Source organism: Talpa occidentalis, unplaced genomic scaffold (genome assembly GCF_014898055.3).
Source record: "Talpa occidentalis isolate TD23 unplaced genomic scaffold, MPIMG_talOcc4v2.1 talOcc4.9, whole genome shotgun sequence".
Taxonomy (NCBI): Eukaryota; Metazoa; Chordata; class Mammalia; order Eulipotyphla; family Talpidae; genus Talpa; species Talpa occidentalis.
This window is the reverse complement of record NW_023605305.1, coordinates 97,011,050-97,083,138: the sequence shown is the minus strand read 5'-3', so window position 1 is coordinate 97,083,138 and position 72,089 is coordinate 97,011,050. Positions and strand designations below refer to the sequence as shown.

The 72,089-nt window shown below is 38.2% G+C and overlaps 2 long non-coding RNA genes across 2 annotated transcripts; one reads left to right on the top strand and one right to left on the bottom strand.

Moving 5' to 3' along the window:
* Nucleotides 1-21,813: 21,813 nt before the first annotated feature.
* LOC129145186 (uncharacterized) lies at nt 21,814-63,946 on the top strand. The gene is made up of 3 exons (XR_008550378.1): nt 21,814-22,093; nt 33,928-34,010; nt 63,859-63,946. It is a non-coding gene; the product is annotated as an uncharacterized LOC129145186 (long non-coding RNA).
* LOC119236010 (uncharacterized) lies at nt 28,508-31,039 on the bottom strand. Its single transcript, XR_005122966.1, has 3 exons — nt 30,655-31,039; nt 29,972-30,076; nt 28,508-28,609 (listed from the first exon to the last, which is right to left on the bottom strand). It is a non-coding gene; the product is annotated as an uncharacterized LOC119236010 (long non-coding RNA).
* Nucleotides 63,947-72,089: the final 8,143 nt, after the last annotated feature.

Here is a 72,089-nt window from a genome sequence, read left to right as displayed (position 1 = left end):
ACTAACCAATACTATGTCTTTGAGAATTTTCTTTATCTTCTTTAAACTCCAGCTGCCTGACATATAATTTGAATAATTGTTCATCAGGTGGTCATGAGGATGAAGTGGGATCATGTGTGCTCTGTGCTAAGTCCAGTGAGTGCTTCATGGTTGGAGTCTAAAGAAAGAAAACTTCCTGGGCCTCCCCTGGTGGCACAGGCAGTTGAGCGCCACGCTATGAAGCTATCTGCAGCCTCTGCAGCGCCGGTTCTATCCAGGCCAGCCGGCGAGGGTCCCACATGGCACAGCAGACCTCTCCTCTCTTACCCGCTGCTCCCCTCAGCAGTGTATTTCGTCAGTCTGCCTGTTCTGTTCCCCACTCTGTCTCTGGTGTATCCTTTCACCCTCCCATGAATCTGGCCTGTACCCTGGTTCTTGTATAAATAAATAAATAAATAAATAAATAAATCTTAAAAAAAAAAAAGAAAGAAAACTTCCTTTTGTGTCTACTGTATATTATGTAGCAAAGGACCACACTTTATAATATTTTTTACTGATGCTGTTGGAATAAACCTCTAAATATTTGCAATAAAATCAATTTACACACAACCCTTAACTGAAGGCATTTCTAAGTTCACGTGTGAGGATGAATGGAAGCCACCAGCTGCTTGGTGACATTGTCATTCCAACACTACAGCATCACCATTGATAGGGAGATGGTGAGAGTATAGTTTGTGGTTGGCAGATGTTTTATGAACTAGTTGGGATGAGAGGTAGGGAAATAAAAGAAGGTGGGAAGATCCAGTAACCTCATTAGCTGCCTCCAGAGACAGGCATGTCCTCGAACCTGGAGGATACAAGTCTGGGGCCAGAATTGGGCAGCAGATCATACCTGAAGGTTGCACCAAGAACATACCTTCTCAGGTCTTCTACCACAAAGTCCTCAGCCTGACTTCCAAGTAGATACAAAACACACATTTTAAAATATTTGATTTGAAGAGGTGAAAAATGCTTAGTAGTTGGGGCGGTCTCAGCCTAGATCTTCCTAGAGGTTAAAATGCTCACCCCATGACCTGCTCCAGTCATCAGCTTTTCCCCCAGTTACGGTGCCTTCAGCCTCACACAGATACTCATATTCCTCTCTTTCTTGTATTCTTCCTGACAACGTCTTATTCTTCCTTTAATATTTCTTTAATTTTTAATTTATTTTGTATAGAAGAATGGGGATGTAGGCCACAAGTTGGGGAGGGGGGTGGTTAGAGGACTCACCAGAGACAGAGTGGGAAGAACTGGTGAATCTACTGAAATACACTGCTGTGGGGAGCAGCGGGCAAGACAGGAGAGGTCTGCTACACTATGTAAGTTAGCTGCCTGGCTGGGATTGAACTCAGGCCATAGCAGTGATAGTTGACTTAGCTGAGACTTAACCCCTAGGCCACCAGGGAGGCCCACTCCTTTAATTTTTCATTAAATCTTACATTAATATGTTTGAGCATCTACTATTTTATATTATATAATATTATGAGATTATTTGCTAGGCAGAAAAAAAAAAGGGGAGATGCTCTGTATTCTTGAAGCAAGGCTTTAATCCTCTCTCCAAAAAGATACTTAAGACCTTAACCTAACAGCCTGGAAGTCATCCTTCCACTCTGAGAGCTGACATTAGCTGCCCAATCCATGCAAGCATTTATTCAGAAAACTTTCTTTTTGAGCACTGTGTTATGTTAGCCACATAGGGAACTGGCCAAGATGACATCTTGTGGAGGAGACAACAATGAATAAATAGAAACATAAAATGATATCAGGTGGAGGTGAGTGTAAGAAGAGAGGTCAAGCACAGGGACAGTGACATGGAGCTATGTTACAGTGTGAGATGGGGGCTTCTCTATTAATCATCTTCATTCTTTCTCATCTCTATTTGCCTTTCCATATGCTATTCTTCTAGCATAAAGTTGACTCAATCTGCTAGTTGTAAGGAACAGTGTAGGGTGGATTGGCTTCCTGCTTTGGACAGCAGGAGCAGAAAAAGGAGAGTGACATGGTTTCTAGGACTAAACACAATGGTACTGATGAGCTACAGTCATGGATGAAGCCATTTTGGAGACACTGGGGAGAATAAAGTGTTTCACTCTTCAAGGGACATCATTGAGTTCATAGTCTCTTTGGAGCAACAGGTAGCAATTCAAGGGAAAATAAAAGCACTGAGAAGAGAGGCCAATAATTATCTATATTATTTTTCTTGTGTTTGTGCACCTAAAGGTTAATAATGTTAAAACTTTCAAATTTTTTATACCAGTACTCATTAAACTCTTCTATTATATTCTGGAGCATCGAGTGTTTGCTCTCCCATCTCTCAACATATCAATGTGAATAGATAGCAGCCAAATATTAAATATCCATCAACTTAAATGTAAAACTTCCATAAAAGTGTTTAGTATTAAATTCTATCTCTTTAATCTGAAATTATGATAAAACAAGTCTACAGTAAAGGGGGAAGGAAAAATGCTACCCCGTGCCAAGGGGTTACAAATATAATTTGGAGTTGTGTAATACATTGCAAATATAAATTGTCTCATGTATCCAAATGGACATTAAGCAATTAAAATGCCCCCGTGGGGTGTAGCCAAAAGATAGAAGAATAGCACTCTACTGGGAAACTCTGTTATAAATACAACTGAAAAAGGAAGCTTATCCCACACATATTCCTCAATAGCTCATTGCCAGCATTGCTCTATTGACTCATGCACCTTCCGGGGAGGGGCAATGCGGGTCCTCTGTTGCTAGGCAGAAAAAAAAAGGGGAGATGCTCTGTATTTTTGAAACAAGGTTTTAATCCTCTCTCCAAAAAGATACTTAAGACCTTAACCTAATAGCCTGGAAGTCATCCTTTCCACACTGAGATCTGACATTAGCTTCCCAATCTATGCACGATTTAGGAGCAAAGAAAGGGAAGGGAGGCTTGGGCCTGAAAGCAGTCAGTCATTCATGACAGATGAACAGACTCTGGAGAGTGAGGCTCTGGTAGACCCAGATGGCACAGGCGACCTGTGAACTAAAACACTGCTTCTCTGCTCAGTACTGGACAGCTCAATCAACCCTGAAGTATTTGTCAAATTATAGTGTAAGCAACAGTGGGCCACCAAACACACCCCCCAACCTTCTCAGCTGTGACTGAAGGGAAATCTGCTTTAAACCAGAGTTCCAGGACACTGAGATGGAGATCTGGAAGCAAAGGGGACACATCAAACTAAAAAGCTTTTGTACAGAGAAATGAAACCACCATAGGAACAAAATGGCAACCTATGGACTAGGAGAAGATATTCGCACAGCACATGTTTGACAAGGGGTTAATTTCCAAAATACATAAAGAACTCATACAGCTCAACAAGAACAATGTAAATAACCCAATCCAAAAGATGGGAAGAAGAGCTAATTAGACACTTCTTTTATTTCTTTTCTTTTATTTTTTTTATATTTTATTTTTTTTTAATTTATTTTTTTATTTGTTTGTTTTGTTTATACATGCACTGGGTACAGTCAGAAGCGCGGGAGGGTGAGAGAATTCACCAGAGCCAGAGCGGGGAGCAGAGCAGGCAGAAGGACCGAAGTACACTGCTGAGGGGAGCAGCGGGCGGCAGGAGAGGTCTGTGCGCCATGTGGGACCCTCCTCCGTTGGCCAGGGAGCAGCCGGGGATCGAACCGGTGCCTCAGAGGCCGCGGGCAGCTTAGCAACCCAGCGCTCAACCGCTGCGCCACGAGGGAGGCCCTAGACACTTCTTTTAAAGAAGACCTTCAGATGGCTTAAAGGCACTTAAAAAATATATATATATCATTTATTTCAAGGAAAATGGAAATCAAACTCACAATGTGATATCACTTCACCCTGTGACAATGGCCTATATCAAAAAGACTGCAAACAATAAATGTTGGCAAGGGTATGGAGAAACAGGGATACGTATCTACTGTTGGTGGGAATGCACTTTGGGCAGACTATATGTAAATAGTATGGAGATTACTAAAAAAAAAAATAATAAAATAAAAATAGGAAATATAATATGATCCAGTAATATCACTGCTAGGTATTTACCCAAAGAATATGAAACTTCAGTATAGAAAGATTTATGCACTAGGTTCATATTGGCAGTATTCACAATAGTCAAAACATGCCCATTGACAGATGACTGGATAAGGAACTTGTGGGATATATATTCAATGGAATTCTACTCAGCTATTTAAAAAAAATGAAATAGTGCCTTTTGCAACAAAATGGGGAGATATTTAGGTGCTGATTCTAAGTGAAATAAGCCAGTAATTAAAAGACACTTAGTGGATAGTTTCACTCACTTGGTGAATGTAAATGCCCAAAGAAAACAAGCTGGGAAAGCACAGCAAAAATCATCCTTATTATCTGTGATAAATATACTGTTTGCTAGAGAGGTTGGGGGAGGGGGAATAGAGAAGGGGCTGGAGAAGGGAGGTGGTCGGGTATTGGCAATGGAGCTTTGTTGGAGAATGAGGAGAGCATGTGCACATAGGGAGATGTGAAGTTGTACTCCCCAAATTATATAGTTATTTAAACAAGGAACAGATCAGTACAATTTGAGAAAAAAAAATTAAAATTTTAATTAAAAAATGGCCCTTGATGGCGCAAGGGGTTAAGACACAGCACTATGAAGGTACCCTCAGCCACTGCAGCACGAGTTTGATCCCCGGCCAGGGAGGTGACCCACATGGCACAGTAGGCCTCTCCTGCCTTGCCTACTGCTCCCCTTAGCAGTGTATTTCAGTAGATTTGCCTATTCTGTTCCCAACTCTGTCTCTGGTGAATCCTCTCACCCCCCCACACCTCTGACCTATACCCCAGTTCTTGTATGCATAAATAAATAAATCTTTTTTTAAAAAAAAGTTAAAAAAGATGGCCCCATTGACTCCATAGTCATGTATCTGCTAGCCCCATACCCTGTTTAGACAGGGATTTTTTTCCCCCCATGGGTTATATTAAGCAAATGTAATAATGGGATTTCTAGGCATATAAGTCACATCTTAGTTGATTTTAAATTCTTCCACTTAATGTAAAAAAATTATGGTAAATCTATTCATTTCAGGAAGTATTGTACAATTATTCCGTGGGTCTATTTGAACCCTTTAGATTAAGTCATTTAAGTCCTAACAATTTGCATTATTATTTAGGTTATGGATAGATGATTGAATTTTATCAATTTCTCCCCTAACAGCTAAATCATACATGAACTTATCAGACTTGCAGTTATAACTTTCTCTCACCCTGTTCTACCTTTAGCATCTCCCCTGTCTTTCCCAGCTATGAGTAAAAATCACTTTCCAAAACACAAATGGGCATATCTTCATTACTACTCCAATAATACCTTTACTTTGGCAAGTTCATAATCTTTTTTAGTTAGTGTATGTTCCAGATAGTTAACCCGTAAATTCATTGGGTTATTCTAATCATGTTCACAGAAATCCTCCTCTCAATCTTCATAATACAGAATTTGTGTCTTAGAAAAGAAACTTCATGCTTCTCTGACCAGTCACCTCATTTGTAGATGAAGATTTCTGAGCTCCTATTTTGCTTAAAAACTAACCAGGAATATACCCAATAACCTAATTTATACAATCCCTTCTCTATCTGGTAGAAAATTCCACAACATGTGACATGAAGGAATAGCAGTGCTATCAGGTTATTTTCCCAAGTCATTGAATTCTGTTTGGCCTTTTCCTTCATCTACAAGTCTCGGTGGCGCAGGGTTTGAGCGCTGGGCTGTGAAGTTGCCCCCAGCCTCTGCAGTGCTGGTTCGATCCCCGGCCACCAGCAAGGGTCCCACAACAGACCTCTCCTGCCGAACCCGCTGCTCCCCTCAGCAGTGTATTTCGTCGGTCTGTCTGTTCTGTTCCCCACTCTGGCTCTGGTGAATTCTCTCAACCTCCTGCACTTCTGACTGTACCCCAGTTCTTGTATAAATAAATAAATCTTTTTTAAAAAAATAAATAAAAAATAAATAAATAATTTCTTTTAAAATACACTCTCACCCTTGTCCTTGTTATCTTTCCACATTGCCACACCTGACCTTCCTCTCTGTCTTTTTTATTTCTCCCAGAGCAACTACTGTAAGTTTTCCCAGATCTCTAGTCCATGCCTCATTTTAGGTTGCAACCTTATTTTAGGTTGGCAAGGGTATGGAGAAACAGGGATACTTATCTACTGTTGGTGGGAATGCACTTTGGGCAGACTATATGTAAATAGTATGGAGATTACTAATGCTTGGAACAATCTCCCACCCAGAGTACCCTCCATCTTCAGCTTCAACTAACCTCTGAGAGCCCACCTCTGCCTGGAGCCTCGTTATGCTGATTTTCCTGTGAGCTGCATTCTTCAGGCCTCATACCCATGAATGCTGTCCTGACCAAATCAAAGTGGCAGCACTTTAGAAGAAAGACACTCTCTGTTTCCATTTCTTCTAAAGTACAGTGCTTGGAGCTAAAAATAATACCTCCTTTCAAAATAATAATCCTGAACTCAGTGTCAGAGTTATCACCCAAGCCGTGGCCAGATCTGCCAAGTCAGCTCCCATTGTTCCTGCAGGTATTTTTTCAAGTTTTCTAGAAGTTCTAGGGCCAAAAGTCCCCCAGAAGGTGAAAAGGAAGGAGAGAGATTGCTTATAATAAAGGGATAAGAAAATCCATTGCACACATTGTGTGGGTCATTTTGTGCTAGCAGCAAGAGGACTGACTTTTCTAAAGATATAGAAATGAAAAATGGCTGATTTAATAAACGTTCTGCGATTTCACTGGTCTTATCTCCCATCCCTTTTCTTTTCAGAGATATTTCATAGGGAGTTCACACAATACTAACAATCCATCATCAGTTTCATGCTCTAAAAGTTCATCTTTAAGAAGAATAATTACTCCAATTATTCCCCAAATTTCTGAACACTATAGTATATACACAAAGCCAAAGGTGGTAATTCCATGTGTCTCTCTCTATATATAATGAAGATATAAACACATGAATATATACATATTTAACATAAGGAGAGTATTCCTAATTTATCGTAAGGAGAGTATTCCCAACTTCATTTTCATTCTGCTTTTATTCAGGAAGAAAAAGGTCTCTACATTTTCCGAAGTTGTCTACAGTATTTTGTTTTTATGGAAACATTAGAAAGAGGGAACCAATTATGCAAGACTCCATTTAGTTTTGATTGCCTTAAAATACTAACTGCTGAGGTTTTATAGGCTCACACTAAAGAAAGAAAAATATGTACCACCTAATTCCAGATATCTTGTGACTTATGAACCACTAGACATAAAATCATTGAATCTCCAGGGCAAGAAAGAAACCTAAAGAAATAGGGAAATCAAGCCAGTCAATAATGAAGATCAAAAATAAAAAACATTCATTCCTGAATAAGCCTTTTTTGAAGTTTCACATTTGCCTTTTTTAATTTGCTTTGGGTCTTTGTGCATCTGGGCAGAATCTTTCTGTTGCTTATTTTTAGTAATATCCCTTCCCCAGTTAATATTTAAGGTATATTATTTGGCAGGCAATGGTAGAACTTGATAAAAAAATTAAAACATCTATGCTATTTATTTGCTTAAACAAAGGTCATAAACTGATGCAAGAGTGAGTCAAAAAGATGCCTACTGCACTGCATGGCTCCAAGACACCATGCACTCATGCAGCATCCCATGTAAATGGCGGACAATGAAACACAACTAAATGGAGCTGGAAAGTCCAGTTCTCCTACCACAGCAGGTTAAGTCAACATGCAAAAGTGACCCCGGACAAACCAATAAGAACAGAGAGATCTGTAGCTGAACTGGAGAGCACAGGACCCTGCCAAGAGCAAATGTACATCTGCAAGGTGAATTTTGGGTCATAGGTCTCCGATTTTATATCACTCCAGAATTATTTTTTTAAAGATTCATTTATTTTATGCATACAAGAACTGGGGTGTGGGCCAGAGGTGCGGGGGCTATGGGTGAGAGGATTTACCAGAGACAGAATGGGGAACAGAACAGCCAGATCTACTGAGATAAATTGCTGAAGGGAACAGCAGGTGAGACAGGAAAGGTCTGCACCATGTGGGTGTCTTCCTGGCTGGGGATCCAACCCGTGCTGCAGAGGCTGCGAAGAACTTCACAGTGCTGTGCTTAACCCCTTGCGCCACCAGGGAGGCCCTCATTTCAGAATTATTTTAAGGAAGCATTTATCTATGGAAAACTAGATCGTATTTCCCATTTTATTAAACGATTTCACTTAAGTTTCATGTTGTTTGGGGGGATGTTTTATTTTCTCATTGTCTTTTAATGATCTAATTTTAGAGAGGCTCTTCAATATCAGTAAAACCACAAAGTCCACCCTGTACCAAAAAAGAGGAATCGTTACTTATATTTTCTGTTACAGCAGTTTTTGTCTCATTGTTCACTCTGTAGGCTTATCCTTCTGGTAGTCACATGCGCTGTCCTCATTTTCTCATGCCTTCCCTTATGTGTCATCTCCCGGTAGAAGCCTCCTCTGGACACCCTGTTGAGATTACAGCCCTCTAGCATCCACACACCCCTTCTTTGATTTATTTTTCTCTTTTGCTCTTATCATTTTCTAGCATATGTATGTTATATATTCATATTGTTTTTTCTCAGTCCCCCACTTTGATGTAAGCTTCAAGAGGGCGGAGATGTTTGTTCGCTACTCTTTATTTTATTCACTGTTATTTCTCTAGCAACTAGGACGGATCTCCCAGGTAATAGGAACTCGACAAATACTTGGTGACTGAATGTACAAAGGTGAATCTTAAATGGCTGCTAGCAATTAGAAACCACTAAAGATGTTTGAATTGAGTCTAAAGTAAAAATTACAAGCAACAAGTCTGCCAAAATCTTGCTCTGTGTCTTTGCAATAGAAATGGCATTTTAGGGGCAACCGTTAAAGAACAAAATGTCAAAAAAATTACCATGACTTCTTCCTTCACCCCACGATAATTCTATCTATGCTTACTTCTGACTTGATAATTTCAAGTCAGCTTGGCATAATGGAAAAAGTAAGGACATTGGAGTAAAAAAAAAATGTTAAATCTCTCATTCCAACAGTGAATGTCAATTTCATCTACAAAATGCAAGTTATAATTGAAAATCTTTTTATGGGTTTTAAGGATTAATAATAATTATTAATATATATATAAGATCTAGAAAATATAGAAGATACTAGGTATTTATAAACCCTTAGTTCTTTTGCTTTAATAATTAATTAGGAAAAACTGATCACTTTCAGTCTCTTAAACTTAACTGCCTATCCTTTCATAGTTTATTCACTGAAATTGTTGCTAATGTTATGGATAGAAATTATCAACCAACATTTGACTAACATGCTCAGCAATAAAATCTGCCTGCTCTACAATTCCTTCTGCTATGTGTCATTAATTTTTCTATGATTCAGGCTTTCAAATCCTGCACTCATCTCTGTCTATTCCATCAACTCTCAACCTCTTTCGGTTACCTAAAAAAAGAACTATTTCATTTTAATTAAAATGCACTTTTTTATTCTTTACTTCCTTTATAAAGCAAGCTTTGAAAATCAAATTAAAGAACAAAAAAAGGTCGGGATAACCACATCCCACCCCAAATTGCCCATATAATTTCTGCATTTTAAGCAAGGTAGACTCATCCAGGGGTTCTTATTTTTTGGTCTCAGAACCTTTTTACACTCTTAAGATTGTTAAAGAATCCCACAGAGTTTTGGTTTATGTGTATTATGTCTATCAATATTTATCAGAAATTTAAAGAGATATTTTTAAACGCTAGAATAAATACAGACATATTCCATTAGGATCAGAACAATGACACATTCGCACATCATTCAGCATCTGGAATGCTCTGCTATAATCGTGAGAGAATGAGAATGAAAAAGGTAAATAACATCTTAGTGTTATTACGAGAATAGTTTTCATCTACCAGTCCTTGCAAAAATATCTTAACACATAGGGATTCCTGTTTCACACTTTGAGAACTACTGTCCTACTCTTTACTTAGTAACAAACTCCAAATTCTCAATGACTTAAGACAATGAAGATTTATATTTTGGTCACATAAGGTCCATTGTTACCTGAATAGCTATACCAGCTGCAAGTGGCTCTGTCTCAACTGGGGAAAAGACAGAAGAGGCTAGCTGGATCAAAACTGCTGCTCCAAAAGCAAATATGTCCCTTCCACTCATAGGTCATGGTCAAGAATAGTCACATGGTGGGCCTCCCTGGTGGTGCAAGGGGTTAAGATGCAACCTATGAAGCTATCCACAGCCACGGCAGCACGAGTTTGATCCCTGGCCAGGGAGATACCCACATGGCACAGCAGACTTCTCCTGTCTCACCTGCCCTGCTGCTCCCCTCAGCAGTGTATTTTAGTGGATCTGCCTGTTCCGTTCCCCAGTCTGTCTCTAGTGAATCCTCTCCCTGCCTCCACCACACTTCTGGCCTGTACCCCAGCTCTTGTATGCATAAATAATCTTTAAAAAAAAAAAAAGAATAGTCACATGGTTCCAAACTGCTGGCAAATTGAACATACATTGTACTTTCATTTATTTTTAATTGCATTATTTTTTAATTGAGGTAATGTTAATTTGTAACACTATATATGTGATAGAGCTATAGGTTCACACCTTTTCAAATGCATGTTACCACACACACCCACCACCAAAACACCAGTAATCCTCCCCCACAGTCACTGGATCTAATCTCTTAGCTCCTTGTGCCCTCTTCCACTCTCGTAGCCAATTCTGCAGTCTGATTTCAAGGACTTGTTTCAATTTGTTTTATGTCTATTCCTTTGTTTTGTTTCTTTATTTTACACATATAAGTGAAATCATCCGGTATTTATCTTTATCCTGACTTGCTTTGCTTAGCAGAATCCCCTCCAGTTCACTCTATCATGTTGAAGATAGCAAGTTTTCATCATTTTTCATAGCTAAATTATATTCCATTGTGTACATATACCACATCTTCTTTCTTTATCCACTCATTTTGGATAGATACTTAGGTTTTTCCAACTTGGCTATTGCAAATAGTGTTGCAAAGAGTATGGGAGTGCATATAGTCTTTGAATTTTTTTTTTCTCCAGTTATATACCTAAGAGTAGAATTGCTTGATACATGGTAGATCTATTTTTGATGTTTTAAGAAACCTCCATATTGTTTTCCATAAGGGTTGGGTTAATCTACCTTTCCACCAACAGTGTATGAGGGTTCCTTTTTCTTCAAACCCTCACTAATACTCATTGTGTCTGGTCTACTTCCTATGGGTCATTCTTACAGACATGAAGTGGTATGTCATTGTGGCTTTGATTTGCATTTCTCTGACAAGTATGAAGCTGAGCATTTTTTATGAGCCTGTTTTACTTCTTTGGAGTAGTGTTTATTTATCTTTTCTGCCCATTTTTTGATTGGGTTATTTTTCTTGTCACTGAGTTGCATGTGCTCTTTGTAGATCTTGGATGTTAACTCAAGAGGGCACCTTACATTCCTTGGCCTCACAGTAGTGCCTCATGAGACTTTTTTTGCTCGAGAAAATCCTTCATCATCATAAGTAATGGGGTTTAAGTAGGTCAATTTATCTCCCAAACAGGGTAAGAGACATGTGATTTTACTGCAACAATCCCACACCATCAATGCCACTTGACAAATCAAAATACCGGTAAAAATTGCCTTTGCTAAATCTCTTTCATTATTTAAACCACTTCCTTTGAGAGGTCAAAACATATAAAGTGTGAAGACTACTGGTTTCTAGAATGACCTCCTCGTGGGGCAGGTAATGTCACTTCTCTACACTCTTTTCCCTATTTCTATAGATCAGGGGACACGTGGAGTTCAAAAAGGGGGATCAGACACTGTTTCTGTGACTTGGGGCACGGGATTTAAATTTGTCAACCTACGGTTTATTTGTTGTCTTTCATTAGTAGTAGTAAAAGAGAAACAGGACGGAGACTATTTAAATGCTAAAGGGATATAATACATGGGAAGCACCCTTGAAAGTACATGAACCAGGTACATGTCCCCCAACCCTACCCACTGTACCCTTCTAGTCTCTACATGGGTACTACAGAGTGGCAAGTCCGCTCCCATACAAAAATGAAATCATTTCATTTTAGTCTTTTATTCAAGTCAAAGAACCAGCAACCTCTCACCAGAGGATCCATCTTGACAAATACCAGAAAAACCTACTCATATATAGCTATCATATAACATGCATGTTTTATTTTACATCAGGTTTTATTCTTTTATACTTTTCAAACAAATTAAAACACACATCAAGGCAGTATTTTTCTAAATGCATAACATTTAGACTGATTTGCTTAAATTGTCTGCTTTCTTTATTTGTAAAACAAATATAGACTCCATAAATACAGTGTTTTAAAAGAAGCTAAATGTCAGGAATTGAGGCAAACTTCTTGTAGAGTTTTTCCTTAATATGTGTCAAAAGTCTAAGTTACTACAGGGGAAATCTGTCCCAACTAAAGAAAATAATCATAAATATGGAAAAGGCTTTATATACAAAGATGGCCAACATGGGACTATTTAAAGTAGTTTAAATATTGATGTAATCTAAATTATCCAAAATTGGGAACTAGATATGTAAATTAAGATAAATCTCAATTATGGCACTTTATGATGTATATGAAGATTTATAATGATATGGTATATAATTTAGGAACACATTCAACTGCAAATAAGAGGAAAACCTGATCAACAGTAACTTTAACAAAAAGAGGTTTGTTCTTTTTACATAACAAGAAGCCAGGGAGCTGGTTGTTGCTGTTTTTAGTGCAGCTGCTCAGTAATAACATCAAAATCAGGATCTTTCTGTGGTTCATTCTGTGACTGACAACCCGGGGGTTTTTTATCCTGATGTTCATTGTTACATAGTAGCAAGAGGATGGTTGTGGCATCAAGTATCACATCTGCTTTCAGGGCAGGGGCAAGCAGGAAGTTGTGCTCAGGGAGGTGTCTTCTTCAATTTGTTGCTCTCATTGGGAAACAGAACATCCTTCTTAGCAGATCCTATCTGTATTCCCTTTGTGCCCCAGTGGGTTCTGAGCTACTTCTCATGGCCATCAGTTTTCTGGGAGGTTGAGTAAGTGATTATTGGATTTTCCCCACCATCTAGGAAGGGAGTGACTGCATATGGCTGGGAAGGTGGATGCAGAAGGTGAAAATGGTTGAAGCAGACATACTGAAAGGTGGCAATGTGGTGGAGAGGATGACTTTACAAGCTTGTCCCAGCAGTGTGGTCAATAAAGCTTTCCCCCAAGATTGGGGGTTAAAGAGCAGACTTCCTGGAAGGAATCTTTAAATGCAGGTTGACCAATGATATTGATGGAAGTCTGTGCCCAGTGCCAAGAAAGCTCTTTGTTTTTATAGTATTTTCATTTAAATGTCTCATGGTATTGAATCTCTCCAGTCTGAGATCTTCTCTAAGTGAAATATGATTTAATATGGTGGTTAGGAATAGGCATTAGAGTCAGACAGATCAAATTCTACCTTAGCCACTTCCTAGCTTTGGAACCTGGGACAAGTTATTTAACTTATCTTTGGTTTCCTCTTCTTTAAATGACAACAATAATAGCAGTTATTATTATTAGTGTTATATTAATAACTACCTTAATCTTGTGTTCTGAGGAGATATAGGATTTGAGAATGTAAACCACGTACTTACATATCACAACAAGTCAGCTGATCTTATTTAAGACAAATTTGAATGTATGAGATGTCAGGGAAAAAGAGTAATCTAAGCAGAAAAACGATATTAGCAAATAGTGATAATAATGGCCAACACTTGTGAGGCTACAGAGTGTTTCAGAAAGTGTTTAACTTGTCCCACTTCACTGAATTCCAACAATGAGTGCAGTGATACGTTAGTAAGGATCAGTCAGGCTATGCTGTGGTAACAATAACTCCCAAATCGCACTGATTTATTTCTCACTCAACAAAGGCAAGCGTTAGCTATGACCCCTCTGAAACTATGGCATGTCCTCATCAACCTACGTAACCATGATGACCGTGCATGGTTTACTAACCATGCATCTAGCTCCTATACTTAGTGCTGTACATCGGTACAACATACAAATGCTCTACACACCTCATTCCAGACAACCCAGTAATATGCTTGAATCACCTTGCTTTGGAATCCTACCTCCCTCATCAGCACCTCCCCCAAAATACACACCTCAGGAAAAGTCCTCTCCTGAGGGTACACTTCTTTTTGTAATTTATTTTTTTTATTGAGATATAATAGCATTAAATGTTGTATTGAGACACATAACATTATATTGTTTCAGATGTATGATTCAATGATTTTATATATAGGAAAGTGATCACCACCATAAGTATTATAACATCTGTCACCATGCATAATTTCAATTTTTTTTCTTGTGATATGGATTTTTTTTTTTAAAGATTTTTTATTTATTTATACAAGCACTGGGTACAGTCAGAAGCGCGGGAGGGTGAGAGAATTCACCAGAGCCAGAGCGGGGAACAGAGCAGGCAGAAGGGCCGAAGTACACTGCTGGGGGGAGCAGCGGGCGGCAGGAGAGGTCTGCGCGCCATGTGGGACCCTCCTCTGGTGACCGGGAGCAGCCGGGGATCGAACCGGTGCTGCAGAGGCTGCGGGCAGCTTCGCAACCCAGCGCTCAACAGCTGCGCCACCAGGGAGGCCCTTGTGATATGGATTTTTAAGGTTCACCATCTTAGCAAATTCCAAAAATGTGGTCAAGCAGTATTAACTATAATCACCATGCTGTCTATTATAGCCCAATGACTTTTAATTTTGTATCTAGATGTTCGAACTTTTTGACCCCTTCATTCACTGCATTCACTCTCCCCCACCCCTGGTAAAAACCAATCTCTCGTGATATCTATAAACAATTTTTTGTTGTTGTTATTGAGATTACACACACACACACGTTTAATGCTATTATATCTCAATAAAAAAATAAATTACAAAAAGAAGTGTACCCTCAGGAGAGGACTTTTCCTGAGGTGTGTATTTTGGGGGAGGTGCTGATGAGGGAGGTAGGATTCCAAAGCAAGGTGATTCAAGCATATTACTGGGTTGTCTGGAATGAGGTGTGTAGAGCATTTGTATGTTGTACCGATGTACAGCACACACACACACACGTGTGTGTGTGTGTGTGTATGAGAGGTCATACGGTATTTATCTTTCTCTGTTTTATTTTATTTAGCATAATGCCTTCAAGATCCATCCATGTATTTGCAAAAGTTTCATTATTTTTTATGGAGGAATAATATCCTTCTATATATAGAGAGGAAATGTTTCAGCACTTCCAATTGAGTAAAGACTAGATGTGATCTCACCATAGAGGACTTATTATGTTGAAGTATAGTCACATTATGCCTACTTTGTTGAGTGTTATTATAAATTAATGTCAAATTTTGTCAAATGTTTTTTTCTGTATTTATTAGGATGATTGTGTTTGTATCCTTAATTTTATAAACACAGTATAGTTTATTGCATGGGTTGCAATGATCCTTGCGTACCTAGAACAAATACCCTGTGATTGTGGCATGTGGCTCTCTTAACATATCATTGAATTAAGTTTGCTGAATTTTCTTGAGGATTTTTGCATTTATGTTCATCAGAGATGTTATTTTCTGTAATTTTCTTGTGTATGCTTCTCTGGTTGTGGTGTCAGAGTAAAATGAATTTGGAATTTTTCCCTTTTCTGTTCTTTGAAAGAGTTTGAGAAGGGTTGTTATTAATTATTCTTTGAATGTTTGGTAAATTTCAGCAGTGAAGCCAATAGGTCCTATATTTTTGTTTGTATATATTTTTTTGGCTGCTATACTTTCTCTTGAGAACTGAAAATGATAAATTTGTTTTCCAATGACAATAGTTACCTTAGCTATTGACTTTAGTATACTTCAAATGTTCTGTTAATACACTGTATTAACAGTGTATTGTAGGGCCTCCCTGGTGCGGCAAGGGGTTAAGACGCAACCTATGAAGCTATCCCCAGACACTGCAGCATGAGTTTGATTCCCGGCCAGGGAGCTACCCACATGGCACAGCAGACCTCTCCTGACTCACCCGCTGCTCTCCTCAGCAGTATATTTCAGTCAACCTGTCTGTTCTGTTCCCCACTCTGTCTCTGGTGAATCCTCTCACCCCCCATACCCTGGTCTGTACCCCAGTTCTTATATGCATAAATAAAGAAATCTTTAAAAAAGAAAACACTGTATTGTAAAACACAGGGGAAGAAAGAACATGGAGAATGCTTAGCCTTTGAAAGCTTCCACCTGGACAAGTTCAAGCCCATCTGCATAGAGAGGAGGGGAAGATGCTATCCTCCCTGTACGTGTACAGAGGTGAGAACAACTGGAGCCGTGGGCAAGCAGTGTTACTACCCGCCAGGGGAGTAGCCAATTTATAAGTAATAAAAATAAGATTGCACACAATAGGTGTGGGTATGAAAATAGGAGAACATCTGCTGTAAAGCCCTGCAAGGCCAATATTGGAGCCTTGTTTTTGCCATTTAACCATTTTATTAGTTTCATCAAACATCCCTCATAACAAGGGACCCCATCAAAATTACAAATTCTCTGTGATCAACTTTAACACAATTTCATCACACTACGAAAATAGTGTGCCTTTCCCTTTTCAAATTCTTAGGAACCTAATAGTCTTCCATGAGGTTTCAAAAATAATTGCCAGTCAGCCTGCCACTACCTCCATTCCCTCCTTTTGTGCTCTGCAGTGATTTTCTTACCCTGGATATTCTGAAACACATTGCTTCTCCGTGCTATCTTTCCTCATTGACTATTATTACCTTAAGTATTCTTTCTGCAATTACCTTCGTCACCAGGCCTGGCTCACAACACAGACCAGGATTTCCTTTTTCTGCAATTTCCCATTTGCTCTTTTTCACTATTAAGAAGCCAGTCCATCTTTTCTATCTACCATCCTTTTTTTTTCTTTCTTGCATACTTCAGATATTATTTTTTCTCTACTGTGACTTTTTCCCCTTTACCAGTACATCTACCAACTTTGTCCTTACCTGTCTCGCTTTCTTCCCTGCCTCAGTACTTTTTCATGAGTATCTCTTCTTTTCTGGGTACATTCAGAAGCACGGGAGGGTGAGAGAATTCACCTGAGTCAGAGCGGGGAACAGAGCAGGCAGACTGACGAAATACACTGCTAAGGGGAGCAGCAGGCACGGCAGGAGAGGCCTGCGTGCCATGTGGGACCCTCGCCGGCGACAGGGGATCGAACCAGCGCTGCAGAGGCTGTGGGTAGCTTCACAGCCCAGCGCTCAACCGCTGCACCACCAGGGGAGGCCCATTCATGAGCATCTTTTCTATGGTACACTTTTCGTCTTTATTTTTTAAGCATCTGTCCTACTTATGTTTCTATTAAAAATCATTATATCATTAAGTTATTAAAATCTGTATCACTTAGCTGTGTCATTTTACAGCTACCCTGTCAGAGACCTTTGTATATAACAATATAATAGAAAATTACTCTGATGCATACAATGAAAAACAGAGCAGGAGAAAATGACAGGAGGAGAAAGTGACACAGAACATAAAAATACATTACAAAGGGCTGGACAAAGTGAACAGAAGAATGAAACCATAAATCAATGAATTTCTTCAATGTAAATGATCAAATCATTCTGGTAGAGAGGGGAAGAAGGAAGGTAGGAACCATTCAATGCTTTTTTTCCTCTTGGTGTCATTTTGTTCCTAAATTATTTTTCAATTTATCCTCAGGTTTATTGGTTTATTTAATAGCTATTTACTGCATATTTACTACAAATAAGACTTATTCTCCATTTGCATAGAGCCCACAAACCTTGGCATTTGACCTTGGCTCCAGCTCTTATGCAAGCAATGACATTCACATTCATTCAATTGAAATTTCCACTAAGGATTTCTCACCAAGAAAGCTTTCAGACTCCAAGAACTACATATCTCAGTGGCCTCCAGTCACTTCCTTGTTTAGGGAGTCAGGAGATCCAGGTTGGTGGGGGGCAGGGTAGAGCTTCTTGGTCAGTTGCCCCCTCTTACCATCTGTAGAGGAGGTTGGCCGTCATACAAGACCTGCTATAACTTCCTTCAACAGTGGAAGGAGGATCAGTTAACCCACAAAGCTGGGTTTTCTGGAAGACTTTCAGATAACATAATAGGAGAAAAATAGGTTTGAGAAGTGTATGAAACATACTAAGTGCATATGAAATACACTGAGAGGAAAGAGTGGGGAGAAAGAATGACTTCAGTCACACATTGATAAACTTTCTGCTTTGTCATTTACTAAGAAATGAAAAACATGGGCTCTGGTGGTGCAAGGAGTTAAGCACCACACTATGAATCAATCCGCAGCCTCTGCAGCACGAGTTCCATCCCCAGCCAGCCAGGGAGCAACCCACATGGCTCAGCAGACCTCTCCTGTCTCGCCCGCTGCTCCCCTCAGCAGTGTATTTCAGTCAGTCTGCCTGTTCTGTTCCCCACTCTGTCTCTGGTGAATCCTCTCACCCCTGACACCTCTGGCCTGTACCCCAGCTCTTGTATGCATAGATAAATAAATCTTTAAAAAAATAAAATTTAAAAAAGAAACAAAAAACAAATTTGAAATATATGTAATTATTTTTGATTTCTGTGTTGTATTTCCTCAAACAAGCTAAGCATCACTGTGAATTTTAACCTTTTTATAGGAGAGCAGACATTATTTTTATCCCTTTTCCCAGGACACAGAGAGAAAAAAGTTTAACTGCCAGGGCACTTCCCTAAATAGGCTTTTGTTTTCAGGCATCTTAGGTGGTTCATGTGCCACACTACCCAGACTGAATAGCCACTGTAGGGAAAAATGGTGGATTTTACCCTAAGCTGAGAGGAACATCTGGCCTTCCAGTTAACTCTAAACTTCAAACTGTCGTGAGAGACTTGAAAGCAACGACATCTAGATCCCTACTGACACTTAAAGAGACCAACAGAGAACTCCTCTAAAGCACCAGTAACTCCTTCAGTCCTAGAATGATCATGGTTGCTTGAGGCAGAGAATTGCAGCCCTCCATATATCCCACCATTCTTATTCTCAACCAAGTAAGGGGGTTTCAGGACCAAGAAACAAATCTCTCTCAGAATGGCCAAGTCAGACTGCTGTTCTCTCAACTGCTTTACAGTATCATAGCAATTTGCAGGTACAAAAATGCCTAAGAATGGCGTCTTAGAAGAAGGAATGTTGGTACTATCTCCAATTGTCAAAAAAAAATCATAACAATCAAATTTCCATAGCAAGTGGCCACAGTATCTGGCCAGATTTAATTATTCTTTTAATCAGTTCATTCATTTATTTGACAAATATTTACCGAACGTCAACAAGCCAACATTCACTAAGTGCTTTGGGACATGTCAATGAGCAAATAGATAAAAATCATAAGAGTTGAAACATGATAAACAATTAAATTTTATAGTATGGTAAAAGCATTAACTGGATGAAAGAAAGAGTAGAGGAAGACAAGATAAGGAGATTAGGAATGCAGGTTACACTGAGGAGATTAAGTCGTGAATAGGAGATGAGACTGCATTCTAACCAACATCTCTGCTTGATGTGAGATTTGATTTGAGATTACCAAGAGGTTCAAATAAATATCAGAGATATGTAGCAACCAGGCATTGTGGAAAATTTTATCTCCGTCTTGCAAGCTGACCATAGATCTGAGGCCTACAGCAAGTGAGGGGGAGGGAGAGGGGTCAGAATAGGAAAGGGAAGAGCACAAGGGACTATGGTGATGGTTTACAGGTGCTATGGTGCTGGAAGAACTATGGGACTAACTACACATGAGGGGAATAATCAAATACTGTCCACAAATTAATAACAATGTAAGAAAATAAATATAAAAAATATATTTTTTAAAAAAGGTCTCCCTGGTGGTGCAAGGGGTTAAACACAGCACTATGAAGCTATCGGCAGCCTCTGCAGCATGAGTTTGATCCTCAGGTAGCCAGGGAGCTACTCACATGTTGCAGCAGACCTCTCCTATCTCTCCTGCTGCTCCCCTCAGCAGAGCATTGCAGTAAATTTACCTGTTCTGCTCTCCATTCTGTCTCTGGTGAATCCTCTCACCCCCTGCACCTCTGGCCTATAGCCCAGTTCTTGTATGCATAAATAAAATAAATCTTTAAAAAAAAAAATTGAAAGAAATAGAGAAGACAATGGTTATCTCCCCAGCATCGATCCATTCTTCTTCATCTGGTAACTTCCCTAAACTTTACATTGCTCTCCAGGTCTCTGCCCCCCACAGCCCAGAGTGAATTTGGAAATTCACTCCCTGTGGCCCAGGAGTTGAGCATGTGCCTCAGGCCCAAAACGAATCAGCATAAGCCTGTGTCCAGCCCAGTTAGTAACCCATAGATGTGACCTTGACCCAATCAAAAGAGTAGAGGTGAAGAAACTGTTTAACAGGGAATTCTGGGAAAGATCATTCTCATTTTCTTACTCTTGTATATGTATAGTGGCTAATGTGACCTGGGTAATAGCTTCAGGCATTCACCACAGTAAAGCAGCTGACCTGAGAACAGTTAGGACACAGAAGTCAGAGTTAAGAAAATCCCAGAGGAACAGACCCAAAGTCCAGATCAAACCATTACCTTTGGTGGCATAAGCATCATAGCTAACAGCCAAAACAAAAGGAGACAATGGTCAACCCACCTTGTGACCGCATGTGAAATGACTTATTCCAGCAATCCCACTCTAAATTTAGCCTCCTTTTTTTTTTATAGACCAAATCAACATTTTTTGTGAGTCACTGAGAAACAAGTTCCTAAATCATAAAAAAAAGATACTTCCAGAAAACTAAAAATAGTAAAACATATTGAATTAGAAATGAAAGGTGCAGATGTTAAGACAGGCTCAGGAGGATAAATTCTAAGGTAATTTAGGGGAAGGAAATGACAGACGTTCTAAACCTCCAGCATAGTAAATTGTTCCTTGATTCTCTCTTAATGAAAATATTGCACATTCTCTTTTCTTTTCTATAATATAGTTGATGGATTTTCTTGTCCTTTTTTTTTTTTGCATTTACTTTTTGCATAGATTTGGTATTTTTGTTTTTAATAAAAGTGGAGGTGTTTCTGAGAATTTCTATTGCAACAGCAGGGCTTGAACTTCAGGTCAGCTGAAAGGAAAAGTGTGTGCTGTTTCCATGGAAACCATAGCAGTATAATGTCAGGTACTAAGAGACATCAAGAATGAAGGGATAAAATCTCTGCATCATTTTAATAAACACGTCCTACTTACCATTATTTAACCACAGTCTTAGTATATATGCTCTGTCTCTTAATAGCCACTCTTCATAAATTTCTTTTGACCATATATAACCTTTCTAAGTTGGTCTTGATTATGCTGCTAAGTCAATAAAGATAAAAAGAATGCCCTTCATTAGAGTTTTATAAATGCCTTATTATTCTGAAAACTCATTAGACATACACATACACACACACACATACACACACATTAATTAGAATATAATGCTGTAAGGATTCAATAATACTGGTTAACTTAAATCCACAAAGACAAACAGATAAAATAAATAGGGTTTATATTTGGTCCTTAGTTCTTCACCTTATATTACAGGCTCTATTCTGGGTTATTTGCAGTAGACAAAAAATTTAAAGTGTGTTTACCCAAATCCCCCTTTCTTAGTGATGCCTCTCCCTCAAGTTTGTGCTCTCTAAGTGTTATGTCATAGTGGGGGAGGGAGAGAGAAGTCACACAGATAACTACCTCCAATCCTACCAGAGCCCAGGAAGCAAGTCAAACACTTAACCAGACCTGCCTTGGGGAGATTAACAGCAGATCTCAGAGGCAGCCTGGGGAAGCCCTGTCTGTCAATTCTTTGTACCTTCCTGAGCTTCATTCTCCCACCTTCCCTCATCCCTCATTCTCAACAGTTCCCTCAAGATCTTGTCTACATACATCTATAAATAATCAAGAGGGACAGTTGAGAGAAGAGAAGAAGGGAACCAAGGAGGGAAAGGAAGAAGAATAGGAAGGAAGGAAAGAAAAAGAGAAAGCTACAGGGAGCACAGGTAAGACAAAGATAGGGAGTCCAGGTAATGCCACAAATCAACTTGAGGGACAAAGGAGTCAGGGTTTTTCTTTCTTTTTTTTTTTTTTTTTAAGATTTATTTGTTTATGCACACAGGAACTGGGATACAGGCCACAGGTGTGGGGGCTGAGAGGAGACACCAGAGACAGAGTGGGGAACAGAACAGGCACATCGACTGAAATACACTGCTGAAGGGAGCAGCGGGCGAGTCTGGAGAGGTCTTCTGCACCATGTGGGTAGCTCCCTGGCCGGGGATCAAACTTGTGCTGCAGTGGCTGCAGATAGCTTCATAGGCTGCATCTTAACCCCTTGCACCACCAGGAAGGCCCAGCGTCAGGGTTTTTCAGTTCCATCCAGGACCCTGGAAGTGTTACTGATTGAAAGGAATGATTAGTGTGTGTCGCTGCACAAAATCCCTTTGTCTTCCAGCCTCAGTTAAGTGAAATTGTGCCAAGTTCCAAATAAACTGAAATAATACTCCATTAGGACCAGTGAAAGGAACTCAAAAAGTAAAGTCTCCTGTACTGCGGCCTAAGACATTATATACACCAAAAGGTAAAGAGCTTTTCTGTCTTGCAGGTGACAATTAGATTACAAAGTACAAACTCCTGCTAGTCAGTGATATCACAGAGGACTAAGCACCACAACCCACAACTGGTGAGGCTGACATCAGGCTTTGAGATAACCAGTGAACCACGGAATAAGGGTTGGTGTGACAGAAGAGAGCAGGGAGCAGAGGAGGCCCCGTGGCAGCAACCAAGGCAATAATGGTTCCTCAGTATTTATGAGAACTCCCCACAGATGCCTGAACCAGAGAAGAAGGTCATGTGGAGCTGCCCTTGATCAACAAGTCCATGATTAAGTAAATCTCATGAGGCAATGACTAATATTTGGACGCCCTTTTCTCAAATGTATCCCTCCTGCTGGATTCTGCTGTAACTCAGAAAAATAGAGTGTAGGCCCATCCCCAAACTGTCATCAAGTCCAAAGAAACCAAAATACTGAGACACAATCCTTCCCCAGCACGTCATTATCAAGAGACTAACAGGGAATTCCTTGGCATATCTAGTCTCTCTCTCTCTCTCTCTCTCTCTCTCTCTCTCTCTCTCTCTCTCTCTCTTTCCTTCATACACACACACACACACACACACACACACCACTCATTTGAAATTTAAGTACTCAAGATTTTAAATACATATCTGGCATAAAAATACCCAAACAACTGGGCCTTTCCTGCAGACAACATCCCAGAAGATGACATGAAATCTTATAAAATAATTTCACAATTTTTAAGAGACAACATTTTATATAATCATTTAATTCTGTATAAAATTTTCATCTACATGAATTAAATGCATTTTTGAGCTTATCAATTTTGTGAACCTTGAATCCTGACACCAGTTAAGTCAACCCATTCAGAGAATTTGGAATAGACAAATAGCTTTTGAATATGTTTCCCTCTCTACCCCACATGAAGATCTTCTGTGAAGCAGAAGGGCAACCACAGCCTATGCAGTCAACATTCCTTAATTGAAGGAAGAAAAAGCATTCCAGAATACACAGGGCCAATTAGTTAACTGTAACAATTTGATTTTTAAAATGCCAAGACTTCATTAGAGTTGACTATCTCAGTGGCTGTTTCTGATGTATCATATTCTCAAATTTCATCTCCCTCAGACCAAATAGCATAGATTCAAGTATAAACATTACAAGTTCAAGGAGTGTACTATGGGAGAATATGTGCAAGTCCTTTTGACCACAACCCCAGAGAATCTGGGCAGGATGGGAAAAGTTTCCTGATCTTCATGAACTTCAGGGAACAGGAAGAGTAGGAATTAAATGTATCCTCTAAAATTTTAAATGAACCACTGAAACCATTTGAACAGGCTTTCTTGAGGCATGCACTACATGTTTGCCACAGGCCTTTAGTCTAACTCTGCTCACATATTATTATTAGCCTAGCCTTTGAAATTATTTACTCAGCCATGAGAAAATCAGAAAATCCAGCTCCAGGCCTGTAAAATAATTTGCTCAAGATCACAGAGTGATTGAATTAACAAGACATGTGTTTGTGGGGACAAGGCTGGAGATGGGGACAAGAACTCTCTGAGTCTCCCTCTAGCCCACAGATGATGTGAGCAAGCTAGCATTGAAGCAAATGAGTCACAGCCACTTTATAATAAAGATCACCTTTCTTTCAATGTCCAGTTGTATGTACTTTATCCCCCTCCAAGATCTCAAAAGAATTTCCCTTAATATTTATATTCTTAACATATACCTCAAAACTCCGCCAGCCTCTACCCATTATCAAGTTCCAAAGTTGCTTCCACATATTTAGGTGCTTGTTACAGCAGCACTCTACATCCTAATACCAAAATCTGTCTTAGTTTGGGTTGCTATTACAAAACACTACAAACTGACTGACTGACATAATACACATTTCTTCTCATTTATTTATGGAAAGTCCCAGAGCAAAGTGTCAAGAGATTCAGTCCCCTGGTGAGAGCCCTCTTCCTGGCTTGCAGATGGCTGACTAGCTTCTTACCGTGTCTTTGCATGATGAAGAGAGTAAATCTCTCTGTTGTGTCTTATTATAAGGACACCAATTCCATCTTGAGGCCCTGCATGAATGACTTCATAGAAATTGAATTACATCTCAAATGTCTCATCTCCAAACATCATCACACAGGAGGAAAGGATGTCAGCATATGAATTTGGTATGAATGCAATGGGCGGGGGGAATATATTTATGTTAATAGCAATAGAATGAAGGGAGGAAGAGAAATACTTCCTTCTTTGGTAGAGAACTTGGTTCAAATGTTTTCTAATGTAATGAAATTGGTTATTTAATTGAGATTTGTAAGTAAAGGGTTGAAGGACCAGTTTGCATCCACATGACTGCTGATAGTAAAATGCGAGAAGAGAGAAATGAATTAAAATTGGAATTGTTAAGTCAAAAGGAATTAGAGTTTGAAGATTTGGAAACTTCTCAGCCTGTGCATTTGAAGGAAAAGGAGAGAGAATGAGCATGAAAAGAACACCAACAGCACAGCTCAATAAAGGAAAGGGGATTATACCAGCAAAGACACTGCCAGTTTGAACTAAGAGGAACTGATAAAGCAGGACAGAAGGATGGATAGATGTGAAACTTCTTGGATTCTATAGGACAGAACAATAAAGCTATTCTGGTGTGAATATGCACTATATTTTATAAAAAGGACAAATGAGCCTGAAGGCTATTGAGAGAGCATTGCTTCTAATATCACAGATCCAGGGAGTAGGGTTGGTTCCTCCTTAGTTTCAAAGGATAGGGCTGCTTCTACCATTTCTGAGATAAGAATTCTCCCCATCTACTGCCTTAAGGGTGGTGCCCTGCTGGATTGAAGGACATGGCTGCCCCAAAGGCATGGGAGTGAAGCGGCCACCACAATGAGTTTGGATAGCAGGAGAGCAAGCCAAAGGAGAATATTCTAGAGCCTTAAGATCCAATGAAATTTGTTTTGCTAGGTTTTGTATTGCTTGAGATCCATTATCCCTTTCTTTTTTCCAGTTTCCTCCCTTTTGGAATGGGAATGGAATTCCAAAAATGAATGCCTGTCCCAGCATTGTATATCAGAAAGCATATTTTTTCTGATTTCATAAGTTCACAAGTGGAGAGGGATTTTGATCAGAATGAATCATACCACATTTCTCACTCATATCTGTTTTAGATGATATTTAGATGAGACTTTGGACTTTAGATTTTAGAGTCGATGGTGTGTTCCAACTTTTGGGGCTATTGAGATAGAATGAATATATATTGCATGTGAGGAGATGACTTTGGGTAAGTGGTGACAGAATGCTGTGAATTGAGTTGTTTTAAACTAAGACATCTACCATTCCACCTTTAAAACTCCAAGCCAAGTCATACTCACATTCCAGAGTTTGCACAGACCCAAACCAGTCTATCACACTGAGAATCTAGCAAAAATTCTGTTGGAGATTTTTGGGTTCTCATTTTTTTAAAGGAGTATTTTTAATTTCATTGTGAATATGTCCATTCACCTCTGAACCTTTATTTTGTATTGAAATAGATGGAGGCTCAGTGTAATCTTATTTTTTTAATAAATTTTATTTTTATATTCCCCATACAATTGCAACCTCCTTATTTTGACCCCAATTCCTCCCCTCTCCGCCCCCCACCCCCCATAGAGTGTCTCTGGTTCATAGTTTTTTGTTGATTTTGATTTTCACTTTCTTATAGTTATTCATTTTCCTGGTCCCTTATTTAAGTTTTCTAGATTCCTGCTATGAGTGAGACCACCCGGTATTTTTCTTTTTCTTTCTGGCTTATTTCGCTGAGCATGATCCCTTCCAGTGCCATCCATGTTGCTGCAAATTGCATGTGTTTATCTTTTTTGAATGCTGAGTAATATTCCCTGGTGTATATGTACCACATCTTCTTGATCCAGTCATCTATTTTTTGGGCATTTGGGTTGTTTCCAAAGCTTAGCTATTGTAAATAGTGCTGCTATAAACATAGGGGTGCAGGTACCCTTTGGAATTACTGTTTCTGTGTCATTTGGGTAAATACCTAGGAGTGGAATTGCTGGATCATGTGGAAGCTCTATGGTTAGTAGGTCAAGAAATCTCCACACAGCTCTCCATAGTGTTTTGACCAGTTTGCACTACCACCAGCAGTGCAGGAGAGTTCCTTTTTCTCCACATCCTCGCCAACATTTGTTGTTGCTAGTTTTTTTAATATGTGCCATTCTCACTGGTGTAAGATGGTATCTCACGGTAGTTTTGATTTGCATTTCCCTGATTACAAGTGATGTTGAACATTTTTTCATATACCTGTTGGCCATTTGCATTTCCTCTTCAGAGAAGTTTCTTTTTAACTCTTCTGCCCATTTTTTGACAGGATTATTTTCTTTGTTGTTGTTGAGTCTCATCAGCTCTTTGAAGATTTTTGTGATATGGTCAACTAATCTTTGACAAAGGAGCAAAGACTTTGCATTAGAGCAAAGAAAGTTTGTTCAATAAATGGTGCTGGGAAAACTGGGTTGCTACATGCAAAAGAATGAAGCTTGACCACTACCTCACACCATACACAAAAATCAACTCAAAATGGATTAAAGAACTAGACAAAATTCCTGAAACCATAAAATACATAGAAGGAAATATAGACGAAACACTATGTGATATGCACATCAAAAACATCTTTACAGACACATCACCCAAAGCAGTGATAGTGAAGGCAAAGATAAACAGCTGGGACTACATCAAATTAAAGAGGTTCTGCATAGCAAAAGAGACAATAACAAAAACAAAGAGAAACCCCACTGACTGGGAGAACATTTTTGCACACAACACTAATGATAAAGGACTAAGATCTTATTTTTAACCATGGTCATCTGTTTATTTTTACAACTCAGTTTTTTACCCAAAATATAGGAAATATTCTGGATCATATATCATCTTATATATTTTTAAACTAAAGATGAATAAATTGGTTTAAAAGAAATTTTATGATAAGTACATCTGGAATGGAATCTGTACTTCTGACCTTTGAAATATGAATCCAAAATTTGGCCTATCAGACCTATTATTTCTTTTTCTCCGTGGGCTTGTCCACACACTGAAATCGGTTCTCAGATTGCTCTTTCAGAGAGTTCTCTAAGGTCAACAAAACCTGAAATTACAAATAAAAAATTAATTTAAGAAATCAAATAACAAGTATTCCTAGGGTCAGGACAGAGTCTCCTTTGGTAGCCAGGTCTTTATTCAGGGCAAATGGCATGCAAAGCAGCCTCTCTTTAGCATTCATTCAGGGGTGAGTGTGTGTGTGTGTGTTTGTGTGTGTGTGTGTGTGCGTGCACACACACGAGAGAGAGAGAGAGAGAGAGAGAGAGAGAGAGAGAGAGAGAGAGAGAGAGATATTAAATTGAAAGACATGGGAAGATTTCAATTTACTTGAAAATTGCACTATCACTAAGGTACTCTTTAGAATAAGATGGGATTTGCATCATTGTAAGAAGAGTGTAAGGGAAGTACTTGTAATACCAGAGAACGGAAAACCAGAATGCTACAGACCTTTATTTTCAGTCTAATGGTACAAATTCTGTACTACTTTGAGCTGTGGCTGGCATTTCTCACCTCAGCAATCAAGCTTCCTTCAAAAGAAATACTTCACCTTATTTTAGTGTTCTGCGAGATGTTCCTCTAAGAAATGATTCAAAAATTAAAACTTAAATGAAGACAGGGTCAAGCAACAAGAGTCTTTAAGATGAAAAAAAAAAAAAATCACTGCTCATGATTGGAGACCCTCCTTCACAATGGCTCCCTCGGCTGGAAGTTGGCTGGAGCCTCCTCTTCTCAAGTCATAACTCACCTTACTGGCACATATTTTCAGTGAAGAGTGTGTCTTTACTTTCACTGCATGCCATTATTGATGAAAACTGAAGAGACAAGTAAATCTCACCCTTCTTAAAGCAACCCAGGAATCCTTGATAACCTGTTTTAAATAGGTGAAGTAACATATATAGGACATATATTCACTTTTATGGAATGGAATGCTTAAAGATCATCATATGGGACATCACTGAAAATGAAATGTAAAATTATTTTTAGGAGAATTTTTTTTATAATTGTGAGTCACAACTAAGAAAAGTCTATAAGGAGTGGATGGAAAGGATGGGTAGAAACAATGAACAGAGTCTCATCAGGACCCAGGCCTCTGCAGAAGCCAGCAAGTCACTGACGCAGTATCTCTGCTGCCCTCAACCATTACATTGAGTTGAATCTCATGCAAGAGAGAAGGCTCAAGTTTGGTAGTCATGTTTACAGTTTGGTAATGAAGATTTACAGTATTTAAGATTATAAGTCAATTTCCTTTGCAACACCAACTAAACATCAGATTCCTAACAACACTGTCTTTCAAATGTTCAAAGCCTATATTATTGGTTCTAGCATTGCTCTTAGTTTGTTGTCCCTTTTTTCCTTGTAATTTTAAATTAGTGATTTTTTAAAGATTTAGGAAAGAGTTAGCACATGGCTTTAACATTAGAACCATCAGGATTCAGGTCCTGGTCCTGTCATGTATTAGCTATGTGATCTTGGCAGCAATATTTCCCTCTCTAAGTTTTGAGTGTACTTATCTGAAAAGATGATTGCTAATAAGATCATTCTTAAGAATATTAAATCCCGGGCCTCCCTGGGGGTTCAAGGGGTTAAGCACAGCACTGTGAAGCTATCTGCAGCCTCTACAGCACTAGTTTGATCCCCGGCCTGCCAGGGAGCTACCCACGTGGTGCAGCAGACCTCTCCTGTCTCTCCTGCTGCTTCCCTCAGCAGTGTATTTCAGTCAGTCTGCCTGTTCTGTTCCCCACTCTGTCTCTGGTGAATCCTTTCACCCCTTGCACTTCTGGCCTGTACCCCAGTTCTTGTTTGCATAAATAATAAATCATTAAAAAAATATTAAATCCCAATTGGTAGGTGTTATTTCCCAGAAATTTCTCTTCTAAAGAAAAGAGAAATTGCCTCTTGCTCTGTCAACTCTGTAATGTTGGTACTACCCAAGCTTCAATCTAGAGTTCATTCAGTGCAAGCTCTACATCAGTGTAGACTCCTGACTGGGGAATGGTGATTAAAATGCACTTAATTTTGGTCACCCATTGTCCCTTCAAATTTCCTGCATCACCAATTCTTCCCCTGCCATTGGATGATTATCCCAGCTATTCTCTACACTGAGTTAACAAAAAGTCCCAAAGTATCTTGAATAGACAATCTCAATCATGTTTGTAATTTAAATACCAATATTGCCTACTAGTCAATGCTCCAAATTCAATGCAGTGTGACAGTTTCTTACTGCTCTTACCTGAGACTTGGTACAGGCTGAAAGCTAAAGGAGGCCATCGCGAGACTTGTCTCTATTTCTACGACTGAAGTTTGCACTCCTCTTCCCTTACCTGGCTAACCAGGTCTGAACAAGGGGCAGCAAAGAAGCATGAAAAAAGAACCCTCAGCAGACTGGCACTATACACTGGATATAGTGATGGGCTCATTGGTAGAGTTTAATTTAGACAGATATTTAGAGTCCCCAACAGACATTTGCATCCCATGTCCATGTCCCAAACCAAACTCATTACTTTGACTCCAACATGTGCACCGTTAGCAATTTTCCCTTCTTATGACAATCCACCAATGTGGTAAATTCAGAGTAATTCCTCTCTTCTGTCTCCCCTTCATCTCCTATCAAATTTGTCACCACCTTCTATTAAGTACATTTACTGGCATCCTCTCCAAAGTGCAGGCAGCTTCACCATCACTGCTCTTTTTAGGCTCTCTTTTTTCTAGGTCACCCTCATGAAATCATAGCTGGTCACCCATCACTTCCCAGAATACCAGAAAGGTGCTCTCTATTTCATTTTAATACCTCACTCTTTAAAAACTTAACTGGCCATGCTGTGTTCATGTTTTAAAACCTCCCAAATTACCCCTCTGCCAAAGGGGCCATCCAGATTTTTATCTTCCTAGCAAGACCTCACTTTACGTTCCTACCTGCTTTCCACTTTGTTCATCTCCTTGTAGCCTGATTCTCAAGAAACCTCCAATAACCACACTCTCCTCAATTTTACAAGGTTTTTTAAGCTTTTGTGTATTAATATACAGACTTTTCCCTTGCCTCTATACTTGGAAAGCTGTTACAATCTCCTCCAGAAAAATTTCTCATCTTTCCTCAACAAGCCATGTTGGAGTTTCTGTTTATGTCTTTCTCCTCCAATAGATGATGGGGTTCTTGATTTGGAGACCAATAAAGAATTTCAGGAAAACTTGATAAATAAGTGAAAGTATCTATGACCTGAACAATTAGAAATCAAGGAAGATGAGAGAATATACAGGATGAGGAGGGTGGATGGTCTTTAAATATGAATTTCCTCCTATGATAAACAGAATATTTGTTCAATTATGAGTTCTTTTTCACAAAGAACTCGCCATTCCAAATTCTCAATTAGAATTTGATTTTGAAAATATTTCTGCTTAAAACTTTTGGGTGAAAGGTAGAATATTCTAAATTTTCCCCTCTAATTTTGGGGAAATTAATGAGGAATTGTACCCATTGCTTTATAAACAAATGTGCTCACTATGACCCTATAGTATAAGATCTTGGAGAACAAAGACTGTATTTCATTCACACTGGACTCTACATAAGGCGCCTGGTTCATTGGAGAATTAACTCATAGATACTATATTCATTTTCCAATTTAGATCTCCAAGATACATAAAATTTAGATCTCTAAGATACATAAGATAAAATCTAAGAATAAGAAAAAAAATATGAAAGAAATGGACAATCGTTGAATGCACAGATCAGAATAGGTTAGTTGTAAATAAGCAGAGTTAATAAGTTCTCTATCTCCTCGGGGTTCTTCAAAGAGTGTGTGTGGAGGAAGCTGGAAGAGGAAGAGGGGAGTGGCAGTGATGGGGAGAGTGTGCAATGTCATTTTCACATTGTAAATTACTAAACAGGAAGTGAAAAGGACATCCCTCTGGGTGGCAGAATGGCTTTCCCAAATACTACGATTTCCTGTCCTTTATAATACCCATGCTTTGTAGCATATTCCCCTCATATGTCTTCCTATAACTCCTCCAAGCATGCTGAATCTTCTAGCAACGTGGTACTCAAGAGGTTAACGTGATGGGCAAAGTAGTCTTGGCTCTTCCCACGAGGGCATCCTGGCGTTGTTCAGCTAATGTTCTACATTCTGCTAATATGAGTGACAAGTGTGGAATTTCCCAATGCCCAGAAAGGAAAAGAATATCATCAAACTTTTCCAACATTTCCCAATTCTCTCTCCCCCCTCCCTGTCTCTATCATTGTATAAATGATCTCATTTTTTACAGAAGTACGACAAACACAATAGCATCATTTTGCAGCAGCACTAGAGCACATTTTTTAAATGTGTTTCATTTCAAAGCCACTCTAATTTAAGTCTTTTGGAGTCTTTATTCTCCTTCTCTCCAGAAGCAGCTTCTGTTTCTGAACGCCACCGGGAGAGCTGAGGAATGTGGATAGCATCTGCCAGGGACAAGATGCTGCCTCCCAAGTCTTTAGTGATTCACAGGTTGAAAATGTACTTGATTGTATGGCTGTGCATTTATACCAGGAATTCATAAATGGGAATTTGCAACTTTCAAATGGTTAGCAGTTAATATCACTGCATTTCTAATATAGTCATAAATGCCAACACCGCAGTGTCTACCCTATCAATTTTGATAGGTACCATTCAGACCTTTTTGTGTTAATGTTTCCTTTTATCTGAATATAAGAAGTAAACACCATTTTGCTTACTTTTACTTTTCCCAAAATCTATCTTCAATAAATCCTTCAGTTTCAAATGTGTATTTTCAGACTACTTTAAATTACCCTGAAATATTTCTCATCTAATAGGCATACTTACTTGGCAGAACATAATTTTATATTGGTTTTGTGTGCGATCTGATCAAGCTAACAACTCTGAGTGAAATGCTACATAGGAGTTGTTTATGATTGTCCCTATGACCAAAAATCTACTACACTGTCTAAAGTAGCATAAGGATTATAGCTCTAATTGCTGGTTTCTGTTTTTAAAATATCTCAGGGCAGAAGGACAAGCTGACCTAATCAGGAGGTCATTTGAATAGATTTTATACTGCAAGGCACAGTTAATGCCTGGTTGACATTCCAACCCAGGAAAATTTTTTCATCTGTGATTAATGGACTTGACATCCATTTTCCTACTGCGTTTGCTAAACATGTAGTTCAGGATTTATTGTTAAATGCCACTGAGATCATAAGAACCTAAACTCTTATGACTGTGAAAATATTGTGCCAGAGGCCAAAGTTTCTCCAAAGAGTTTGAATCTTACTAAGAAGCATAAAATGATTTGTAAGCTTAGTCCCTTGAATATCACAATTTCTCCAATATGAGAAGCCATTTTGAATGGAAAATTGATTGCATGAGTTAGTAATAAAGTAAACCCATAGTTTGGTGATGAGATTTTAAATACATTTTAAAAGAGGGACAGAACAAGGAAAGAATGAGATAGAGGAAGAGGCTCTCCCTCTAGTTTCATAAATGGATGACTTCTTTTTGTTCTTCATGTGTACAATATTCTAGTAGTCAGATGTGATGTGTGAAAACCCAAATATCATTCTCATTTCACTGATTTAAAGGATCTAAAATTTTGCAGGTATAAACATGAGACATATTCATGTCTGGTTAATCTGTCAGTATCAGGACATAATGTTAGATCCTTGAAATGTTCTATATTCCTTGCTAGTCATTAAATGGTGTCCTGTCTCACAGACAAAAGCATCTACAACTCATAATTCTAAAGAGTACATATGATAGGGCAATTGAGCTCTTGTGGGTATATTATCTGGGTATGAACCCTGTTCTATCTGACCTTCGGAGTCATTTAACCCATCTGTAAAACAGGTATAATTAGAATGGTTTCTTCATAGGGTTGTTGCAAATGCTAAAAAGAACAATGCAGAAAGGGCTTACTATCTCACAAAGAATAAAATCTCAACAAGTATTAGCTAGTATTTTTATCAGGTAACCAAAATAGTCCATCGCTTTTAAAAAGTGAATAGCACTTCTGTTCACAAGCCACATCAGACCTAAATATGATTTACTAAATCTGTCCCTTAATACAAGCAACAAATGACTGTGTGACATGCATATAAAAACAAATTCTTTGTGGGTTGAGAAAAATGGCGATCCTCACATCCTTGGAAGAGGAAAGTGACAGTTCTAACATTTATGTTCATTTGCTCTACTTTATAAGGAGACGGATGACCTGGATGAAGCCTAAATACTAGTTAGCAGTGATGCTAAGAACAATGGACCAACACACGAAGCTGAGTCCAGGTGATTGTTTTATTATGAAAGGAAATCAACTAGTACTAAATTAAACTACCAAGAGTAAGTTACAGGTGTCACTACATGAATGTGTTGACTGACTGGGTCTCTGATGTGAAATGAAACATGTGAAATTTAAACCTACTTTTGGAACAATGTACAATTTTCATTAACTTGTGAATTTTAATGCTTTTGTGAAAGCACAACGTCTTACTTAGGGCATATAAATGATTAGTTTCAAAATGAGACATGTAAACACAATGTGGCTTCATTAATTGTTCATTATTCCTGCCTGCTGCAAACATTAGCTTGTGACCAGGCTCGGGCTGCAGCGCACAGAACATGCACATTACATTAGTCCGTCTCTTTTCTTCTGTCCTGAGCTAAGAGAGTCCAGCATGGGCACCATTAGCAATTCCTAATGGAGACTCTAATTCCTACTTAGAAGCAAACAGTAAGAAATTAAATCAATTCAATCTAAAAACATACAGTGGCAATGCCATTTCACAAGGGATGCTGTTTAAACAGTTAACTCTGAGTGAACTCTTCCTGTTCTTTGATTGGGAAGCATTTCAGACCTTAATTACTGTGTTCTGTGAGTCTGTGACAGATCGTCCCTTTTTTACAGGCTTTTTGCCAGGATAAAGCAGGCTTTTTCTTTTTCTTTTAAGAAGACTACACTTAATGAGAGCTGGAGTAATTAACTCTTTGTGGGTTTGATCTTGTTTCACCAGTAAATTTTGATTCTGGCAGGAATAGTCTGCTTCTGTTGTCTTTGTGTTCATCTTAAAAAAAAAAAAAAGGGAACAGAAATGTAATATCTGTATCAAAGATAAAACTTCAGGATTATTTTTAAGTAAAGCAAACAAAATTATTAATTTTTTCTGAAGAAATAACAAATGGAAACAGTTCCTCAGCAGCAGCAGAAAAGAGCACAGTGAAATACGGGTTTTCCAAGCTAGCCACAAGACTACAGACAATTCTCGAATCTTCCCCAAATTTCTGTTACTTCATGTATATGTTGAGTACCATCTAACTCCAAGAGCTGCTATGACCATGCCTGGCATACATCAGGCACTCAATAATTGTGAGCCAATTTTTCCTGTCCTCCCCATGTTTGAGCCAAAAATAGGAGGCTCTGCATTTTAATTCTTTGTCTCTATTGTAGTCCATGGCAGAATTGCTGTCAATCTGAAGAGCTTTCAAACCAGTAGCATTCCACTGCCATCCTGCTCCTCAGAGAGTGTCCTTCTAGGTGACACTGTCTGTTCATAGATCTAAGAAGAAGAGATGACAGACCTGACTTAAAACAGGGAAGGCTGGAATATGAAAGGTGATACTGAATGATATAGAATGCTAGGAGTTGCAGAGAAAAAAAGATTAACTCTTCATTAGTGAAACCCAAATAAAAATTGATCACATTAGGCTCACGATGACAAAGAATAATTCAATCAGCAGCATCATTCAAGATAAAACATAAAGTTTCTCCCTGAAAGTAAGAAGAAGGTGAGAAAAATTCATAGAGATAAGAATGGCCCTGTTGCTATGTCCGTTTAATTTTTTTATATCACTGTAGATTTTGTAAAGTTGATGTATGATCATTAAAAGAAAGGAAAAAACCAAACAATAAGGAAAAGAACAACAAACGATAAAATTATCAAAAACCTGCCATCCCCAATAGTCACGGGTAACAACTACACCACTAATTTAGGCATCTCTTTTCTCATATATGCTGTAGTAAGATCAGTTAAGCTTAAATTAACTAAATAAAAGGTTAAATTTTCACCAAGATTAATACAACACTGTGAAAATGCTGAGAGACTGTGCAGTTATATATTTTAAATTATAATTTTAGATGGAATCCATTCTGTCCTATGACAAAGCATGAAATTGGCACACTTAAACTTCTCTTTCTCAGCATTTTGCTATTTATATATATTACTGTGGTTCATAATATTCCATTATTAAGGCACATTTCAAAATTTAATTCTATATTTAGATTAAATGCTCATCACAAATATTTTTTATTATATTTTCATCATTTGGAAAGTTTTTACATTTATCTATCTCTAGGTTAGCAAGATTTTGCTATTCAGTTAATCTTGGACTATTTGTTTGCATTGGGTTTCCCAAAAGGGTCAAGTAGGCTGTTTTGTTTCTTTTATATGCCCAGAGTAAAGTCTCTTATCACCTTGGTATGAGAAGTAGAAGTCAACCAAGGTCCTGTGAGCCTCAGGTGGTTCATTACCATTACTTAAAGAATGTAGATTGGTTTGTGTTGAGGTGGTGAGGATCCTGAAGGGTAGGAGCACCTTCTGCTGTCCTTGCCCAAGTCCTTCACCTTCCCTCATGGAAGAAGACATCCCAGAAACATGTAGTTTGGAGGGCCACATCTAGTTGTAGGCTTATCAGTGTGCATATCCTTTCTATCTAAGAATTTTATCTTGACTCTCAGAATAAGGATGAGGCAACCCCCTCTCCTTGTCTGTCATGTTAAGTGTCTTCCTCTTTCTCCTTGATCTCCCAGGTTCCTTAAGGCAGGGTAGATAACTTGATCTGCTTCATTATTATTATTCTGAGGGGTATGATGTAGTTTCCTTTGTATCCTGACATTTGTTTTATAAGTTCTGTATTCCCAAAATTCTTACACACTAGTATTTATTTGTTGTTTATGTGAAAATTATCAGTGTACACATATCCCTAATGCAACAGATAATGTTAAGGGGAAAGGATTATATAGGGGCTGCCCTGTAACAATACTACTTTCTCTCATCAAGTACATAAAGGGAAATCTAATATAAACCTGATATTTTCCTCTTGGTATATGACTTGAGTTCTGTCTTGATGCTCATTTATTTTTTAACCCTCGGGTTTAGTAAATTCACTAGTATATATATTGGCATGGATGACAATATTTTTCTGTTATATGAAATGAGGTGACATGCCAGTTCCAATCTCTATATTAGAAAGAATTTTTCCATCATATTTCTAAAATCAGAATTAATAATGAAATTGTATATAATCATCAAGAGAATATGAGATAATGCCCAAGAGATATCCAATATACCATGAAAATACTAACAAAAGAAAGATAACAAGTGAAATTAATACCAGATAAAGCAGACTTAAATAAGGAAACTATTAAGGATAAAGAGAGACACTTTGTGATGTAACAAGGTCAATACCCAGGAAAATAAAATAATTCCATAATATATAACAACAAACAAAACCTGAAAGAATGAAAAGAACTAGATAATTTCATGGTCATAGTAGATATTAGCACAACTTTCAACACCTGATTGAACAAATAAATATTAAGGTTCACAGAAACATAGAAGATTTGAACAGCATGATTAACAAACTAGACCTTTTTGACATGTGTAGTACACTGCTCACAATAATTACAGAATTTATATCTTTTTAATGCAAAATGAACATTTACAAAATTGAATACATACTTAGCTGCAATGAACCGTCCAACATTTGAGTAAAATATAACATTTCAAGGGATTTGAAATATAATATGAACTCTGACCATAGCAGAATTAATGTAAAAATCAATAACAAAAAGATAAATAGAAATTCTCAGATACTAGAAGTTATGTGACATGATTCTCAAATATCCATATGTGAAAAAAGTCACAAAGGAAATTTTAAAATATTTTTGAGTGAGGGAAACAAAAATATCAAAACTTGTGATTTGCAGCAGAAGAAATGCATAAAAAGATGTGTTTAGCATTAAAATACATAAATACTAGAGAAGAAACTATAAAATGTTAAATGACTAATGTATTCATTTTTAAAAAAAATCATATATATAAAGAAATTAGAAGGACAATCAATTAAAGATAAAAGAGGAAATTAATGAGATAGAAAATTCACAAATAATTGAGAAAGTCAATAAAGCCAAAAATTGATGTTCTAAAAAAGTTAAAATAAATGCCTTGTCTAACTGTTCAAGTTGAACAAGAAAGCAAACACTGCCAAATTCAAAGAGGAAAAAGAGCATCACTACAGGTACTGCAAACATTTCAAAAAGAAGATATTATGAGGAATGTATAGAAATAAATTTGAAAAATCAGAAGAGATTTTCCTTGAAAACATATAGCTTATTAAAGTGAAGAAAAATACACAATCTGTATACTTCTCTATGTATAAAACAAATTGAATCATTTAATTACAAAAAATAAAATCTTATCTGAAAGAAAATGACAGGACAAAATGGTAAATCCCACCAATTAATAAACACAGAACAGTAATCTTACCCCTCTTCTGTGAGAGAATGGGACGAGAGACCACATCACAAAGTGATTTTACTTTGACCAAAAAATATTGTTAACAGAAGTTGACAAGGATGTTCCAATAAAGAAGCAAAGGGGGAAGGAGGACCCAATGGACTGTGGTAGATGGTAGATCATGGTGGGTGTGGTAATGTAACAGGTTGGTCCCCAGGAAAAAGGGAGGTTCCAGGTTCCCTGCTCCACCCAAAGTAGGGTGCAGCTAAAGAGAAGAGAAGAAGCTGGAGAAGAGACTGGAAAGGAAGGAAGCAGGATGGAGAGCCAGAAGGAGACCTGGAGGAGGCACATGGAACAGAGAGACATGTGAAGTGAAGAAGCTGCATTTGCTTCTTAGTCATGGACTGGTTGAAACAGATGTGGGTGAGAGACCATGGGGAGGATAACAATGGCGGTTTTGGTCTTGATTTTGATTTTGTTCTTTTCCTCCCAGACTTGTCTGGTTGTTTCTGATCCTTTTCTGTGGGTCCCCACTAAAGGATACTTTAGACTGTGGCAGGCTTTCAGGCCTTGCTCTGGGCCAATCCCGTTTGCATGGACTTTTACCCATTTGGGACGGGTAAATTTGGGTGCTTGATTTAGAAACTATATTCTTTGTCTTTCCTGTATTGTTTACTAATTGTATTAAAGTTCCTTCCCATTAAAGTCTTATACGTTTTGTGTTCATGCAGTGGATGGGAGAAACTATTTAGAGCAGGCAGGTTTGCCGGATCTGGGCTGCCCCTCTCCCTGTCCTGTAACAGTAACATACTGCTGAAGAGAAATGAACCTATCTCTCTAAATCATAAACAGTATCGTAAACAATATTAGCTCAATCAAAAAATGATACAACTTTAAAAAACAAATTTAAAAATCATGCCATAAACTTTTAAATAAAGATTATAGGCACAAAATACTAAATAAATCCAGACCTCCCTGGTAGCACAAGGGGTTAAGACGCAGAACTGTGAAACTATCTGCTGCCTCTGCAATGTGAGCTCGATCCCCAACCAGGGAGGTGACCCACATGGTGCAGCAGACCTCTCCTGTCTCGCCCGCTGCTCCTCTCAGCAGTGTATTTCAGTCACTTTGCCTGTTCTGTTCCCCACTCTGTCTCTGGTGAATCCTCCCACCCCCTGCACTTCTGGCCTATACCCCAGTTCTTATATGCATAAATAAATAAATCTTTAAAAAAAATACTAAACAAACCCAACAAAGCACTCACATAATATATTAAGAATCTCTAACATTCCACAGAAATATGGACACATGTATTGACCCACTTATTGTTGCAACAAATTGCTACAATATTAGTGACTATAAATGACACAAACTTATTATCTTATAGTTGCATAGTTTACTTTTAATAAAATTTCATTGAGGTAACATTGACTTATATAAGTTTCAGTTAGATCATAATGTGACACTTCCATACACTATATTCTCATTGCCAGCAAAATCCTAGTTTCCCTCCCTCACCACTCAATTGACCCTGTTTACCCTTTTCATCCCCTCAACCCCCTTCCCTTCTGGTAATCTCCAATCTGTTCTCTGTATATACTGCATAGTTTACAAGTTGGAAATGGGTTTCACTGGGCTGAAATCAATGTGTTCGCAGGACTGTGCTCCTTCTGGAGGTTCTAGGGCACAATCCATTTCCTTGCCTTTTCCAGCTTCTAAGATTTGCCAGCATTCTTTGGCTCATGGCCCTATTCTTCCATCATCAAAGCCAACAATATGGATCCAAGTACTTCTCACGCTGCCATCTCTGATTCTGCCAAATCTCCCCTCCACTCACTGGACTCACCTACCAAATCCAGGATAATCTTCTCCTTTAAAAGCTAACTGATTAGCAAACTTATTCCATCTGCAGCCTTAATTCCCTTTGTGATGTAACCTAACATATTCACAAGTTCCAAGATTTAGGGCATAAATATCTTTGGGGAGACATTTTTTCTATTTATTACAAAACACATGCAAACAAGGACAGAGAAATGCCAAATAGCCAATAAACCTGTGAAAAAGTATTCATTAGTCATTAGGGAAATGTAAATTAAATTCACAATGATAGACCACAAGACCCCACAATAATGGCTAATATTAAAAAGCCTGGTGAGGATGAATAACAGGAATTCTTACATAGTTTGGTGAGATTTTAAATTAATAGGACCCTTTGGAAGACTAGCAGTATATACTCAGGTGTAAAATATTAATAACCCAACAGCCAGCAATTTCACCCCTTGTTATATACCCAATAGAGCTGCATATATATATATATATATATATATATATGCCCCAAAAGACATATATAAGCCTATCTCAATTTATTGAACTTTGCCTTATTGCATTTCACAAATATTGTGTTTTTTATAAGTTGAAGGTTTGTCAACCCTGCTTTGAACAAGTCTAATGGCATCATTTTTCCATCAGTATGTCCTTTTTTCATTTTTTAGCAAAAAATATTTTTAATTATGGTATTACACCATTCTTTAGAAATAATGTTATTGCATACTTTATACTGTAGTATAGGATAAACACAATTTTTATCTACACTGGGAGGCCAAAAAAAATCATTTGTGTATCATTTTATTGCAATATTTGCTTTATTGCATTGATCTGGAACCAAATTTGCAATATCTCCACTATATGTTCACAGCAGTAATAAGTTCAATAACCACAAACTAGAAATAACCCAAATACTTAAATAAAGAGAAATTAATAAAAGAATAAATTGTAATTATTCATATAATGGACTATTAGCAGAAAAGATGGACAAAATTTTACTACACAGAAAAGCCTGGATAAATCTCACCAACAAAATGCTGAGTCAGAGATGTCAGCACAAAAAGGCACATTTTGGATTCTATTGACATTCATATAAAGTTCAATAGCAGGCAAAACTAATCGATTATAAAAGAAATCAGAGTAAAGATCACTTTTGGACATAGTATACTTGAAAGTGGTCATGAGTGAGATATGGAGGTACTTGTAATGTTCAAATTTGTATATGTGACATTTTTGCAATTTTCTATTTATATTTCAATTAAAATTTAATGTTACTGAAGTGTTGATGTAAGTAGTGTTAAAAAAAAACCAAACTTGAGACATTATTTAGCCTTCAGGGATATATGAAAATGGACTCAGGGTTACAGCAGGCCATCGACCGAGACAAACAGCAAAGTAGATGGACACTTCCTGTCAGAAGAGCAAAATACCAAAAGGCAAGAGGTTAAAATGAATTAAAATTTATCCATTCTGGTATCAAATGAAAATGTTACAGATTCCAGAGACTACTCTTACATTTGGACTTTTTCATTGACCTAAAAGTAGTCATTTGAAATTAGTTAAACAACATTCTATTCAACCTTTTAAAATGAAAGTTTTTGCTTTTTTATGAGAAATTGGCATTTTCATCATCCAGGAGGTGCACAACCTCCCTGACACAGTGATTCTCCAATGAAACCATTTCAATTGTTTTAAAAAAGAATGCACTTACCAAGAGTCCAGCCGCGATCTGCAGACAGAAAGAACAGCAGCAACGTGTGCCCATAGGGGAAAAGAAAAGGAACATTTCAAACAGCAAGACCAGGAATCAAAAGCATTATAATGAAAATTCCCATCGTGACACAACTAAACCTGCTTTTCACAGCATCATGCATGAATACAGATAACAATAATAGTAAATAATATTTATTTTTATATGGTGCTTTCTGTTCCAAAGCACTTTTGTATTGATAGACATTACTAGAAAATCAGGATCTTTGGAATGAGATCCATCTTGGGTCAAGTTCCCATGGGGTCCCTTATAGGTTATCAAACTTTGGACAAATTTCTGTTTGTTTGTTTTTTTAGATTTTATTTCATTTATACAAGAACTGGGGTGCAGGCCAGAAGTGCAAGGGGTGAAAGGATTCACCACAGACAGAGTGGGGAGCAAAACAGGCAGATGGACCGAAAGCACTGCTGAGGGGAGCAGCGGGCAAGATGGGAGAGGTCTGCCGCGCCATGTGGAATCTCCCTGGATGGCTGGGATCGAACCTGCACTGTAAAGGCTGTGAACAGCATCACAGTGCTGCTCTCAACTCGCTGCACCACCGGGGAGGCCCCTGGACAAATTTCTTAACTGAGCTTCAGTTACCTTGTGTGTATCGGGGAGTGAGAACAGGCTGCAAGGGTTTTAGCAAGGATAGACAGGTAATATATGTCAGTTCCTGGTACACAGTATGACAGAAATAACAGTTTAAAGCCGCTGGCACATAGTAGGCATGTGATAAATGATAGCACTCGCTATGATGGTCTCATTTGACAATAGATTGTCTTATTGTAACAACAAATGAGGGCAGAGATTATAAGGTGTGTTTATAAAATGTCTACCCCATAGTAGGCATGCAGTTTAGTCAATGAATAATGAATTCATAAACGGAAAGATGAAAGGAAATAAGGTAGGATTCACTGTCCTAGGTCTGAGTGAGAAACATGAAGGCTCAGGTGTATTTGAGGCCAGTTTTTCTTACTCCAAACCCAGTGCTCTTTCCTCGATTCCAGCAGAGCTAATGACAATATTTACTTGCCTTGCTCTGGATGTTGGCATTTTATCTTCATTTCATATGTACGATTTGTTCTAAGTTAAGAAATGTCTGGACTCCGCTCAGGAAGAAATTCAGCAAACAAGTTTCACGTTTATGCTGATAGCATGTGATATTTTAAATATATCTAAACTATGATAAAATGTGGAAGCACTGAACTTATATAGTACGTATGTTTTATACAAAATAAAAATATCACCACAGAAAGTATTGAACAAATAAATCCTCCCTGGGTTTCTTTCTTGAAGCTATTGCCTTAGAAAATTAAACATAGCCAGATAAATGTCTTTCCCAAAGGCATTATGGTAATTCCAAAGTAGCATGGTAGGTCATTTTACTGAGGTTTAGAGTTTCTTCAAATAGCTAACATCTGGGCTGTCCACGCACCTTGCCTTTACTGATGGAAATGTGTTCCTCGTGGTCAGCATGCTGGGAAACATGTGCATGTCCAGAGAATCATAAAATTGCATTTTAAAAGTCAGTGTTATCCAATACAGTATGTGCAGAATGGAATGGTTCAGGAGCTTGGGAAACAAATGAGCTTTTGAGTGGGAAGGACCTGAAAAATGGGAGTAAATAGAAGAATATGCTGGAACTGAAGGCAGTGAGATTAGGGACAGGGACCTCAGGACAAGAGGACCAGGGCTCAGCAGCCACTGCTTTTGCCCAGGAGCCCAGCTTGGAAAGCCCCAGCCCAGGGAGCTCCCTTCCAAGATGCAGTTGCTGTGCTGCAGGGCTGCTGTCTGCGCGCAAGCGCAGCTAAATGTCCGGTTCCCTGCTGTTAAGTGGAGGGGAGGTAGACTGAGAAGCCTAGGGGAAACATTTCAAGAGAAATATGAACCGCACTGCGAAATTTTTAGAAATGGTTTAGTGTAGTGAATAGCACTCAACTAGGAGGCTTAGCTTCTGCAGCCTACTCCAAAGCAGAAGCTTTGGTACCAGTGTTAACACTTCCTATATTCGCTAGCATTATCATTATTGTCGACACCTTTTTTTATCTAGATTGCTTTTGAAATAATTATTGCAAATATGTAGATATCTACTGATGTCTCCTATTTATATTGAATAATGAGTGTTCTAAATGTCTTTTTTCCCCCAGTGATCTTAAGATACACCCGAACTCCTTAACACAGTTTCAAACCTTTTTCTTTAGCCACATAGAAATTCTCTCATGTCTTTACAAAGGCTACATTCTCTCTTGTGTCCAGCTTTTTACACATGTTATTTCCTATACTTGGAATTTTATTGCCTCCATCTTCTCTCCCTAACTCCTAACCTAAATCTTTAGGTTTTAGGTTGAATTCTATTATTTCTGGAGCATGTTTCTTCTCTCACCATCACCATCATCTCCACAAACAAAATGAGATTGTGTCTCCACGCCATGTTTGCAAGACAATCACATTTAACCATAGCTGCCCTATCATAGAACTTTTCATGTTTGTTAAAACTATTTATTCATTATGTCTCTGGACAGACTATTAGATTTGTGACAGTGGAAGACATGTCTATCTAAACATTTTATGCTAAATATTTAACATATAGGATACAGCATGTCCCGTGAGAGTAGCTAAAAACTACTTGTTGAATGAACAAATGAAAAATGAATAAATGGGTTAAATCTAAATTCCTTAATATGACTTATAAGGAGTAAAGTCTGCTTACTTATCTTGCCAATTAGGACATAGTAATCTACCTATAATTCATTCTGAATTTATTTTGGATTCTCAAAAACACCAACCTCTCCTTGATAGCAGGAATATGATATTCTCTTACCTAAAATACTCTCCTTAATTGTGTTTTTCCTAAATAAGCCCCTGTCTATTCCAGCTAATTATTTTATCCTTGCATGTAGTGGGCATCTGAAGGTTCCTTAATCTAAAAATGAAAGAAAGTTAAATCATCTTTAAAAATGTAAACAACAACAAAAAATATCACTCAGGCATTACTTTCCTATCTAATTCCACTAGGGAACAGAATCTTTAAAGAATATGTCAATGTCTGATTTTGACGAGATCCTCTTTCGTTTTTATCATTTTTCTAAATCATCCACCTCTTCTGCATCCCATACTATCAAAAATTTGAATTGCTGTTTTCTTTTATCAGTGCTTTTATTCCAACTGTAAACACTCCTCAGCCCCTCCAACAGGAACTGCTCAAAGTTTACACTTAAAGCGTCAAGTCCTGAGTAACTCTCTCTATATATTGCTTTAGCACATCTTTTTCCTACTGGGTATTGTTCAGACCCACACAAGTGCTAAAACACAAAACTTCCTCTCCCTCTGTCTCTCTTCAGATGCCTGTTGCCTTTTTAACTACAAATGGAGTTTCTCCATTTTCACTGAGTCACCTGCTCTGTGTCTTGGAGAAATGAATACACTTGCTAGTTAGTGGATTCTTCAATTCCCATGTTTTTGGGATGAAGAGAGCATTTTCTAGGCTTAAAATAACATTTGATGTCTCACACTTTTTAAATCACACCTTGGCTGCAGCCATGGTACTTAAACTATTATTATTTTGTGCCCATTATGAGTGGGTTACATTGCATATCTTATTTGCTCTGCAAGCACTCCTTTAAAAATAAGGCAAGAGGAAGGAGTAATTAGTGCTAATCATTCTGGAAAAACAATCCAAGCCACACATTGATGAAGGTCAGCTGTGACCACTGGTTATCAGAAAGATCATATATTTTCCAGCATCAAACATCTTCTTTGATTCCCATGCCCTAGTAGCCTGTATGTCCTCAGATAAATTCACCTCCTTTCTTTTGATTGGCCCTGACTCATAGTAAATCATGTTTTCCAGATTTCTTTGGATGATGTCTCATTCAAGGTGTAAGTCTTCTCTATGGCTCTAGAGAATCTAGATTTTATGAGAGCGTGTATCTGCTGTCCCAAACTGTCCAGTTTCTGGATTCTGACAAGATCAACTTCTCTTTTATTTTCACCCAAGAGATGAGAATAATAGCTTCCTGTTGTTACTACCTGGTATGCTTTCCCCTCACTCTGAGATTTTTGAGAACGTCTATCATCATATGTTGAAGATATTTTTCAAAATTAAATTCTCTCTGTTAAAACACCCAGCATAGATTTTTCCCTAACTGGACTTTAATGGGTATACCCAGAAAAATCTAAAATTTTCAACCAATGACATTTAGAATAAATTTAGAGTAAATTTTTAGAATAAAGAATATTTTACATGTGTTAAATCCTTGCTTCAAAGTAACTATAAATCATTGATAAATTTACCCAAGCCCCAGTATTACTTTGAAATTCCACTTCTGTGTTTTTTTTTTCAGTTAAAAATATGAAAAATATGTAGTTGTAGCTCATATTTTAATTGAAAGCCCATTAAAAATAGAAATTTTAAAACAAAGATGTCACAAACTTAATGGAAAGGAAAACTTGACAGTAAGCTGGAAATTCCAGGTTAAGACCATAATGCATCTTATATCAGAGAAACTGAGATACTATGTCAAGTAGAAAGTGGTTTGATGTCTGAGCAATTTTTAAATATTTTGGACTCAGCTGAGTAGCAAAAAAATCTTTTTCCCTAAAAACTTTTCTAAATATTTAAGAATCCAAATGTTTTAAAGAAAATGCTTGTATACTTCAACATTTTATGTTAAAAATGTAATCTCTTCTGCAATAACTTGAGGTCTTAAATTTCTTTTTTTTTTTTAATTTTTTTTTAATAAATTTTATTGTTATATTCCCCATACAATTGCAGCCCCCCATTCTGACCCCAATCCCTCCCTCCCACCCCTGCCCCCTAAAAGTGTCTCTGGTTCATAGTTTTTTGTTGATTTTGATTTTCACTTTCTTATAGTTATTCATTTTCTGGTCCCTTATTTAAGTTTTCTAGATTCCTGCTATGAGTGAGACCATCCGGTATTTTTCTTTTTCTTTTGGCTTATTTCGCTGAGCATGATCCTTCCAGCGCCATCCATGTTGCTGCAAATTGCATGTGTTTATCTTTTTTGAATGCTGAGTAATATTCCATGGTATATATGTACCACATCTTCTTGATCCAGTCATCTATTTTTGGGCATTTGGCTTGTTTCCAAAGCTTAGCTATTGTAAACAGTGCTGCTATAAACATAGGGGTGCAGGTGTCTTTGGAATTGAGGTTTCTGTGTCCTTTGGGTAAATACCTAGGAGTGGAATTGCTGGATCATATGGAAGCTCTATGTTTAGTAGGTCCAGAAATCTCCATACAGTTTTCCACAGTGGTTGGACCAGTTTGCACTCCCACCAACAGTGCAGAAGAGTTCCTTTTTCTCACACCCTCGCCAACATTTGTTGTTGCTAGTTTTTTTAATATGTGCCATTCTCACTGGTGTAAGATGGTATCTCATGGTAGTTTTGATTTGCATTTCCCTGATGACAAGTGATGTTGAACATTTTTTCATATGCCTGTTGGCCATTTGCATTTCTCTTCAGAGAAGTTTCTTTTAAGCTCTTCTGCCCATTTTTTGACTGGATTATTTTCTTGTTGTTGTTGAGTCTCATCATCAGCTCTTGCAGATTTTTGTGATCAGTCCTTTATCATTAGTGTTGGGTGCAAAAATGTTCTCCAGTTGGTGGGTTTCTCTTTGTTTTTGTTATTGTCTCTTTTGCTGTGCAAAAGCTCTTTAATTTGATGTAGTCCCAGCTGTTTATCTTTGCCTTCACTATCACTGCTTTGGGTGATGTGTCTGTAAAGATGTCTTTGATGTGCAAATCACGTAGTGTTCGCCTATATTTCCTTCTATATATTTATGGTTTCAGGTCTTATGTCTAGTTCTTTAATCCATTTTGAGTTGATTTTTGTGTATGGTGTGAGGTGGTGGTCAAGCTTCATTCTTTTGCATGTAGCGACCCAGTTTTTCCCAGCACCATTTATTGAACAAACTTTCTTTGCTCCAATGCATATTCTTTGCTCCTTTGTCAAAGATTAGTTGACCATAAATCTGTGGGTTTATTTCTGGATTTTCTATTCGATTCCATTGGTCTGTATGTCTGTTCTTGTTCCAATACCATGCAGTTTTGATGATTATGGCTTTGTAGTATAGTTTGAAGTCTGGGAGTCTGATGCCTCCATTCCCTTCTTTTTTTTTTCAGGAGAGCTTTGGCTATTCGGGGTTTTGGTGATTCCATATGAATTTCATCAATAATTGTTCTATTTCTTTGAAGAATGACATTGAAATTTTGATTGGAATAGCATTGAATCTGTATATTGCTTTTGGTAGGATGGCCATTTTAATAATGTTTATTCTTCCAATCCATGAGCAGGGGATGTCTCTCCATTTCTTTGTGTCTTCTTCTATTTCTTTAACAGTGTTTTATAGTTTTCTTTGTATAGGTCCTTTACCTCTTTTTTTAGATTTATTCCCAAATATTTGATTTTTTTTGTTTCAATAACAAAAGGGATGGTCTTTTTGATTTCTTCTTCTTCAGATTTATTGTTTGTGTATAGGAAGGCTACTGACTTTTGCGTGTTGATTTTGTATCCTGCCACTTTACTGAACTGATTGATGAGTTGAATTAGCTTTTCTGTGGAGTTTTTGGGGTTCTCTATGTATAATATCATATCGTCTGCAAATAGTGATAGTTTGACTTCTTCTTTTCCTATTTGGATTCCTTGGATGTCTTTCTCTTGTCTTATTGCCCTGGCTAGGACTTCCAGTATTATATTGAAAAGCAATGGTGAGAGTGGACATCCTTGTCTTGTTCCAGATCTTAATGGAATTGCTTCAGCTTTTTCACCATTGAGAATGATACTGGCTGTTGGCTTGTCATAGATGGCCTTTATGATGTTGAGGTATGTTTCCTTGTATCCCCCAGAATTTCAAGGGCTTTTCATGAATGGGTGTTGCACTTTGTCGAAAGCTTTCTCAGCATCTATTGATATTATCATATGGTTTTTATATTTCTTTTTGTTGATGTGTTGGATAACGTTGATTGATTTCGGATGTTAAACCATCCTTGTGCCCCTGGAATGAATCCAACTTGGTCGTGGTGAATTATCTTATGGATACATTGTTGGATTCTGATAGCTAAAATTTTATTGAGGATTTTTGCATCAGTGTTCATTAGGGAGATTGGCCTGTAGTTTCCTTTTTTGTGTTGTCCTTGTTCGGTTTTGGTATTAGTGTAATGTTGGCTTCATAGAACGTGTTTGGTATTGTCCCTTCCTTCTCAATTTTTTGGAAGAGTTTGTGAAGGATAGGCACTAATTCGTCTCTGAATGTTTGGTAGAATTCATTTGTAAATCCATCAGGTCCTGGGCTTTTGTTTTTGGGGAGGTTTTTTATTACCATTTCAATTTCGCTAATTGTAATTGGTCTGTTTAGGTGTTCTATTCTTCTTTATCTAGCTTTGGGTGATTGTAGAGTTGTAGGAATTTGTCCATCTCCTCTAGATTGTTAAACTTGTTTTCCATATAAACTGTTCATAGTAGTTACTGATTATTCTTTTGATTTCTGCTGTGTCCGTTGTGATTTCTCCTCTTTCATTGATGATCCTGTTTATTTGTGCTTTCTCCTTTTTTCCTTTGTGAGCCTGGCTAGGGGTTTGTCTATTTTATTTGATTTTTTCAAAAAACCAGCTTCTTGGTTTCATTGATCTTTTGGATTGTTTTTTTAGTTTCAATTTCATTTATTTCTGCTTTGGTTTTTATTATTTCTTTTCTTCTACTGGTTTTGGGGTTTTTTGTTGTTCTTTTTCTAGATCTTTGAGCTTCGAGATGAGGTTGTTTCTTTGCGTTCTTTCTTGTTTCTTGATGTGAGCTTCTATTGCTATAATATTTTCCTCTTATTACTGCTTTGCTGCATCCCATACATTTAGGATATTAGTGTCCTCCTGTCGTTCAATTCAAAAAATTTTTTAATTTCTTCTTTGATCTCCTCATTAGTCCAATGGTCTTCCAGTAGTGTGGTTTAATCTCCATGAGGTAGGAAAGTTCCTTGCCTTCTTTTTGTTTATTTCTAGTTTGATGCCTTCATGGTCAGAAAAGATGGTTTGATATGATTTCAATCTTGGTGTATCTGTTGATGTTTGTCTTGTGCCCCAGTATGTGATCGATCCTGGAGAATGATCCGTGTGCGCTTGAGAAAAATGTGTACTCCGTTTTTTGGGGTTTAGTGTTCTATAGATGTCTGTTAAGCCTAATTGCTCTAGTCCTTATTTAGAGCTTTGGTTTCTTTACTTATTTTTTGTCTTGTTGATCTATCCATTGTTGATAGTGGTGTGTTGAAGTCTCCCACTACGTATGTGTTTTCTCTGATGTCTGTTTTCAGAGAGGACAACAGTTGTCTGATATATTTTGGTGCTCCTTCGTTTGGTGAGTATATGTTAATGAGTGTTATTTCTCTTTTGAAGTATTGTCCCTTGATCATAATGTAGTGACCATTGGGTCTCTTTTTATCTTTTTGAGTTTGAAATCTGTTTTATCTGATATAAGTATAGCTGTTCCTGCTTTCTTTTTTGGTCCATTTGCTTGTAGGATTGTTTTCCATCCTTTAACTTTGAGCCTATTTTTATCTTTTGTAGCTAAATGTGTTTCCTGGAGACAGCAAAGGTTGGGTTTGTTTCTTATCCAGGCTGCCACTCTGTGTTTTTTATTGAAGAGTTAGTCCATTTACATTTAGAGTTAATATTGATATGTTAACATCTGTATTTGCCATTGTGTTTTGTCTTTCCTTTGATTTTATTTATTTATTCTTTAATAACTTTTTTTTTTTTTGGCCTTCTTTCATTGTTATTCATCCCTCTGAGGTTCTGGCTTTAGGACTCCTTGTAGTTTTTTTGGAGTGGGGGTTTAGTTGTAATGAAATTCCGGAGTTTCTGTTTGTCTGGGAAGGTCCATATTCTTTCTTCAAAGAGGAAGGAGAGCTTTGCGGGATAGAGTATTCTTGGTTGGCATCTGTTTTCTTGGAGTCTGTTGACTATGTCCCTCCACTCTCTCCTTGCCCGTAGTGTTTCTTCGGAGAAGTCTGATGTCAGCCTGATTGGTTTTCCTTTGAATGTTATCTGTTTCTTCCCTCTGCCAGCTTCATTATTTTTTCCTTGTCCTGGATTCTTGGGAGCTTTACTATTATGTGTCCTTGCTGTATTTTCCTTTCGTCGTGGAAGTTTGATGTTCTTCTTGCTTCTTGTATATCAATTTTCAGCTCCTTCTTTCACATTTGGGAAGTTCTCTTCAATTATCTCTTTGAATATTTTCTCTGTTCCTACATCTCTCTCCTCTCCTTCTGGTATTCCTATAACTCTTATATTTCCTTTCCTCCTCATGGAGTCAGATAGTTCCCGAAGTCTTTCTTCGTTCTTTTTCCTTCGTACTTCTCTTTCCTTTTCTGTTTTGGTTCTTTTTATTTCTGTGTCTCAAGATTACTTATTCGTTCTTCCATTTCATCTATTCTGCTTTCATTGCTTTTCCCAGAATTCTTTAGTTCTTCCATTAATTCTTTGATCTCCTGCATTTCTTTTACTTCCCTCTTTAGGGACTCAATTTCTTTCTTCTGACCATTGTTTTCCCTCTCTAGGACTCAATTGCATTCTTCTGATCGTTGATTATTTTTCCCTTATCATTGTTTTCCTTTATGACTTCTGTCAGTTTTTTAATCACGCAAATTTTAAATTCTCTTTCTGGAAGGCTCAGAAATTCTTCCAAGTTATTGTCTTTGCAATCTGGGGGCTGGCTTTCTTTTTGTGGTGTGCTTTTCTCTGGAGAGTTGCTAGGTTGCGTGTGGTTCTTCTCCTCCCTACTGTCTGTTTTTCTAATTTGCCGTATGCGTTGGGACACTGTGTTGTTGGGACTGGCCGGCATCTTGGGTGGGCTTCTCTGTTCCCTCTGGTTCTTCCAGGAGTCATCTGTCAGTTTCAAGCAGCCGGGCGGTCCGGGGCTGTGTGCTGGCTTGGTCTCCTCCTGGGGGGCGGGGGCTCTCTTTAATGGCGCCTGGAGCTCACCTCCGCAAGCGGATCCTGCAAGGTTCGCCTCAGCTCCCGTTCACGGGGTGTGGTGGCTGCAATAGTTCCTTTTCCACTCACAGTCCCGCTTGCTGTGTCCGTTTTTCTTGTTGGCCGTTTTGGTTTGTTGTTTCCTTCCTCTCTGCCGGTCGGAGAGTGCTGCCTCTGTGGGCGGGGGAGGGGAGCAGGGTTCTGCGCTTCCCTCCCTTCTAGTCCTCTTTTATGGCCACTTTCTTCTTCGGGCAGTTTGCTGGAGTCGTCTGTTTATCTTCCGTGTCCAGTTCTCACTGGGACCTGCCGCTTTTCCTCCCTATTCACTTTTTTTAATGGGAGATCTTACTCGCAGCGTCTCCTCGCCGCCATGTTGCTTCCGCCCCCGTCTTAAATTTCTTAACAATCTTTAAAGCATCATCATTTCAGTGGAAGTAACATTTTCTAGCATGAAAATCATAAAGAAAAAATGAAAACTTGCTTCTAATCCAAGAGACACAAAATACTAAAATTACCCAAATACCATTCCTCAAACTTCAATAAAGCATTCCTTATTTAAGCCTACATTATATACACTCAAAAGTCATCAAAGGTGGACGTATCTTGAATTCCTTGTAAGACTATTATTGGGAATCCCTCCAATACTGTCCTAGCAAAGCTAATGCCAGCGACTCACAATACTCTTAAGTGCTGGATGTTATTAATTCATGTATTCTCACTCACTCTCAACCTTCCCAGAATGAGTCACATCCCAAGGTGCATCTCGGGCTGCATGGCTAAATGAGCACATACTCTTTGGAGACTTGCCCTCTGAAAATCCTTCACTACACCTCTGAGAGCAAAGGGATTACTAAGGATAGAACTGAAGAAGTTATGAGGCCATGAAGACAAATTGGAAGTAAAAATGCCCCTGGTGCCCTATTCTCTGTTCTCCAGTTTCCTCTAACATAGAATAGCCCACACGGGTGGGGTACAAACTATCATTCCAGAAGGAGTTACCGCTCTCCTGCTTCTCCCCATTCTGGGAAACAGGTTTTTGTTAGCACTTGCCCGCTGATTCTACCAACTTCATAAATCGACCTTGAAAACTATCAAGTGTTGCTTTTAATTCTAAGAAGTTTAGATGAGAATTTGGAAACTCCTTGAGTATTAAATTTTTGTTGAGAAGACCTTAAGCTTCAGTTGTACAGTTTTATATTTCAACATCTGTATAGTTGACATCGTGATCCGTTACCATGCAGTTCACTCCCCTTACCCATTTACCCAGACCTCTAAGCCCCTTCCCCTCTCATGGCTTCCAATCTGTTCTCTTTGTTTTGGTGTTCTTTTCTTTTGTGTGTCTATTTGCTTTGCTTCTTTTTCTTCCACATATGAGTTAAAGTATGGATTATTTGTCTTTCTCCTGGTGACTTATTTCACTTGGCATAATCCCCTCAAAGTCCAATACATGTTGTTGGAATTATAAGATGAGAATTACCAAACTCTGAATATGGTTTACCAAATAATAGAGATCTACATGGTATAGAAATTCCCTTTATTACATCCCAGAAAAATAATGACCCAGGCTTGTGCTTGGTCCCTCGAATGAGATGGCACTCACAAACTGTCAAGGGAGGTCACTTCATTGCTAGACAGTGCTAATATTTGAAAGCACTTTCTTAGGCTGAACTAAATTCTTTGTTTAACTTTTAATAGCTACTATGTAGAGAGTCATAGTAATGTGTCACGGACTGTTACATAATACAACATTTCTACAGAACCTCACAAAAGCCCTACAAGGTAAACATTATTCTGCTTACTAGTTGAAGAAAATAAAGCTCATAACATTTAATTTACCTGCCTAAGATCAAAGCAAAGCTAGCTTTTACACCCACTGTGGCTTTCCCTAATACGCCATACTACTTTCAACTCAAAGTTAAATTCTTAGAAATCAAAGTATTAACTACTAAATAAAATGCCATCTGTTAAAGGGTTATTATACCTTTGGGATTTACGTATGCTCCTCTACCAACATCTGAAACAGCTGCTTTTATACAACAGAACAATGATTTATTTTTTCCTCCCAGTTTATCTTGTTGAAGAGATAGACATGTGCATGGATATTAAAACCTGTCTGTGTGCAAAGATACATAATATGAATGGAATCACCCTGAGTCCCATTTAAAAACAGCAGAGGTTGAGTGCTGGGCTGCAAGGCTGCCCACAGCCTCCGCAGCGCCGGTTCGTTCCCTGACCTCCAGCGAGGGTCCCAACAACAACAACAAAAAAAAATGTGCTTGTACCTACATGCACAACAAGAATCAGAATCAGGAAGGCCTGGTTTTTCACCCTATATAAATGATTAAGGTGTCCTCACTCACTTTTCATGGAAGAGAGTCAGACTAAACGCCAAGGTAGGTGGCAAAGGTGAGTGAGGAAAGATGGAGGGAGTCAAGGTGAAAGTGGGGAAGACAATACTGCAAATGTGAGGCTTTCATGTAGCAGCACTATTGTTAAGTGAGTAAACAGCCCCCTAAAAGTCACTAGGTCTGGGATAAAATGCAAGGCTGAATAAGACCGGATCCTTACTGCTGGAGTCATGTTGTAGCATTAATTAATGGCATTAATTTCTGTTGACTACAGAGTGCCCCTCAGCAGAGTGGTTAGACCTAAAAGGACTGGATTAGAAACCTGGTTCTGTTGATAATGTGGGAGCCATCTTTTTCTCCATGAGAGAATACTGCTGACTCTCCTCAGCCAGCAGACTGTGGTTCCTATGCTAGATCTTTCTTGTTAGCTTATTCTATACGTGGTTAGTAAGTATGAATGGAGTTTAGGAAGACCACCAGCTGGGTAGTTTCCAAATTATATGGCTGTCAGTTTATTATCATCATTATAAATATCATAAAATGTATTACAATCCTTCTCATCTTCAAACACATATACCTTCCAGAAGTTCAACATTGACTAAAAAACCCCACAACAATGTCGAGGTCAAAGACAATATCTTGATGTCAAGGTTATAGTCTCTCTTTGTCTGGGATTCAAGAGCTTTCCAGGATGTGAAACCTCTTTGTTAAAACTAAGATAATCTCCAGCAAAACTGAATACTTGGTCAACTTAGCCAGGCCATATCTTAATTCAACAGCAAACCCAGTTCTTTCTGTGTGCCCTAATCCACACATCCCACTCAATGGGTTTATGAAGGAGGATCAGGGAACCATTCAGGTACACTCAAAAAAAACCAACCACTCAAATAAAGGGGAAATGGAAGAGGAGAGTTATATCAAGGCAGGGGACACCCGAGAAGGACCGTTTATTGCCAGCACCTTCCCACATACAGAAGAGTGAATCCTGTCAAAGTAACTGATTGAGGCAGTGACGTTCCCTTCACTTCAATGTACAGCAGCAATACATTTGACAGAGCAGCAGCCTTCTCTTCCAAAAGGAAAATAATAATAATAAATTACCAAAATGTTAAGCACATATATCATTTTAGTGCACAATTTTGTGTCCAGAGAACACTGCAAAGGCAAATGAAATAACTGTCAAAAACGAATATATACATATTCATTCCTTCAGTGAAATGTCTGTGGAGGGTCTACTATACACAAGTCTCTGTGGGGGCTCTGGGTATTCACAGAGTTGCGAAGGACCCAGTTCTTTTCTGTTAGGCATCTTATTTAAATCCTCCACTGTGTTCATAATATTTGCTTCCTAGTTTGGGGCTATTCTACCCCATACAGACTTGTTCTCGAGGGCTTGGTCCAGGCACAGAAACATTCAGTAATTCAATTGCCTCATTTACCATTGCTCCCTTAAGAAGAAACCACAGCCAACGAATTTGTAATGCGTTCAGCTTACATTTTCTTCTTTGGGAACTTATTTCTGTCTACCAACATAGCTTAGGCATCAGGTAGCATGGATATATTAAAGACAAATGAAGGTAGAAACCCCAACAGGAGGAGAATTATTGTTTTAGCCATTACCTACCACTTCTTGTATTGAATCAGTACAGAAACCATTTTCCCCCTCCTAATTCATTATCATTATCTTAGCTCTAAAGTCTTATGGTTTTATTCTGCACCTGGAGTAACAACCACCCTCTCAGAAGCAGACAGAGAAACACAAGAGGGCTGAACCCCACTGATCAGAACAACACATTTCTATTGTTACCTGCCGTCACCCTCTTTCCAGCTAAACTCGGACACCACTCCATTGTTTTAGTTGATGATGCCTGACAGGGGTGATGACTGATTCAAGTGACAGACAGGGTTTCAATAGAGAGAGAAGCCTATTTAAGCTCAGGCCTGTCTGCTCCAGTAAATCTCTGGTTTTATCAGCTGGGTGCAACTGGCTCATTTCGCCTAGATCGGCGGCAGTCCATCTCCTCTCAGCCCCTTGCAGGGCCAGCCTTCAGGTGCCTCTGCACACCAAGTCTGATATGAGTCAAACCTGGTGTGAACAAGGATTAACCCATATGATTGCGTGAGACTCCCTTGAAGTGCATTCCAGGCAGAGACCAGAGAAACTATAAACTCCATTAAACAAGGTAAACTTTCCTGAGTTGCTCTGCAGCAAGCATCTCATTTGCATTCCTTCAGCAGTTTGAATAAACATAACCATTGACCTGGGCAGCTCTCACTGAGAGAGCCTGGAGCCCTCGCAGTGCAGGAAAGAATATTTCCATGTTGTCCTGGCAAAACTGGACAGCCTGTCAGAAACATGAAAACGGCTTTTGAAATCTGCATGTCTGGGTGAAGGCATAAAATATTCATACCTCAGATTAAAATATTTTATTGAATTAATATTGATTTATGATTAATTTTTAAATAGATTCATATTTCATGAGGCACTCACAATGAACCTACCAATTGGGCCTCAGTGAGTGAAAGCAATTACACAAATCGTTAAGGAAGCAACCAAGAAAGCAACTCTCGATGCCTGAAGAGAGACAAAAAGATTGTGAAAATCCAATTTTATGATAAAATAAACAGGGTCTATGTAGTGACAAAAAAAAAAAATACCTTGTAGCCCTGCTCGCTTTGATACAGCCTTTTCTTTTTAATGTATGCCAGTGGGGCATCCTTCTGACAGGGTATTTTTTTTTTTTTTAAAGATATCTATGTTTGGCCTCACATTTGAAAACTTCACTGGGGTGATTTTTTTTCCAATCTGCAATTAATTTTCCCCTTCCAAGAGGAAACTGTAATAATAGCAGCTACCGACCGAAAAGTGAAGCTTCGTTAAGAGTTCCCTGTCCAATATTGGGTAAAGCCTCTCAGAAAAGTGCTGAGAGCTGAAAACAAAAGACATTGATTGCTGCGTCCAATTAGCATTGTCAGACACAAAGCAATGGCGGGTAAGATGAGGGTTTTCAAGTACTTTCCAATATGTTCTCCTTCCATCTGAATCCAGAAAATTAACCCCCTCCCCTTAGCAATCCTATTATACTTTCCATAATCATACCTGTATCTGTGGAAGAACACTTTCACTGTGATGTCATTAAGTTCCTTATTGGTAGAAAAATGTTTTCTAATGTAGACAAGATATTTTTACAACCTAAGCAACAGACCCAGTTCATCTTTATTCATCTTTCTGTTCTTTTTATATCTCATTCATGTTTTCATCTAATTCAACCATTTGAAAGTGGGCCACCCCTGCTCAGTTTATTATAGTCAATTCTGTCTTGTGCAAAAAGCCACTATGTAAAGTTGCGGGACAAAATAAGGATTATTCTCCACTTTGTCATGAAGTGTTTTAATGTGAACAAGAAGATTTTAAAAGGCATGGGCAATCTGCAGGAGCTGCTAGACTGAGTTAGAATAGCCACATGGGGCTAAGATAATGCCCAGGGTCTCCTAATTAGATAAAGCCATTGTTTAGATTCAGACAATACCTGTTTACAGTTCAATAAACAACTTGTCACAGTTGCTTGCTCAAAGCAGACCTAGATGTCAATGCAAACAGTTAGTACAGAGGTAGTGAAATAAATTGGTCTCCTGAGTAAATAAATTGAGCAGCATTGTGAAACTGCCTCATCAGTACTGAAGAAGATAATCATTTATAAAGGTTTAAAATGGCGTTTCATAAGTATTGACATTTAGAGAAATGTCTTTCGTGTCTAAATGACTACCCCCACCTTTTCCTATTTCACCAGTCACTAAAAAAGAAAAATAATAATAAAACAAAAGGAGGGAGTAAAATATTTTTTCTGGGGTCATTCCATCAAACTTTTATCATGCTTTAATAAACATTTAATAAATGTTAAAAAGATACCTGGTATAGAATGTGGATGATGGATAGATATGGCACCTGCCTTCAAGGATTTTCCATTCCATCATCATAGAATGGAACCAGACAGAAAGATAAGACCATGGACAGGTCATTTGACCAAACACCCAGGTTTGGCTGTATTGTTTCTTGTCGATGCATGACTAAGTGATGAAAAGAAAATCAATAAAATAACAGGACTGAAGCATTAGCCTAAAAACGGTAGACAAGGGTATGAAGCAAGGGAGGTGGCAAGGAAAAATGAAGTGAAACCCCATCTGTTGACTTCTTTTGTGGGGATAAACACTGCACATAGCAGCATTCCCTTTCTAAAAATCTTTGAAAGAAAGTGTCTGCATTGGGAGATATAACTCAATAAATGAATGCAAAGATTTTGCAGCAAATTGCTGTATACACAAACAGAGAAATCACAGAGACCCTGTCAGAGCCCCATATACATGTAAACACCAGGAAGCAGATTGGCAAATTGCAATTCTTTAAATGCTGTAAGGAAAGAAGACATTAACTTTTACTCAACGCCATCTTTAAACCCTTGCTATAATAGACCACGTGCACCAGCCCATTATAGGAGCGGAGGAAGAGTAATTCAAAGGCATTCAGTCAACAATACCCTGGGTGGAGGCGGGACAGGGGTGAGAGGGAGACAGCTGTAGTCCTATATATTTAATGAATATCACAAGTCTTGTTCCCACGATATTTTTCATTCTCTCCTTCCTGATCTTTATGCATCAATCCACAGAGCCTACATCAAAGAGCTCTTGCCATAAAAATGGTAAAAGGCACATCCCTAATTAGACTAACTTAACCATCACAAAACTTACTTTCTAAGAATCCAATTTTCCTGCCCATTATTTAAAGCATACTGGATTCTGCCTCTGTAAATAACATTTATTCCCTTTTAACACCAAGTTTTTAAAACTAGCGCTTGGAGTCTACAGCAACAGACTCCTTTTGCTTCTAACCAAAAAAAAAAAAAAAAAAGAAAACCAAATAAACAAACTTGAGTGCAGTCAACACTATTATAAACCCCAATGATCCTTTCTTGAGATGAATATTTAACATCTGCCCTTGTAACTCATGGTCCCTATTTTCCTGGCTCTGTACAATCACACCTGCATTTTCAAACGGAGTTCGCAAACTGACTGCAAGAGTTCTTTCACCAGCATTTATGTTGTGGTCACAGGCCTGAGAGCACATAATGCCAGGATTACTGCTGACCTGCCCTCCGTGGAAATCTGAGCTCAGTGGTGTCTTTATAAAATGTTAGCTTTCAAGGCTACTCTAGACAAAATTGGCAGTGGATGTAGTTTTTCACCTCTATTCCCAGCTTCCATGTTCTGAGACAAAATCTCATTTACTCCATACTTCTCCAAAGGGCCCAGCGCTCTTAGTCTCCTCCCCTTTAGTAACCTTTTCTGGGAAAGGCTTAGCAATGCAGAGAAAAGGGAAGGAACTGGGATGAGAAAACCTAGGTTCAAGGGCCATCTCTTCATGACTGTGTAACCTTGTTCAAGCTATTTAACTTCCTCCACTCCCATTCCTCATGTGTAAAATGAGGATAATAAAATCATTTACTTCCCAGTTACAAGAGTGTTTTGGTTACAAAATACCTAGATTGAAGTGCTTTGAAACTTAAAGAGCCAAATAGGTGCTATTTCCATGAATGATTTAACTGAACATCTACTGTGTTTGGTGCTAGATATGGTAATGAATAAGATGAGGTTTCTGTCCTTGGAGACACAGTCTAATAGAGGATGTCATGGAAAAAATAATATTTATAGCATTAGATTAGAACCATAATGGAGGTATTAATCAAATGTTATGGGGCTTCAAATATAGAAGCAATTCATTATTTTGGAAGCAAGTCATGGAAATTTTGTTATTATTAAATTATATATAACGGGGGCCTCCCTGGTGGCGCAGCGGTTGAGCGCTGGGTTGCGAAGCTGCCCGCAGTCTCTGCAGCGCCGGTTCAATCCCCGGCTGCTCCCCGGCCACCGGAGGAGGGTCCCACATGGCACGCAGACCTCTCCTGCCGCCCGCTGCTCCCCTCAGCAGTGTACTTCGGTCCTTCTGCCTGCTCTGCTGCCCGCTCTGGCTCTGGTGAATTCTCTCACCATCCCGTGCTTCTGACTGTGCCCATGCTTGTATAAATAAATAAATAAATCTTTTTTTTTTTTTTTTTCAAAAAAAAGTATATATAATGGGCAAAATGTTAAGCCCAACAGGTTAGCTTGGGAGTGTACATTTTAAATGCAGTCAATATGAAGCTCAGTGAATAAAGTTTTAATCCTAGCATTTAATGGAAGTGAGAAAGGACCATCCACTACATGAGGACCGAGTCAGCTTCTGTCCACTGCCTCATAGTCACATAGCAATGATCACTTCAATTAAGGCAGACTCACCCTGCTTTTCACCATGAAATTGAATGGTTAAAGCAATCTTAAGTCATTTCAAACCATTCCCTTCCTTTAACCCCATGTTTTGGACATCAATTCAAACACACAAACTGAAAAAAAATCCACATCAGTTAATGAATCTGTTCCTGGTTTAGATGTTGGGAAGCCCTTCAGAGAAGCACTTGAGTGGACTCTTCCAGAGATCACCATTGTATGCTGGCGATCCCCAAACTTGTCTCACCTACAAACACCTTCTGAATGAGTTTATCAATGTCTCTGATATTAATCACTCTTTATGGTGAATGCTACTTAGGGACCTCTAGCCAGATCACTCAGTCAACTCCCAAACCATACTCATCCCAAGACTGAGAATCTGTTCTGTGAATCTTATTGCGGTAGTAGTCACCACTACTTATTCTTTCACTCAAGAAATCAATCAAGCAATCAAGCAAGAAATCTTTCTTTACTTCCCCTTTATCTCAAGTCTTTGAGTTCCATTGACTAAGCCCTATCAATCCCATGTCATCATCAATTTTATTTTTAAATTTTTTTTAAATTTATTTTTGCATAGAAGAACTGGGGTATAGGCCAGAGGTGCAGAGAGTGGGAGGATTCACCAGAGACAGACTGGGGAGAACAGGTGGATCTACTGAAATACACTGCTGAGGGGAGCAGCGGGTGAGACAGGAGTGGTCTGCTGCACCATGTGGGTAGTAGCTCCCTGGCTGGGGATCAAACTCAGGCCGCAGTGGCTAGCAATAGCTTGATAGCGCTGACTTTAACCCCTGCGCCACCAGGGAGGCCCTCTCATCATGCTCATATCTATACCTTCCTCTCTTTCCTCTTCTAATTGCCAGAATTCAGCTTTATTCACCCCTTATCTCAATTTGGAAATAGCCACCTATTAGCCTATCTCTAGTCTCATATCCTATAATTCATTCTCCATATGCTTCCAAAGTGATAGTAATCTTTACAAGCCAGAGGGATCAATTATAAAATTGTTTCAGAATTCTTAAAATAACATAGAAGACCCTAAATGATCAATCTTAGTAGTTGTCATAATCTCAATATTCTTATAACCCTCCGATTCTCCCTGTGGTTTTATAACTCCCAGCCTTTGATCGTGCCGAATTTCTTAGCCTGAAAAGTCCCCAATCTCCAGTCCTAACAAACACCTAACTCATATTCCAAGACTCATTCCATACACTAGTTTCTGTAGGAATTCTTTATCTTACCAGACCTCTCATATAGAATTGGCCACCCCTTCTCTATGCCCTCCCCTGTAGCTTACCCAGATATTTAAAAACAAGCCTTCCTTTTAGAGAATAAGGTACCCAATGATACACAAATTTCATATTCCCAGAACCTAGCACTGTATCTGGCATATCTTTGGCACTCAATCAATGTTCAGAATGAAATATGCAACTCTTTCCAGGAAAAAGAGTTTTGTCTATCACAAATACCAAGAAAAGTTCTTGGCATATAGTAAGCACTCAACAAATATTTGATAAATGAATGAATAAATGAATCCTCTCCTACTTCGCCAGTGAATCAGTGATCTGATCATGCAATCCTTCTCCATATATTTTTTCTTTAACATAACAATGCCCACAGTATTAAGATAGTTTGTATATTATGCCATTATCAAATGCTGACACAAATAGGAAATGGTCTTAGTGGTTAATTGTTTCATTACTAAAATCTCCTTAGGGGCTTCTTAGTGTCAGCCTTCTCAAATATAACCAGAAGGACTCAAAACTAAATGCTGCTTTGTTTTTTATACTCAACTGCTGAACAAGTAAACCAAGACAGCGAAAATTCTACTAACCCAGGGAGAAAACATCACACAAAATCTATTTCTGGTATGTTTAAATCTCAGAGATTTACATAAAAATTCAGGATTCAACTTATGAATGTGCAGAATAGGCATACTTTCTAGAGGTGAGATGAAATGTCAAATATTTCCTACTGCTGGTATACTGGTATACTGAGATTTCTATTAGAAAATGATAACCTGGGCTTTTCAATCTTTAAGAGAATCTTTTTAAAATGCAGATATTCCTGAGTAAAAGCAGGGTTGATATCTAGCCTATATGCATGATCAATAAGACCAGCCTGTCACTTTATGGCTGGCAAGAGTTTTGATTATTCAGGGCTAGTACATTACCAGATGTTAAATATATAGCCTATTACCGCCACCAAGAAGGAACTCCATTCTGAGTCTCACTTCCATAGATTTAGAACTGAAAGTGTTCTATAGATCATCTAGTCTTACTATATTATATTTCGGAGATTCATTTTCTTTTTTTTTCAAGCATATATTTACACATTCACTTAACCAGTATTTGCTGAAGGCCTACTATGTGACAAGCTCTCTTCCAGGAACTCGGGACTCAGGAATGCACAAAACAACAAAGATGCAAGTACTCACAGGCCTTACATTATGTTAAACAAGGGCAGACAATCAAAAATACATTAGTCAATTTTTTTTTTCACTTGGCTGCTTCGGTTTGTCAAATGGAGATGACTGCTATAAAAATAAATAAATAGGGCCTCCCTGGTGGTGCAAGGGGTTAAGCACCACACTATGAAGCAATCCGCAGCCTCTGCAGCACGAGTTCGATCCCTGGCCAGCCAGGGAGCAACCCACATGGTGAGGCAGACCTCTCCTTTCTCACTCGCTGCTCCCCTCAGCAGTGTGTTTCAGTCAGTCTGCCTGTTCTGTTCCCCGCTCTGTCTCTGGTGAATCCTCTCACCCTCTCATCCGCCCTCCCCCCACCCCCTGCATCTCTGACCTGTACCCCAGCTCTTGTATGCATAACTAAATAAATCTTTAAAAATTAAAATAAAATAAATAAAATGAGTCCTTAGGGAACTAAAAAAATGTTCTCTAAAAAAATTATAAATAAATAAATAAATAAATAAGTAAATAAATAAATAAATAAATAAACAAATAAAACAGAGAGGCAGGATATAACATGCCAGGCAGGAAGTCAAGGTGGCTTCAATTTTAAATTCAATGATCAGGGAAGTCCCCACTGAGAAGGTGATATTTTAGATAAGACCAGGAGAGGAAAAAGCAAACAATACTAATACCTGATGAAGTGGGGTACCCATAGGAAGAGGGAAAAATGACTCAAAAGATCATGAGGGGGAAATTTGTGTGATTTATTCAAAGAACAAAACAAGACAGAAAGATAACAGCATGTGTAGTGTGGAGGGAAGTTAAGGGGGACAACCAGAAGATAGAGTTCCAAGGATTAGTGAGGACCAACCAGCACAGAGTCCTTGGGGGTCCTTTTGAAAGACGTAGTGTTTTGCTGTGAGTGACATGGGAGCCATGGGAGGGCTTGAGCAGAAGAGTGACATGATCTGACTTATTCCTAAAGGATCATGAAGCTGTGGTGTTGAGAAGAGCCTGAGGTGGGGCAAGGATTGAAGCAGATAAATCCTGCGGAAGGTTGTTGCACAGATCAAGGTGAGAGATGACAGAGGGACTACTAGAGTGGTAGTGGCCATGGATGAGAAGCAGTGGACAGATTCCATTATATTTAGATAGAAGAACTGATATGATCCGCTAACAGATTAATTACAAGGAACAAGACAAAGAACTATGTTTTTTGGCCTGAGTAACCAGGAACTTAGTGTTTTCATCAACTGAAGTGGAAAGATTAAGAAAGTGAAAGTTGATGGGGTTCTAATGATCAGGAACTTAGTTTGGGTATTTTAAGTGAAGTACCTATGAAATACTCAGTTAGAGGAGTTGACAAGGCAGTCCAATAAGGAGATGGATATACAGAGAAGTTGTGAATTACATCAGTTCATCCAACCACAAAGGCACCATCAAATGGGACATGAAATAGTTGCTGGGAAGGAAGAGAGAGGGCATCCCTAAAAAGAAAGGTAAAGCAGAGAAAAAACTGCTCTGTCTTCCTCATTCTGGCCAGTAAGTAGGCAGCCAGACCAGACGAAAGCTCACAAGCCAGAACAGGAATTGGAAATGTTATCCAATTGCTAGCTTCTGATATTAACTTTCCATTTAAATTCTTGAGCATGTTTACAAATTTATTTTAGCTTTAAACATTCCTTAAAGCGTGTGCAAGGAGAATATAAAGAGAGAATGGGCATGTACTAAGATAGCACAAAACTATTTGAACTGCTCTGAGTGCAGATACTCCCCAGATACCAAATCTCAAAGCAACCAAGAGTTCCTAATTGCATCTTCCAGAGTTTAGATTAAGAACAAAATCAAAGAAGAACAAAGAAGCTACGATTAAAAGGGTTCTTGGCAAAGGGTGTGGGAGTAATTTGCCCATTTGAGGCTCCTTCAAAGAATATCTGGGAATCCCAAGTTCTAGACTACTCATGTGATAATAATACTCTTTTGCAGAGATCTAAAGAGTGCTGAATTCACAACTTTCTCCAGAACTACATGCCTTCAGTTCACTTGAATCTCTAAACTGGAGCAAGCCATGTAGAATAACTATAAACTGGGGCATATTCACCAAATATGTCAAGAGAATATGATAGAGGGTAAGAGAGAATAGGTCATCAGCTATGGTCTGATGGAGACTTTCAGAGATCCAACCTTGTACAGTAGCCAGTCCCATATAGCCAACTTGTCATTTTGGGTCTGAGATAGATAATGATCTAAAGTGATTTCAACTTTTCAAGTCTTCATCTCATTAAAATCCATCCATCCCATATTTTCTGTCTTTACTACTTTCAAAATGCAGAGTATTGTATGCATACTGGGCTCTAGTCACTTACTGGACAGAAGTAATGCAGAGATCAGGATCAGGTCTGATGGCCTTCATAGTTCAACATGAAGAATTAAGGATGATTTGAGAGAGAGTTCCTGCAAGAAAAATAAACCAATGTCAGGCTGTGCCAATTAGTCACCTATTGTCTCTCAGTGCCAATGCAACCCATGCATACTGTGCTCCTTGACACTATATTTTCAATATTCCCTTTCCAGATGGATTCATGTTAGTTTTTGTCAGTAAAAGAGACTTGTGTGAAATTGAAAGACAGGAGGAGGGAAGACTGAACTCTCCTTCTATTTACAGCTTCTATAAGTTTTATTACAGCAGCAGAAAACAACTACCACACCCAAAATGCTATACCCCTCATAGGCAAAATCATCAGCTGATGTGCCCTTCAGTGAGAGTAATAGCACACTGTGCACTCTTGAGAAAGAGTAGCCTCAGATCATCCTTTCCTCAGAGAGATGAACACCAATCAAGTGTAGCCTCCTTGCAAACCCATGCAACAACCAGTTGGTATCTGTCATTCCAAGTCAAAGCTCTGGCCACCCAGGCCAGTCCTGTGACCTACTGCACAAATTTTTTGTTCCTACAACCCCAGAAATAGTAGCTGTTTACTATAAGTACTAGTATCAGCCCACCTTGGCATTTCTTTTCTGCTCTTTCAATCTCCCAATATCAGTAAATGATATTCATATCATTTTTCTCTCCAAAAAGTGGACCACATTTTGTGGGTTGTTCTTAGTGACTTGCATCATATGAGTAGAATATAACAGAAATGATGGTATGTGTCTAGGTCATAAAAGGGATAGTAGATTCCTGCTGCTCTCACTCTTAGATCATGTTCTCTGGGGGTAGCCAACTGTTATGTCATGAGGACACTCAAACAGCCCTGAGGGAGCCCATTTGGGAAGAAACTGAGGTCTTTTGCCAAATGCCAGTGAGAGGCTGAGCTCCTGCTCAGCTCCTGCCAATAGCTATATAAGTGCGCCATCTTGGAAGCAGATCATCTGTCTCTATCCAAGCCTTCAGATAACTGCAATCCCATCCAAAAGTTTGACTGCAACCTCATAGACACCCTAAGCTGCTCCTGGAATCCTGAACCTCAGAAACTATATGAAATAATAAATGTTTGTTGTTTTAAACAACTCAATTTTGAGGAAATTGGTTATGCCACAACAAATACCTAATAATAGTAATCAATTCCTTATATTAAAGTCCTCCATTTGAAATATCTATCATGGCTTATTTCTGCACCTTGATTGATAGAGTACCTTTTACTATGAATGGAGCCAGATATTGACTCTCAAAGATTGGATTCTGTAATTGGGTTACTTCCCTCTATAACTGTGAACACAGTGATAATTTTCCTTGCTAATAGCAAAAGGGGTACTGATAATCTGTATCAAGAAACAGTATCAAAGTTACTTAAATTATTACCTCTGACTACTTGGGATAAATTTCCTACTGAAGGCCAGGCTTTAAGTGATAAAGTGGCTAAAAAACTTGACACTTGCAGTAATAAGTAACTACAAGAACTCTGAAAAAACTTTCCCTGAATCAAGTCATAGAAGACCATAAGGAGTCTTTATTGGCCATAAAATACTTCTTGGTTCTTGGAATTGTAGTTAGATATAAGTAATCAAATTATAATTTTGTGAGCTACAGAATCAAAATATAATATGAATTCACAGACAAAGTTTCTTAGGTGAAGGCTCAAGAATTGGAAAGAATAGATGCCTGACTCTTGCAAGGAAGAAATTGTGTCAACTTAGACAAGGTTGAATACTTTCAATCTAATGTACCTAAGCCTCACTTGCCAGTAAAAGCTGTTCTCTACATTTTGAAGAGAGAAACATGATCCTACTTAAAGGTCCTTTAACTTTCTCTAAAAATGAGTGTCTATCTCCTTACCACCTTTTACCACCTCAAGACATATAACTAAAGTCAGATCTCAACACTCTCCAAAGAGGCAAGTGCCAAGTCATATTTGAGAGATAAGAGTTTACATTCCTCTGGTCCAGCCACAATGTAAATCTGTGTGGAATTTCCTCAAAATGCCAAAAATGGCTCTACCATACAATCCAGCGATCCCAGCCCTAGGAATCTACCCAAAGAACACAAAAGTACTAATTTGAAAGGAAATATGCACCCCTATCTTAATTGCAGCCAGTATAGCCAAGATATGGAAACAACCTAAATGCCCCAAAACAGATGACTGGATCAAGAACATGGGGTATATATACACAATGGAATACTATTCCGCAATCAAGATAAACTTATGCCATTTGTGACATCATGAATGGAGCTGGTAGGGATTATGCTAAAGGAAATGAATCAGAAGAAAAAAGATAACTATCCGATGGTTTCACTCATATGTGGAATATAGAGAAACCAAACAGAGGGTCAGGAAAAAACAAAACCTGCAAGCTGACCATACATCTGAGGCATCCAGCAGGGGACAAGGAGGAAGAGCGGTCAACACTGGGGAGGAAAGAGCACAAGGGACAGTGGAGAAGGATACACTGGTGCCATGGTGGTGGGAGAACTATGGGAACTATACCTGAGGGGAGAAATCAAATACTGTCCAAAAATTAACAATAATGTAAGAAAATAAATGAATTTAATAAATTAAAAAATAAAGTTGAAATTAAAAAAATGTTTTACATTCCAAAAGGATAACAATATTTTGCAAATACATATTGGTAGAAACTTGGATAATACATGGGGGAGTAGATTCTAAAAGTTAAAGACACAGAAGGATAAATATAATGTTGAACTAAATCAAATGTTTTATTATGGTTTAGCTAGAATAATTAATTAACTGGGAAGGGTTCTAACAGTTTGCTAGGTGACTGAATCCATCAGAATAAAATGCCAGAACCTATTTGGCATGAAATAGAAGAACTGAAAGTCTAGAAAGAGAGAAACAATGGAATGAACCCAAAGTCTTACCTACCACATTTCTTAAGAGTCCAAAGGACACCCCCTTGACTAAGGTACTGAGAGGCATTAAAGAGAGAGCCACTATCCTCCTGGAAGAGCTCTGTGCCAAGCTGGGGCTGTCTTTGCAAGCTGTGGGGATGATGATGGTCAGAAATGACACCACTGAAATGGATGTCCTGAGTTTAAATGGACAGTGGAATTCTGGAATACCAAGTAATATCACTTAACCACTAAAGACAAAGTAAACACAAATTCCATCTTTACTAGTTATGTTTGACCTACAGATATCTCCAGTTGTTAATCAGCATGTTTCAATGAAATAAATAGACAGCCTACTTAATAATCATATATGTAATATAAATGTAATCAGAAAAATTCTAGATTGAGTGTGGAGTAACCTAAGTTGGAGAAGCACATCTTCTCACCCAGTGTAGCCTCAAGCAAGTCCATAGCTCAGAGTTCTTGGTCTTGGTCCCTTCACAAAAAAATATTTAACCAATATTACTATAATTATATTCTGAAATATTACTCCTCCCACAAGGGTGTTTATATATAGGCTGATCACACTCTAGGAAAAGGAAAACCTCCAGGCCTATCTTACTATTACCTAGATTCAAGCTCTATTTACACTGAACCATAATCATACCATGGCCCACCAGTGTGAGGCTTATGGGGGTCAACTGACACAAATAGATTTTTTTTCAATTACATTCCCAGATCCTGAAATAGTCATTCTTGTGAGTCTAATTCACAGAATCATCACATGGGCGTTCTTATCTGTAGAGATAGGGCTATTGTGGTATAATGGTAAGGCATCAGCCTCTGAAAGTTCTCTCCCAACCAGAATAGTGAGCTTCATTGAATTATGGAGTTCTTTGCATTCTCCAATATGAAAGGATGATGATTCATATCACCTCTCAATGTAATTCTTCTTTTCAGTCTATATAAAAGGCAGCTGGATCCTAGGTTGTTGTAAAGTTACTGATAATTCTAATTGCAGCAGCTGCTCCATATAGAACATCTTTAAAGGACAAATTAATATAACCCCTGGATCATGGTAGGTAGTTATTAATCCAGCAAATGCCTTTCTATCCATACCAAATTTCAAGCCCCAACGCAAGCAGTCTGTTCTCACCTAGCCTGGGACAGCAATGCACCATTGCCATCTTGCTTCTGGGTTAAATCAGTTCTTCCATTGCCTGACAGAACCTAACACAGAGAATTCTTGGTCATCTTGACATTTCACAGACTATCATGTCAACCGTACTAATAAAATCATACTTATTGGGTCTTATGAGCAGAAACTGGTAGGGACTTAAAATACCTTCGTAACATTCATTCCAGAAAATGGGAATTAACCTCTCACTACCAATTTAGGAAACTGCAACTTAACTGGACCTTTTAGATATGCAGCTGGGCTATTAATACCACTGACCACATTCCATCAAGCAGAAAGCCTGACACAGATGATGACAAATGATTTCAACTATGCAAGGCTTCAAACTATTAAAATCCATGTCACAAATCGGCATACCTTAGGTATCTTCTATATACAGAGTAAATAAATATCAAGTATTTACTGACCTATGTTAATGCAAGCACTTGGTCTGTGCCTGATTTGCCTTCATATTGCAACTTGTGGAATTAAGGAGTGATTTTAAGGATACATTAAGGGGAGAGGTACTGCACCATCCATATGGGTTAACTGTATGGAGAGTAAGGTCCTGTTACAATCACTATTTCCTCAAACTCTTTCACTACTAATTAATCCCAACACTCTCTTCCCTTGAACTTTAATTCAATCACAATGTACTTCCAAACAAAGTGCACCAAATAATCTGTACAAATCCATCATGAGAACTAAAACTTTCCCTTAAATAGAATGAAAGTCAGTACAAGTTTATTGGATGGAAATCACAAAAATTGCTGAGAGGAAAAGGGAGAAAAGTGAAAGGTGGGAAGTAAATCTAAATATTTGTACATTTTAGGACAGAAGAGCTAAAAAGAAACTTCTCTGAAGAGGAAATGCAAATGGCCAACAGGTGTATGAAAAAATGTTCAATATCACTTGTAATCAGGAAAATGCTAATCAAAACTACAATGAGATACCATCTGACATCAGTGAGAATGGCACATATTAAAAAAACTAGCAACAACAAATGTTGGCGAGGTTGTGGAGAAAAAGGAACTCTCCTGCACTGCTGGTGGGAGTGCAAACTGGTCCAACCACTATGGAGAGCTGTGTGGAGATTTCTTGACCTACTAAACATAGAGCTTCCATATGATCCAGTGATTCCACTCCTAGGTATTTACCCAAAGGACACAGAAACATTAATTCCAAAGAGCACCTGCACCCCTATGTTTATAGCAGCACTATTTACAATAGCTAAGCTTTGGAAACAACCCAAATGCCCAAAAATAGATGACTGGATCAAGAAGATGTGGTACATATACACCATGGAATATTACTCAGCATTCAAAAAAGATAAACACATGCAATTTGCAACATGGATGGAGCTGGAAGGGATCATGCTCAGCGAAAATAAGCCAGAAAGAAAAAGAAAAATACCGGATAGTCTCACTCATAGCAGGAATCTAGAAAACTTAAATAAGGGACCAGGAAAAAGAACAACTATAAGAAACAAAATATCAAAATCAACAAACAACTATGGACCAGAGACACTCTATGGGGGTGGGGGGGTGGGGAAAGGAAGGATTGGGGTCAAAATAAGGGGGTTGTAATTGTATGGGGAATATAAAAATAAAATTTAAAAAATAAATAAATAAATAAATAAAATAAAAAGCAAAACAATCCTTCTTCAAAAAAAAAATTTGTACATTTTAGATTTACTCATTTGCTTAGTAAAAATGATTACAAATCAGTAGCTGATGTAGACATAGAACTATCACAGATACCTATTAACTCTGATAGCAAATGCAGAAAATTCCTTCTGAAGAAAGTTTATTTGCTTACCATTAACCTACTTTGGGGACCATATTCTGAAGTGAACTATGCATCAGTTTGACCTCTGTTAAAGGTGCAAATTGTAGCATCCACTCCAAGACAAAGCATAATCAAGAGCTCACAGACCTCAAACACCACACCTGGAGTCTCCCTATTATTCTGCCCCAAAACCCTGAAAATTGTTTGTAATATATATTCACTTCACAGAAGCATAGTAAGTTTCCATATTGGAAAACAGTTTATATATTAGCTAGAAAAAGTAGGGAAAGCAATGCACTCAGAGCAAAGTAGCAGATTAATGGGACAGAATTATTTGGGCCCATTACTAGGCTCATTTGTGAAAGAGCTCTAGAATTGAGAAAGTTGTACTCCATGGCTTTTTGCTTATTATATCCCAAAAAGGAACCAGCAGCAAACTTTTTACATTTGAGCATCTCAATAAATGTTTGTTAAATTAAATTGGAGTTGGCAAAATTTCAATTCTATTTTTTTTCTCATTTGCTTTTTAGATGTTTACATATTTCAGTTATTTATTATCACCAAGACATTTGAGCTTTTCATTTCCCCAAATTCTTTCTTCAATCAAAGTTAAGGAAAAGACTGACCAATTAATTCCATTCTAGTTCATGTCAGATACAACACTTCTCTTAGAAATCAAAAATTAGTAAGCAACACTAAATATTGGCAAGAATGTGGAGCAATAGGAATTTTCATACATGGCTGGTGAAGATGTAAAATGGTACAGCCACTTTGGAAGACAGTTTGAAAACTGAACATATTTTCACCATATGATCCAGCAATTGCACTACTTGGTATTTACCCAAAGGAGTTGAAAATTCATATTTATACAAAAATCTGCACAAGGCTATCTAAAGCAACTTTACAAAATTGCCAAAACTTGGAAGAAACCAATATGTCTTTCAGTAGGTGAATGGATAAACTG